Source organism: Oryzias latipes, chromosome 15, assembly GCF_002234675.1.
Source record: "Oryzias latipes chromosome 15, ASM223467v1".
NCBI classification, from domain to species: Eukaryota; Metazoa; Chordata; class Actinopteri; order Beloniformes; family Adrianichthyidae; genus Oryzias; species Oryzias latipes.
The window spans coordinates 18668749-18739149 of record NC_019873.2 but is presented as its reverse complement, the minus strand read 5'-3'; the positions used below and the strand labels follow the sequence as shown (position 1 = coordinate 18739149).

The following is a 70401-nucleotide window of genomic DNA, read 5'->3' as shown; positions in this document are numbered from 1 at the left end:
TGTGTTAATATTAATTATTACGATTAATTTTTGCTCATAATTGGATATACTTAAAGAATCAAATTTTAAGTTTTAAAAATGTGTTTAAATAAATTCATTTTTTCAGTAAAACATTGGTTTTGTTTCTTTTTTTCATACTGAGCAGAATATGATGTTTGTAGAGTAATAGAGACAGAAAAAAAGAAGCTGAGGTTTATAAATATTTTCAAATGCCACACATACCAACAATTTTTAAGTATTTATACTTTAAAAACTGAAAATAATTTTATTTTTTTTCACCTAAAACTCAGTTTGACCAAAGAATGTGACTTTGTAGAAAATACACATCTATATTGGTTTCAAATGCTAACAAATTACATAAAGAATCTTTGTAAAGGTCAGTGAAAGTTGTTTCTAATGTGTGCACAGATTTCTATCACCTATTCTTTACCACATATGAACAAGTTTGGATCCTCTTTTTTTATTTTTTACATCCTCATTCAGCTGTCATGGCAAGCAGTGACACCTGTTCCACCTGTGTCTACACACCCCCAGGAAAACTCTTGTCTTTTCATCCTCATCACCACCAAGACTGTAAGGGACTGTATTTTTCTCCAAAGCTCTCTCTGGACTGGCTTTATGCACTAAAATTTTTCTCAGCAAATTAAAATTTCAAAATGTAGTCACGGTACAAAAGTTATGCTGCGCCTTCATTCTATCTCCAAGCTTTTCTAATTAAAATAGTCTTAATTTTGATCATAAAAGGAGGGAATAAACAATGATCATGGTAAAATTAAGCATTCATTTACTGTTCTAAAAATAAGCATTCTTACCAGCTAATCCAGGGCTGCTCCTATGTCATAACACATAATTACTGAAGTCAAATTGACAAAGCAAAAATAAAAAAAATAAAAAAGAATTGGAGCTTTGTTTTTAAAACACACCACGTCAAATGTTCACATTTTTTGCTACGTAAAAAATTATTATTGCCAAGCAATAGCTGATGCACATTCCAGTGGACTGGTTATTGGTCAGCTGTGTGAGACTTCTGTTCATCCACCTGGACTACTGATTTTTTTTTTTTTTTGACAAATACCTATCATAGCTTTCCACTCCATCCGACCACGGGATGGTAATAAGTTAGTGTTGTAGATGTGTGGTAGTTATTTTTTTTACTTTTACCAGATTCCCACATTTTGAACTAAAACACAAGAATGCACTTATAAAATAAAAATGGTAGCAATTTATTCAATTAAAAATCTATTCAGATTTCTGACAATTCACACTATTAAAGACTAGACTTTTCCACAGGTAAGCAATAACATCAAAAGCATCTACGTACGTTTTATCTATAAAAGTTGAAAAGTGTATTAGTCATTTAGACTTTTTAATACCTCAGTTTCAGTTTTAAAAGTTGGAGATATGAAGGATATGCAATCAATCTTTAGTCTGGCTTTTTAAATTGCTCTTTTAATATATCAAGTAATCACACTAACCCTTCACAACTCCATCTTCCTCCTGTCTTACAGCGTCTCCGTAGTCCGCAGGGCACCTAGAAAAATTAACCATTTAATGGCAATAAATAACAAAGTCTGACTCAGAGGGACTTTAAATCACTCACTCTCTCAGATACACACACCAAATACAGAAATACCTGCATGAAAGTGCTTACACACCCATGTTGAGTCAAAAATTAATAAAAGTGTCACAGACTTTCTCTTTATCCATCTTTACTTTTTATGTCCTTAAAAATAGACAGCGTAAGCCAAGACCTTTACAAGTCCTTTTTTCACAAGTTCAAGTTAAGTCTTTGTATTGAATTTCAAGTCAAACCTCAAATCTTAAAACTTTTAGTTTAATGAACCTTTCTGTGTCACTAAACTACATTTAGATGAATTGTGAAGAAATTACAGGAAGTTGATATTGTTTCCCTTACCAAGAAGGAGGGTTTAAGGACAGGGATGCTCAGTTTAGCTTACCGTAGTCTGTTTAGTTTATATTAGCCAATACCTATTGAATTCTATGATTTAATGTTCTTAATTTCATGTTTATTATACAATTACCGGTATGAAGCCTATTGAGACAACTTTTGTTGTAACATTGGGCTATATAAATAAAATGTAATTGAATTGAATATTTCTGCATTCCCCATGCAAAAGCATTGTTTTGATTTGATTTTTGATTTTGATTTGATTTGAAATGGTTTATTTCAAGCAATCAAATAAGAATGGTGCTGTTACGGTATCTCAGGATGACCCAAATGCAGGACCAGACTCCAAAGTTGAGAAAAGATCCAAAGATCTTTAATAACAAATGAAAAACACCACACTATGTGGAAAAAAACTCCACAACATAACAGGACTAGGGACCAACATGATACAGACCAAACAAAGAACACACTCCGACACAAAAGGCAGAAACAGACAGACTTAAATAGTGTACAAACAAATTAGCCTAACTGCAGACAGCTGAGTGCCACTCATGGAGAGCCACAGGAGAGGGGGCGGGGCTGAAGACTGTGTCAAGTACATAAAAACATTACAATTATCTTAAGGTTTAGTCTCAAGTCTTTGCATGTGACCCTTAAATGGAGTCCAAAAACATGCTTTCTGAAAATAGAAAATCTTTTCTCCAATTTAGAAACACAATTATATTCCTTTAAAAAAGGTTCTAACTGTGTAATATATATTATGTTTTGCTGATCAATAAGGAACTTGTGTTAACAGATCTGGAAGTATGGGTGGTTCTGCAAGTCTGGAACACACTGTTGATTATACTTGGTCTTGTTGCTTAGAGAGAGCCCACCTGGAATCCTGCTTGTACCAATGCACCAACAATAGTTGTGCCTTATATCAGAGTGTGGGGCATAATTGTTTGTTAGGGTATTAAAATGGCACCATAAACCAAAGGCCAGAAGAGTGTCAGGGCAGGCTGATGTCTTTCTTTGAGGTAAACCAATGAGTCAAAACTGCAGGGCTTTATGCTACATTCAAATAACTCAAAAGCTTGTTCTTGAATGCGTGTTTAGCTGTGGCGTTCACACTGGACTGTCGCTACCTGATACGAGCGCATGTACTCACAGTTAGAAGAGGCTTGGTGTAAAATGTCGAAGCGGTGCAACTCTCATGAATCTTGCTCCAGGCTTTTCTTTCAAAGCTTTGATACAATAAATGAAAAACTTGGTGTAATATATGCACAAACCACAATTATTCATTTCTCTTTCATGATCAAATTTCAAACGCTTGGCACTTCCGTTACAGAAAAGGGATGCCATCCATACGTGACTACCAAATCAGACCCCATTATTAGTCACAGTTCAACAGATTTAACCTTCAAAGGCCATGCATTTTGTACATAGTGCCAAAAAACTGTCTTTTAAACCTACATAGTGATGTGTGAATGCAAGAGTTTTGAACAGGAAAGTGCGGACCGTGCATTTACATAGATTTTTCATTGAAAGTTGTCACTTTAAATGGCGTAGACTTCTATAGCGCTTTTCTACCTACATGGCCCAAGGCGCTTTTCAGTCACAGACCCATTCACCCAGTCACACACACATTCACACACTGGTGGCAGCTCCGCTCCCGAACACTGGCGCCAACCTATCACCAGAGGCAAGGTGGGGTTCAGTGTCTTGCCCATGGACACTTCGACTCGTTGTCGTGCAAGGTGGGAATCGAACCTGCAATCTCACGATCATGGGTTGACCGCCCTACCGCTGCACCACGGCCACCCTAATGCCCTTTAACAGGTGTTGTCAAGGATGGTGTGAATCTATCTTCATATGAAATGGTTGTTGTTTATAATTCTTTGAATCCATCCATCTTCTGAACCTGAAGGAATCCCTTTCGAGGCCAGATTGCTCCTGGAGCCAACCCAGCTACTGTTGGGTAAGGGTGGGGTACACCCTTAAGAGGTCCCCAGTCTATTGCAAGGCCACACACTCTCACATGCACACCTAGGTGCCCGGAGAAAACCCACACATGCATAAGGAGAACATACAAACTCCACACAGAAAGGCCTGGATTCTGACCTGGACCTTCTGTCCATTTTCATTTAATTGTTCATTTCATGTAGTTACTTATTGCTGTAATATTTACTCATATAAATTTTTTTTTTTTAAAGTTTAGGAAACATTGCCATCAAAGGGACAAGTATTGTATAAAAGAGTTGGGGACAATATTTGATTTTTCTTGTATGTTAAATCTTTTCTTGCTGTTTTTTAAAAAAAAATGTATTTGTACTCCATTTGTCTATTTCTGTCAGACATAGACTTCAAGTGTCTATTTCTGATGGTGTCACAAATTCTTTTACTGAATTTGAAAAAGCACAAGGCTAACTATGAGATCATTTTTATTTCTTTTCTGTCGGTGACATTTTCTTTGACTTGTATCCTTTTTGTTCTGTGTTTGCTTTGACATTGTGCATTCTGTCACAAGCCTTTGCACTGGTCAAAATGGAACATTGATTATTTGTAAAAACATAAGTGCAAATCAAATCAATGCTGTATACACTCTGACACAAAAGAGCTGCTTACCTGTGCACACGCAGGAAAAAAAAGAGCAGTTATTGACCAATTGATTTGACGTTAAAGAGGGGCATTCTTCTTCCCCACAGTGGAAAGACCTTGACTGTAAGGCTAGCAATCACTCCACCACCTTACCTCCGACTACAACTGCCTCTAATACCCAACTGTGTCCTCAATCTCCACTCCAGCGGGGCCCAAGTATGCAACCCTTCCGTCAGCAGCGTTATGTATTTGGCTTTCTATTTCACTTTAAAAGGGGAGAAATTGCCAACATATTCTTTTACAGCCCCCTGGCACCATTAGAAAGCCACCTGTCATTTGGATTATTTATGAAAAACTATTTCATGCTTACTTACATTTGCCGCTTATTTTCCCCTAGTGTGACCTGCAGGAGATTTAGTTCCATTTTGAAAGCCTTAAAGCCAATTCTTTATGTCTGCGGGTCAGCCTTCTCGATTGAGTTGAGATTGAAATACCAGCAAAGAGGGTGGAAAGGTATGGCAAGAGGAAACCAATGGTCTTTTAATGTTTAAAAGATGTGGTAAAAAGAAAAGGAAGGGGTATGGCACTGAGGTGGAAGCATAAGAAGAAGAAAAAAATGGATTTTAGGCGCATGTGGAGTCTGACGCAGAAGCAGAAGACAATGCAAATGCAGCAACAGGAGCTGAAGAGTGAACACTGCAAAGATCGAGCTGCATCTCAGCGGTAAAAGTCAACAACAAAAAAAATCCAAAAGAACTGTGTCAGCGTGTTGGCATTGAACATAAAAACAGAGAAGACATAAAGAAAAATTGGCCTTAAATCTGCAAGCTTTTATGTTTCATCCAAAAACATGTCAAAAACCTTGCCCCGCACAGTTTTTACTCCTTGGACAACAGTGATAGATTAGATTTCTTTTCTCTTCTATGTTATAAACATTTGTTCACACATGCTGTTGTCAGATAAAAGCAGCTTCACGTTTCCCTGACAAAACACGCCTCTTGGAGATGCATCTATGCTCATGTTATCTCACGCTGTATGAGATGGGGTCTTACACTGTCCATTGAACACACCCACACACATTTTTGATCCAGGCATGGCCTGAGCTTTATACAGTGACCTTAATAAACTGCGGCGTGGCTGTGTAGGTTTGTCACTGTCACAGGTAAATGATGTAATTAATGAGACTGTAGTGTTGTGGATGGAAGCTGGGGTGTTAGCTTTTAAACACCTCCTCAGCTGACTGAGTTTGGAGAGGCCCAGCTGGACAGCCAGCAGATCGATGCGGGGTCAGAGGTCATTCAACCCTCCCATTATGACTGAGGTAGAACCCATCATCGTCTGGCTAACGATGCCTGCAGGAGGACTACAGAGGATACGACTGAAGGAGGGAGACATGGCTTTTGCAGTTTGGAACGAGGAAGAGGGGGTTTCAGAAACTTTAGGAGAAAAGTTGATATATTTTTAAAGTGTTACACTCATGCTCTAAAAAACATCATCTTACAAATTAGAAAGTCATGTTTTTTATGCTATATAACATACACAACATTGTTATGCTTACATTTTTACTTTTTTTTGTAAATTTCTTCAACATGAACAATGGACAGAAGGAATATGTTTTGCATCCTTGCAAAATTTGAAAGTAATAAAAACCTGTTTGCAGATAGGACCCAAGCAGTAATGTATACCACGGTAACATCCTTTATGTTTTGACTACATTAAAGAAGTGAAAATGACTTTTAAAAACAATTAATTTAAAGACAGAAAAAAATTGTGCAACCTCTGTATATATTTTTGAATGAATTTAGTAACTATGGTTTAAACTTTTTAATAAACCCAAAAAATCCACAAAAAACTGACGTAGCCATTTGTTTATTTAAAGCAAACTTCTTAAAAATGAATAAATAAATAAAATGTAATAAAAATGAGCAGTATAAGCAACAGATTATTACAAATAATTAATAGGATTCAACCTAAATTTCAATCTTGATTTAGCATATTTTGGGATTCTTATTAAGGTGTCATTTTGATTGGCTGTTGTCTAAGTTTCTGTCAGTCAGGTTTACTGTTCTTGCATGTTTTTGAAAATCTAAACAATATTTGCAATTATTTCTATGTATCTACTTCCAGTTTTCAGCTTGTTTCGTTTTCCCTGAATACAGTTTGCAATACATTTCTTATCGTGTCACTGTCAGGATCTGCACCCACATCTGGTTTTTGACACTCATATGTGGGGTTAGGAATTGGTCAAAAAGAAAAATATTCATAACAAAATTTAGTTTTACGTTTAAAAGTTCTGTTGAGAATATGATTTGATGATAACTCACTATCAAAAATATGTCACAGAGTGACAGGCATATACTGTACATTAAGTCCCGAAACATAGATTGTTTAAATTTGCGCATGCATCTTGAAGTTTATTTATTCAAGCCTATCGCTGCCCTCCGCCAGTGGCCGGCTGGCAAATGGGAGAGTGGTGTCAGCAAGGAATTTGGGATCCCGACACTTGTCGGCCCTGTCCTGTGGGGGGGCATTCTGGGGGAGGGGGGGGGCACTATTGGTACGGGGCAGGGGGGGTTGACGGGTCAGGGTCTCCGCTGAGGCTATCGGCGGTTTCCCCGGCCGGTTGGCTGCCTCGGTCCCGTCGAGGCCTGACCAGAGCTCTTCTAGGGCCGGCGTTTGGGGGTGGGGGCCTGGGCTTGCTCCGGGGGGGGGGGGGGGGGGGGGGCGACGCTTTCTGGCTCCTCTCTCTCTTTGTGGGGTGGGTGGTGCTGGGCCTGGGGTGTCGGCGCCTCCGGGGGTGGGGCCCCTGGGCTGGGTGGGCCTGGCCCTTTGCTGGGGGGGGGGGGCAGCTGTTTGACCACCGGGGGACAGTCTACCAGCTGTCCCCAACTTACCCCCCTTCCTCATATAACCTCATATTAGACATTACATCTGAGCCGGGGTGTTCGTGTCCCTGGGGGGTGGGTTCTGGTCCCTGCTCCTGAGCGCTGGGCCCCGCCAAATTTCCAACTGTGCCCGAGCCTGGTCGGGCCATATTTACAACACCCCTTGTGGGCCCTCTTTTTTCCCCGGGGTTCCCCCTCTTGGGCGGGGGCGGCTGGCCCCTTCCTTGCTCCTCCCTGGACCAACCGTGGGCCGGGCGGATGGCTGCCTGGAGTTCGGAGCGGGTCTCCCTTGGGGGGTCCTGGCTCGTACCTGGGGTAGGGGCGGGGGGATGCCCGGAACTCCTGGGTGGTGGTGGGGTGCTCGTCTGGGGCTGTGGGCGTCCTTCTCCGGTGGGGCCCTGCGTTGGGCGCTCCCGGCGCGGCGGGGGGGCTGCTCTCCTGGTTGTGCTGTGGCGGCGCTCTCTTTCCCTCCGTGCCTCCCTGTTCTCTGGCTCTGGGGGCCTTGCGGCGGTCCTGCTGGCCCTGGCCTGTGTGGCGGGCTTGGTCGCCCGGGCGGCGGTTGTTCCCTGCCGGTTCCCGTGTGGCGTTGGGGGGATTCCGGCTGCCGCTGCTGCTGCGGTGGGGGTCTTGGGGTGGGGATGGCTGGGCACTCTCCCTCCTTCTTGTCACGTTCCACCATCCATTTTAGAAGAACATAAACACTCACCTGAGCACATGTGTTAGCTCACCTTTGCACTATCAGTTTGCATGATTGAATGACTGAAATATTTCACACTAGTTGGTTTTAAGGCATAAGTATGCGTGTGAACACTATCTGTTTTGTGTACATGTCGACAGGTGGACATTTTTGCAGCTAGCAGGTGTCTTTATAACATTTGAGTGTGTGTGGATAGGCCCCGCCCTTTTGGTACTACATTTGAACCTTACCATAATGATTAACAACCAGTAAACTTGTTGCTTTATGCTGCTTCATGGTCTTACCCCCCTTCCCCTCCTATTATCACCCTCCTACCCCCCCCTCTCTCTAACATCTCTCTCTCTTCTTCCCCTCTTTCCTTTTCCATCCGGTCCAACACCAAAGATTTTCAAACATGATTGAAATTAATAAAGTTTGGCCTCAATTACAAAAGGGGTTTATTCAGACATACCTTTGGTTTGTCTGAAGATTAATAACCCCTCTTGTTAAAGTAAAATATGTCCAACACAAGAGGCCCTCAGCTCTCATCTGTCTGCCTAGCTGTTGGACAGGACAAGTTAAAAGAAAAAAAAAAAAAATAGTTACCCCAGCTTCAAACTTCTATCAGCCTAGTGACAACTTCATTGTTATTGTTCAGTTCAACAAGCAAGAGTCATAATCAAATCATAGACAAATCGTATTCAAAACACTCGTGTGAAATGTAAAACTAAATGTTGTAGTCATATTTTTTTATTTCAAGTTGTGCACAAAGCATTCATTTGTGCACAATTTTGTATTTATCCTGCTGTCCATATCCTGTTTACCCCTCACTTGCTGTCCAATTACACTCATTTGGTGCAGCTGGAACCTGCCCTATTTAAGCTCCTCTGTTTGTTCCTTTGCTGAGTCAATTTGTTGTGATCTCCGGATGGAAATGGCGCCTGTTAAAGTTTGTGGTCCTTGGCTAGCTGTGCTTTACCTTTGCTTTGTTTGCATTCTGAGTTGAATATTCCCTTTGCGTGTCGGTTGGTCACATTTTTGGGGGATTTTCTCTGGAATGTGGCAGCACTTATATTAGTATGTTCCCTGCATTTCTCCAGTTATGTCCCCATTACTGAGCTTCTAGTAACAGTAACAATGTGTCATATGGAAACTGAATATTTGGAAAGTTATTCCCAGAGCTCTGCAAACTGAGGCTTTGGAGCCCTATGTGTCATCCTTCCATCACTGCTTTTTTATCTTTGATGAAAAACGATACTATTTAAAAAAAATAATGGTACAAAGTGACAATGATAGGAAATGCTGTGTTTGACTTCAAGTAAATCTGCTGCACCAAGAGGATCTTTTTTGACACAATTATTTGGGTGTACTTTGAAAAATAACTTGTATGTTCTGCTGTTAAAGAAAAGGAAGTAAAAATTGTTAACCTTATGTAGAAAAACATAACAATTTATACTTCAATTATTGTAAATATTTAGAAGCTGTGTTTTATAAATAAATAGCTTGATGGGAACAATTTTTTTATTTTATTTTTTTAAACAGGGAAGTGGGACTTTATGGTTCTTAGTGAGAAACCAACCTTGGCTCTTTTATCATTAAAGGTTGTAGACCCCTGGTTACTGAACAAAAACCTGATTTTTGTTTTTTCTATTGTGAAATTCTAAAGCTACACATTTCAATAGGTTTTGGAAAAATTTAAACTTGTTTTTGCATTTCAGTCTTGGAAATTGCTTTTTTGGGGTGTTTTTATTTTATTTAATATGTCTATGAAGACTTTCATTCATCCAGGTAGATTCCATCTTAATAGTAGGTTTTAAAGGTTGTCATCAGAATTGACAAAGCCTTTTGGAGGTGAATTGTCTCCACCTTAAAAAACTAAGTCCAGATGACAACCTTTAAACCTACTTTTTTAATTTATTATGTTTTATTTTAACTATTTAAAACAAGTGAATCTTTGAAGAATTACCCATGAAGGAGCTGAGGCCTGATTAGTCCGACCCCACCACCATAGTGTAAGATTTTCCATTTCAGGCCACTCTACAGCAGAGGCTGTGCCACCTCTGAAGATCCAACAGATCAAAACAGATCATTTAAAGAGTCTTTCACCATACCTGGAGCTTTGAGTTTTTTATCTTGCCGACGCCCCGAGGAATACAGTGACCAGTTTTGTTCCTGATGTTGATACATTATCAACATTACAGCAGGGGACCATGGGAAATCGTTCCTGGCCAGATTGCATTTGATCGATATCCTCAAAGAGCAGAGACCTCATTAATCTAAAACTTCTCTCACATTAGCAACGCTGTCCAATTCAGAGCCCTCTTTAGTCTGACTCAATAAACACTCCAGCACATCAGGACAGAAATACTGAAACCTGTTTCAATAATGAGCTTTATAATATATTTTTTTTAATAATAAATTATAATTGATTTTATTTATTACAATTCGGACATTAATTTCTAATAAAGCTATTTATGACTTATGCCTAAACATTTAGAACTGCTGTCTACAAATCAATTGGGCTTGTTGTTGCCTCACATTTATGAAAGTGATGGGATGTTTTAAAGTTTTTACTTAAGAAGATTAAAATGTGAAAGTAGAGTTACATTTATACAGCTGCTGGATTTAAAAAAAAAAATTCCTACACAAAAAATGCTGAAACTGAAAGAAAAAATGCTTACAAATAGGGTGAAAAGAAAAAACTGCGTAAATCATTAAATGCCTTTCTTTGAGAAAAGGAGAAACTATGAAACAGAAATTTATACATTTGTGTTTTTGCTGCAAAAGCACATTTAGACAGAAATGGCTGTGATGAGTTTGTACACCTGATTAAAGAGAAAAAAACTAATTTTTAATGAATCCAAATCATAAGTATAAATTTAAATAAACAAATAAAAAGAACAGATTTTTTTATTCAGCCAGTTTGAGCTGTTATGACGAGTGCTGTGAAATATAAGCATATTAGCAGAGTTGCAGTCACGCTGAGAGTTGATACTCCACGTGGTGCCCAATGCTCTTTAAGTCTGTCCAGGTGGATGCACTATATTATCTTCCTATGGACAGGCTAATCTATTACCAGTCTTCTTGCAGCTCGACTGAAGTGCTCTTATTAGGGCAACTGTGCGTTCAGAGGCATCATTCAGGACAATGAGCTATCGTCAGAGACTGACAAGCTAGAAAAATGTCCCCACTTTTCAGGCTGTACAAATGACGTTTGGCCCCCATAAGTCACAACTGGACACTTCATTTCAAGTTGGAAGCTAGCTGGCCAGTCACAAGCTATTATACCATCTTCTTTATTTGTAGCCCATGGTTTTGCTAAAGGGACTGTCAAATAAATACTGCTAAAATGCCACTTCAGTCAAAAATATCGACCAATTCTTTCTCGGCTGTGACCGGGTCCGGATGGCAACCTATGTCCGACGATATAAAACTTTGATTTGGTGGTCAAACAGCCAACCTCCATCACACAACAAAAACATCATGAATTAAAGCTGGAAATGTATGCAAGGCAGTCCTGCTGGCTGCTTACAGTCAGGCTAAAAACGTTAAAATAAAATAGACTGATTACCAATTGATCAGTGGGGAGTTGCTTGCTTAATTGAATAATAACTCACTGTTAAAGATAAATGGCAATGAATACTTTTCAAGGATGACAATCGTTCAGGAGTAGTAGTTCAATTTGTCACCTGTGAAATTTTATTTGATTGTTCACAATATTTTCAGAGTATATAGAATTTTGAACAGAACCAATGCCGAATTAATTACCCTTCTTTGACATGGAAGCAGATTGAGGATCACATTGAAGCAGCTTTATTGTAAATCACAGTTGCAGAAGCAAAGACAATGAGTTAACACCTGCATGGTATTTGTGTGAAAGGGTCTAAAGCAAACTGTACTCAAGACAGGAACATTTTTTTAAGCATTTCCACCCAATCTCCAGTAGCTGTGGTCAAACATTGGTCAATAAAATGTCTGTTCGTACACCAAGTTGCCACACCCATTAAATAATGAAATTTTGTCTTTAAGAGAAAGATAAAATTCAGAAATAAGAACCTTTCTATGTAACAAGCAGGAAATTAATCAAGGAAATGTTTTTTTTTTTTTTTTGGTGTGCCTGTATCACATCTAATCTATCCTTTGTCCACATGTAGCCGCCTCCGAGCCTCCCCAATCAAGAGCGACACGCTGGTTTTATGAAAAGCCACTTGTTCCCTGCACAATTGGGGGGTCTGACTGCTGAGTTAAATGGGAGCTGAAGATGGAGGGAGGGCCAGTGTTGTTTGCCCATGTAAAGTGTGATCCAGATAATAGCATTCTCATCAAAGGCAGCAATTACATTCATTACAACGGAGCAAGGCGCGCCTGCAAGGAAATTAAGTGGTGAGAGGAAAGAAAAGCTTAATATATACCTCCTTTATCCTATCCCCCCACCTCTCGGTTCCATTTCAAATGCTCCATGTGGAGCAGGAGACCTCAAGAAAGCAACAATCGCAGTCACAGAAGAATAAATCTCCTCCAAGTCCCCTTTTCAACTTTCTGCCTCCAAGAAGCTGCTGTCTGCTGTTACTATGGCTGCACTTGTCTGGGATTAAAAAGCTTTTCCAGAAGAGTGATCTCTAATTCTGCTTTTTAGACAAGCATAACAAATGACACTGGGTCTTAAAAAACTGCTTAAGACCTTATTTAAATTAAATTCCAATTACTTTTGAAAAAAAGGAGAAGCAAATGAATTGTCTTGTGTTCCTATTAACCAAATGGCCTGTAAATCAAGTGATTGGGAGAAAGGAAGCCTTTCATCCTGTTCTTTTTAACAGGAATCGGGGCAAGTGGATGACACTAGATGCTTCTCAAAGACAGGTGTTGTCAATAGTCAGATCTGCATGTGGCGATGTGTTTATTCTTGTCTCAATCTTATGACATTTTAGACCATGTCTTTCAAAGATTTTAGTACAACCTTTTCAAAATAAATTGTATTGATTGATTATATTGATTATATGGATTTCTCATATATATATATATATATATATATATATATATATATGTATGTATGTATGTATGTATGTATGTATGTATGTATGTATATATATGTATGTATGTATATATGTATATGTATGTATATATATATGTATATGTATGTATATATATATGTGTATATATATATATATGTATATGTATATGTATGTCATCATACTGTACAAATGCTGCTCCGACCGAAACCACCTATTAATGTTTTGTGATTTCTCTCTGTTTGTTGACAATTATATGGCCACACGCCAGAGTTTATGTTGTTCAAATTCATTGTCCCTATTGTCTAACACTTTCCACTATATTACCATCATTTTCTCATATTATTATTGTATTTTATTTTTGTAATTATTTTCTTTTTCTTTTCTTTTTTTTCTTCCGCCACTCATCTTCTGTACTTTTATGCTGGTTTAAATGCTGGACCCCTGATAATAAGCAGCTGCTTCAGGGATGTCCATTTTTTCCACATTTTGTATTATGAGGGGATTTGTTGCTTTTGACACATTGTGGAAAAATAAACTAAACTAAACTAAAACAAAACCCTTGATGAAAATTAGAGCTCAGAGAAATGTGCACTTTGTCTTTTGGTCCCCACAAATCATTGTGGCTGAATGTAAATTATTCAACAGGTTCAGGCTATACTAGAAACCTGAGCATAATTTGCCATAAAACAACACAGTAGTGTGGACAGGCTGGTAAAGAGTGATGTAACATGCTACTCCGGTGGTCACAGTTTAACTTATCAGGTCAGTGGTCTCATGGTGGTCTTGTACATGCACCTCCTAGATAATACAAGTTGACAGACCATATGTTCTGCTGAACCTTCTATGTCTGCATTCAGCTATGACTTGTTCCCCTACAGCATCAGTGGTGTGTGACTGCCACCTAGTGTAGTTTGAATGCACAAACATGTGGCAATCAACCTGTCAAAAGGCTTTCACAAAGGAAAGCTATCACTAAATTTAACAACATATTAGCACATTATTTTCAGGAGTAATTGCTGTAAGTTATATGGTGTCCAAACTTTAAATGAGAAGCTTGAGTTACAAAGAAAAGAGATCGCTTGCAGCAGGTTTAACATTACTGTTGCAATGCTTTTCCTCTGACTGTAGTATTTGTATGCAGTAAAAGGATACATGACTATCTCACCACCAAGTCATTTATCATCTTCACCTCTGTGGTTTTCCTATAAGTTTGACACAAATAGGGCAATGTGATCCACATGCTGCGCTCACTGGTAAATTATTGATTGTGATGAAACATAAATGAACATGTCCATTACTTCTAAGAGTATTGTAGTTGTTTTGCTTCATTTGCCACTTGAGGATAATTACTTGCTTCACATCTTTGAGAGTGGCATGACACAGTTTTAGGTAGACAGGCTTTTAGTTAATTTCATTAGCCAGTGATAAGAGATGGTTTGAATCTTGCATTTCAATACACTGTTCATAAAAACTCAGCTCACTCACAAATTGGAAACACAACTATTTGACTGAATCTAGAATACGTTTCAAAGTTGTGCAAAAGAATTGCAGGTCAAATTGGTAACATCTGACCATAATAGGCGGTTGTGAGGACTGAAACGTGTTCTCACTTCAAAGCCGCTTGTGCTGGTAAATGCATCTTTGATCATTTCTGTCAGCCAATATCAGACTTGATAATTTCTTAACTTTCATCATATTGTAGTGGCGGCCTGCCATATGAAAAGAAACATGGACAAAAAGAAATGCTCCTGCTGAGCCCTAATTAGATCAGGGGACCACGTCCCACAATCCCCTGCTGCTACAGACCTACAATGCACATGACCGCCACTACATAATGTTATAAAGTATTTTCCAAAAGCTGTAATTGAATCAAACTTTAAATTGAACTTAAAGTTTAAAATTTAATACAAACGCAAAATTAATCAAACTATCCTGACTCTTCCCTTAGCAAAAAAGTAGTCTCATCTTCTTTTTTTAACAAAAAATTGCACATTGGAAAGAAAATAATGTCTAATAAATTGTAAATTACCTAGTCATTCTAACATACGTTATTCTTGTAATCTTGTGACAAAGGAAATCTAATACAGGGTTTCTTTTCATTGTCACAATCTCCACGTTCCCCTAGTGGAACCTTTCACGGCTTGGTTAAAGTAGTGGCGGGACTGTTATTGCCGACGCACTGACCTTTAACCTCCGTCTGCTGGTTAATTGTTTTGATTTCTCACGCTGTCGTTATTGTCATATATATTTTCTTACCAGAATTTTTTATTAATGTTAAAACGCCGTATCGTTGACGTTTCGCTCAAACTATTATAATGACGTATCTGGCAAAGTCCAGAGTTCCTGAAAATGCTGATGGTTTTTCTGCTATAAGCTAACGTTAGCCTGCAGGCTAACGTAACGCACGTATCTTTGGTAACAACCATGACGACGAGAAGGAGCTCCGTCTAGAAGCGAGCGACCAGACATCAGATCGTACCGATTTCCTGTTGTACATCATTGACTTGCGGGATTATCCTTGTTTTTTGTCAGGCTCGCTAGTAAACAGAATCCCAGACCTCGTTGGTCTACGATTAAACTGCCGAGTTTGACCAGGTTAGTATACCTTAGGAATAACAAAAGTAGTTCGCTTTTTATTCTAAATGTATTTGTTTATTTTGACATTTTTGGAACTATATATATATTAAAGTGATGGGTATATTAGCGATTCAGATGTTTGTTTCTCCGTAAACAAATGCACCTTGATGTCAATGCCAGGACGTTTTTTTTGTTTTCTTTTCAGTGTAGTTGGCGTTTTGTTCAATGGGGGAGGAAAAACCGGATACACTGGACTTTGTGAAGGATTTCCAGGAGTATTTGAGCCAGCAGACTCAACATGTCAACATGATATCCGGCTCTGTCAGCGGCGTCAAGGAGGCTGACGAGCTGCCAGCAGGTATTTATTTGTTTGTATCTGCTGTCTGAAGCTATGTATGCCATAGGTTCATAGAGGCTGTCATGGGGAGTGTTAGTTTTTATTCGTATTCAATTTCAGTTTTTAGATAACAGCCTTTTTTTTTATCTCTTCCACAAATTTCTTGTTCAGTGTTAAACCCTTTGTTTTAGGTAAATAAGCTGCATGCTGGTTGTAAATTTGGGAGTTCTTCTTAGGTGAAGCACTTTTCAAATGAATACAACTAAAATAGTTTAAGATTCAAGATTCAAGAGGTTTTTATTGCCATATTCTGCGTAGCTACACAGAGTAGGAATTTGTTTCAGTGCAAATGTGCAACATAAAACAGAAGAACAGTAAGCAACAAAATTTTTACACAATGGACAGAACAAAAATATAAATAGAGTCAGTAGTGCAAGGAGTGTCAAAACAGTGCAGACTGAGAATGTTCAAGGTGCAGGTAGTGGGCTGGTGACTGGTTGGACATTGACGTGAAATTTGGGGGGGGGTTACAGGGCGTTTAAGAGTCTGACTGCAGAGGAAAAGAAACTGTTCTTGTGTCTGGAGGTTCTGGTCCTGATGGACCTTAGCCTCCTGCCTGAAGGGAGTAGTTTCAGTAGGTAATGTCCAGGGTGGGAAGGGTCGGCAGCTATCCGGCCTGCACGTCCCCGGGTTCTGGAGACATATAGTTCCTGGACAGATGGGAGGCTGCAGCCGATCACCTTCTCTGCTGAGCGCACAATACGCTGTAGCCTGTTAATGTCCCTGGTTGTGGCACTAGTGTACCACACGGTAATGGAGGAGGTGAGGATGGACTCAATGATGGCCGTGTAGAACTGCACCATCATCTGGGCCGGCAGCCGGGCTTTCTTCAACTGCCGCAGGAAATACATCCTCTGCTGGGCCTTTTTGAGGAGAGAGCAGATGGACGGCTCCCACTGGAGGTCCTGCGTGATGGTGGTGCCGAGGAAACAGACAGAGTCCACAATGGTGATGGTAGAGTCTGTCAGGATGAGAGGGGGTGAGGGGGCTGTGACTTTCCTGAAGTCCACTATCATCTCCACTGTCTTCTGAGTGTTCAGCTCCAGGTTGTTGATGCTGCACCACGAACCCAGCCGGTCCACCTCCATCCTATAGGCAGACTCATCATCATTAGAGATGAGTCCGATGAGGGTGGTGTCATCTGCAAACTTGATCAGTTTGACAGAGTCAGGCTTTTGATTAAAGCTTTTGATCTTATTCTTCTCAGGAGTCGATAGAATGAACCTTCATAACTCGTGACTTTTCAGTGCCTGCCTTTCAGTTTGCTGAGTAAAATTGGTGAAATAAATCCAAACAATCTTAATTCTAGACGCATTCATGCATGTTTCTTCCAAAACAAGCAGATCTAGGTAACGTTGTCTTTTACAATACAGTACTTACAGTGTACTTAAGTGGTATTTACATGGTACTTATTGTATAACTACTGGGTACTCACAGGGTATTTTCATGGTACTTTTTTATGGAATTTACTGGGAACTTACAGGGTGTTTACATGGTACTTTTTATGGGACTTACTGGGTACTTACATGGTACTTGCTGTGTATTTATGTGTATTATATATTATATTGTGTAGTATATATTAAGTACCGTACTGTAAAAGAAAGCGTTACCCAGATCTATTAGGTTACAGATGTTCCTGCTTGTTCTCTTACTAAACTTGCACTTGTAGCCTCCTATTGGCAAAGCCCACTCGATCCAGGCAACCGATTGGGCAGGGATTTCATAAAAACAGGCCCCTTGAGGCTCAGAGTTTGGCACATACGCTTATTTTTTAGTGTCATAAACTATTGAATTGTCACAAAGTTTTTTGTGTTAAGAATAAATCCTATATTTCTTTGTTTTACTTCTTTTTGCGACCCCAAATACTCCTTGTCCAGACTGTAGTCAGAATGGCCTGGATCACCCTTCAGTAGACATATCGTTGGAGGACAACTCTGGGATCCTGGTGGACGGTTTTGAGAGGACCTATGATGGCAAACTCAAGTGCCGCTACTGCAACTATGCCACCAGAGGCACAGCACGACTCATTGAGCATATCCGAATTCACACAGGTAATTGTTTTCAGGCATAAACTGCGATAGTTGTATTACACCTACGTTTCAGTCTTTTCAGTCACACTTCTCAAGATATCTGCATTTCATTCAGAAAACAGGGTGTGACTCTTTGTTTATTCGCATGCTTCCATCACTGTTTCCTTTCTTTGGCAGTTAACTAACAAAAACTGATTTTGTTGTATCGGACAAACAGGAGAGAAACCTCACCGCTGCCACCTGTGCCCATTTGCCTCAGCCTATGAGCGCCACCTGGAGGCCCACATGCGGTCCCACACAGGTGAGAAGCCATACAAGTGCGAGCTGTGCTCTTTCCGCTGCAGCGACCGCAGCAACTTGTCGCATCACCGGCGCAGACGCCACAAACTCCTACCGATGAAGGGCGCTCGGTCACTTTCCCATAAGAAGATGCTAAGTGTTTTACAGAAAAAAGCTAGCTCTCTGGGATACGGACGAAGGCTCCTCGTCAACTTTAGCCCCCCATCAATGGTGGTGCACAAAGCGGACAATGTAAACGACTTCTCCCACGAGCTGCCACACCTACACCAGGAAACCTATGATGATCAGAATCGAGTGGTTGAAGATGAACTCTCCGCTAATCAAGGTCATCATCCTCGGGATATGGTGATGGATAATCCACTCAATCAACTGTCCACCTTGGCAGGCCAGTTGGCCAGCCTCCCTTCGGACTCCCACGCTCAGACTCAACCTCCCATTTCTCCGGGAGCAGATTCTGTTGTGGACGAGAAGCCGTTCCTCATCCAGCAGCCACATCCTGCCACAACTCCTGTGGCTGTCACGGCCAGCATGACTCATGCTTCTTCCTCTTCCCCAATAACCCCAGAGCCCCGGGCTCCACCGCAAAGTAACTGCAGCCCAGGCGGTGGGCCGTGCAGTGAGCACAGCGGGCGCACCAGCACTCCGAGCATCTCCAACAGCCAACCCAGCACGCCCGCCCCAGGGCTGCCCACCCCACTTCACGATCCTCACATGCTTCATCACTGCCAGCACTGTGACATCTACTTCCCAGACAACATCTTGTACACCATCCACATGGGATGCCATGGCTACGAGAACCCATTCCAGTGCAATATCTGTGGCCACAAGTGCAAGAGCAAGTATGACTTTGCGTGTCACTTTGCACGGGGGCAGCACAAATGAAGGCTCAACAAGAAAGAGAGAAAATGGACAAATTTGGTTTATTCCACAAAGAAATAATATTTATTGTTTTTTCACTTGGCCTTTTATGTAGCTCAGTCTGTGAACAGGAACTTGTTACCACATGTCTCCATGTTTACAGTTTTATTATGTAGTTAAAGGTGCCCATTCCAGTGTATTATAACGGAATAATCAGTGTTTATGACAGATCTATACTGTCATCTACTGCCAGGAACTTAAAGGCATTGATTTCACAGAAAGTCAAATGAGCTTTTAGAGTAGCTTGTTGGGTTATTTTTTTCTCAATTGCTTTGAAGGGGGAAAAAACACTTTGAGCCTTACTCTAAACCTATAAAGTCAACAGATTGGAAATGTTCACAAGTAATCACATCCAGATCTCATTTTTAGAAGCTTTCCTGTTGGTAAAAATGAAGAGCTTAGCTAACAGAAAAATCAAAGTATATTAAAAAAATGAAGGAACTAGTTATCTTTTATTTTCCAGTATAAGTGACCCTCAACTGTTCTGGAGAGACACCTTTTTGATGCTCTAATGATATGAACTTGAACTGACTGGCCTTGAGTGATGTTTTTTTTTTTTCAAATATACATAATGTTTTTTGCCTACTTCAAAGTTTATTTCTTTTGCAGTGCCTAATTAGTCATTGTCTTTATTGTCAAAGCTGAAAAGGACTGTTTCAAAAATAATAAATTTGATATGGTTACAATAAAAAAGTGGATGAGCCAAAACCTTCTGAACGATGGACTGGCTATTTTATTAGTTTTTTTGCTTTGTTTTTCTTTCTTGTGAATTGGGCCAAAAATCTCCTGCTGCTGAGAGACGAGACTTACTCTGCGTGTATAACATCGACTGTAAAATCTGGCCAAACCTTTCCATCTGTAACAGTTTATTTTTATTTTTTTGCCCTGTGCTCTTGTTTACTGTTCTCTTTGAAGCTGCTATATGCAGCCATCTTTACCGTCTGTAAAGATGTTGGTGTGATGTTGCGTTGGTATCCAGCTTCTCCAAGTTTGAGGACAGACTGAATATGTCTCATGTAAAGACTTTTTCCAAAATGCCACGTAGCTGTCCAGTTGCCACGTTTGGACTTTGTGAAAATTCCCACCAGTCATCTAAATCTGTGCTTTAAAAAAAATACGGAGTATTGTTTCATGAATAATTGGATAGATGTTCTGTGTCAAATGAGTACAATTGTATTGCAGTGAAACTGCTACTTTAGCAAGGTCGTCTTTGTCTTGGCTCCTGTTGTCTGTTGCTTAGCAACCCATGTTAATGTCTTTTTAGATGCATGTCCTTGGTGCTGTTCTTGCAGTGATGGGGACATTGGTAACAGTTGCCTTATGCTCTCTGTGTGGTAGATTCATGAAAAATACTAAAGCCTTCTCACATTAAGATCTCGAATAGTAAATTGTTCAATTGTGAGATAAATTCTGTTGACTAATTTCTAAGTGTTTTCTAACCTAACTTTGCCTTAAGTTTTTTTTTCTTTCATCTTTTTGGATTAAAAAGAAATGGATTGAATAATTATTTTGTGTCTTTTCTGTTTTCCGAGTTTGGCAAAATGAAACACAAAAACGTTTGTTTTTTGTTCATGCCTTTAATCAAGTTAAAAGAAAGTAGAAGAAGAATAGAGATGGTGAGTATAATTCAGTGTAATGGAAAGTTGATTGAAGTAGACTGCAGTGGAGTTAAGCCTCACTCTGCTTTTCAGCCCCTTCCTCACCTTTAAGCTCTGGCAAGGACGATAGAAAAAATCTTATTCATTAGGTAATGAATGTTCTCTATTTACATTTACAGAACTTGTCATTTTTGCAAACTGACCTTTAAGCTTGATGGGACCCACAACCAGCGTGTGGCTGTCGTGGTTCGACCCCAGGCTTCTTTTGTTTCGTCTCCTGCAGCCACGGCGGCAGCGGGAGTTGTAGTCGGAGGCAGGACAAATCAGGACTTTGCATTGGATGTACACTTCATCCGTAGCTCGGAGGAACTGGAAGGCCTTAAAGCTGAAACGGGCCAGAGGTTGAGAACCACTACTAATGGAGTAGTAGGTGCTGTCAACAGGACATCTGAGGATAAAACATATCCCTGTTAGATGAAAAATAACCCAAATAGGCCAACTTTTTTTTTTCTTCATGATTTAAGATGAGCTATGTGGGAAGGAAGGGGGCATTTTAAACTTACCCATCTTTAACCAGGAAGTAAGGTCTGGAATAGAAGTCAAAAGGTGATGGAGAAGTCACACAGGTGTCGATGAAGAGTACCAGAGAGCTGTCACCTCTTCTCAAGTCCACTTGGACGTACAGGTTTTCGTTGACGCTTACTTCATACGGAACTTGGGTCACCTGAATGTGTGTGAAAGTTTGTCTCTCTTTACTGGAATTTTTCTCTATACTCAGAGTTTTCAACCCACACCACAAACACACCTTATTGTAGAAGCTGCTGGACGTGTAGAAGTCCATGCTTGTGTTGTATCTGCCTGAGCCGGTGATGGTGGTGTTCAAACCGGTATCGGCAACAAACATGATCTGGGAAATGGAGTCCTGCTCCATTATGCAGGTGACGTTCATCTTGAATTGAGATTGCCGTGTGATCTCTCCATTGATGGAGGAGTAGGCGTAGATGTTGTTGGTGTACACAATTCTGTCATTCATAACCTGATCAATGTAAAGTATGTTAGAAAATATGTTAAGATTTACACATGTTATTTTTGAAGGAGAAATATTTTTAAAAAAATGTCATAAATAGCTTACATCTCTAACATTGCCGCAAGTGTTGAGCGGGAAACTGAAGACCACGTTGTAGTAGGAAATTTGTGGCCGGCAATAAGGATCCCTCAGATACAAACTGTGGCCGTCGTAACCCAATGAATTTAGATAAGAACGGTCCAGGACAATGTGCATGCTGTCTGAGGAGCAATCCACTCGACCTAGTAGAAGAAAGCAACACAATGCCAAAATAGTCTTTCATTTTTTACAAGAACAATCCCTAAAAGATTTCTAAAAATTGAAAGAAACTGGTGGACATATTCATGTTTGATAATTTTAGGATTAAAAATATATATTTAAAATATAATTAAAAAAAATATTGAAAACAAATTGAATAAAGTTGTAAAGGGAAGTTTAGACTAAATTTAGAAAGCTACTTTTTTTTTTAACTTTTTTTTTGGTTTAGGATCCCCAAGTATTTATGGACTATGTCTGTAAAACACACAGTGACACTATGTTATTATTTGATGACAATCAAAAGTTTTTATATTTGTGTGGCATGCTTAACTTGGTTTAAATGTGTTCAGAAAACCTTGCACAATATTTTGTCAAGAAATGGTGTAAAAAGCTTATTTTATTTTGTAAATATTTTTTCATTCAAACATTACGATTCTTAAAGATGTTTTGCAGATTCTACAAGAAGAAGAAGTCCATCGTTGAGGAACAGAAGCAGGAAAACCATCTTCTCCATGCTTATATTCCTGCAGATTTCACGAACTTACTGGTACATCAGATCCTCTGGTTGTCAAACCTCAAAAAATTAACATGGAAGCCATAAAATTATGCTAAGTTTGACGTGTGAGAATTATGGTCAAAGTATCCTCAACTTAACTTGAAGAAATAAAAGTGTTATTTTCTGATTTACTATCTTAAAACCATCCTTTTGTTACTTTTGTACATGTTTAACTGGTGAATACCCTTTAACTGTTTCTATTTGCACCTGAGTTTGGTTTCAAAGAGCTCAAGAACTCTGCAGTGAATCCTCGGGCGACCACAGAGCCGTCGGTCTGGAAAACGACGGTCATGTAGTTGGAGGTGGAAAAGAAAGCGCTCAAGCTGGTGTTGTTGTTGCAGACCCTTCCCAACTGTGGCGAATGGATCGACGGTCCATCATAGACTGAGATGTGGTCACAAGAGCAGCAGTTTTCCAGCCTAGGAAAACAGGAAAACGATTGCTTTTGTATCACAACTTAAATAATAAAAAATTAGTCTTTGTTTTTTAAACATCGGGCTTACTGCAGGAATGTGAGGGCCAGGTAGATTCTTTGGTCATGTGAAGCTCTGAGCTGCCAGACACAGTAGCTATTGTCGTAATAGTAAGAAGGATAATTAGGGCTGGAAAAGGTGCCAGAGCCGAACAACGAGCCTCCGCATGGTCCTAGTCAAGAAGAACAGTTCATTGCAAAGAGCCACAATGTCATTGCAGAGGACAAATTGCACAGAGTCCTACCTGAAGGTGAAGGTGTAGATGCTGCACAATAAGCTGTAAAAAAAAAGAGACATTTGTGAAATTCATTTTCAGAAAGACTTTTTAGTTATATACTATGCACATTAAATGATACAATACTTACAGTAGTAGTCATGACAGCAGTTGCCGTAGTGCTCACAGGAGCTGTAGCAGGAACAGCTTCCCTGATGGCTACCGCAGTTGTAGCGACATGTGGGCTGAGCTGTAATACAGACAGTTCCAATTTCTTAATAGCAGCATGAACAAAATTTGGGTTTATTGATGTGACATGGCTAATGAGCATTTCATACCTGTCGTGTGGGCAGGAGCTGTCTGGCAGTAGTCTGAGAAAGGAGGTAAACAATTACTCATGCAAGACCATATTTTGTGCAAAACTTGTAATGCTTCATACTGTAAATGGAGATCAAAATGATGCAGGCTAGCAGATAAATTCTTTTACAGTAATATGTTAAGACAAGCAAAGGCCATTATAAAGTGACTTTTTTGTTTGTTTTGTCTTTCTTTTTGAAGCTGGACTCTGGATGCTGTTTGTATCCAGACATAGGTTGATAGTAATTCCGTTTGCAATATGAAATTGCCAGACAAACAGTAACTGGTTCAAAATGTCTCTAAATAACAGAATTAGACTCATTCTTGCAACATTTTTCTGTGCGAAACTAATGTTTGCTCATTGTGTGTTTTATTTCAAGAAATAATATTTTTTATTTTCAGATCTTTTTGGGCTTAATCAACATTATTAGTTTATTTAAATATACAGCAAATATTTGTATATAAAAGTGAGACATTTTCCTTGTTATAGTTTAATGCTTTTGTCTATTTGTTTGGTATACTAAAAATGGAGACTATTATTATAATGATTCTTATTTTTGAATATGAATGGCCAAATTGGAGATGTGGAATCTGATTACAGTAAGTCAATAGATTGGTGTTTGCTTTGACCTTTGTCTTGCAGAAAGGTAGAAACCCTTCTGCTTTTATCAGACACCACACAATTTAAGCTTTTCGGTCTGACACGTCATGAGAATGCTGCTTTCCAACCTAGTGGTCGCCCTGGTACTGTTTTTTATTTTTATTTTTATTTTTTTACTGCATGTTTATGTTGTTTTCTGTGTGGAGTTTGCATGTTCTCCCCGTGCATGCATGGGTTTTCTCCGGGATCCGGCTTCCTCCCACCGTCCAAAAACATGCTACATAGGTTGATTGGCAACTCTAAATTGTCCATAGGCGTGAGTGTGAGAGTGAATGGATGTGTGATTGAGGATATTCCACCCTGCGACAGACTGGCGACCAGTCCAGGGCATCCCTTGCCTACGCCCAAGTGGCCGGGATAGGCTCCGGCAACCCCGTGACCCCGAAAGGGAATAAACGGTTAAGAAGATGAATGAATGTTTATGTTGTCCCATGTTCTGAATTTTGAATGACACAATGCTTACTATAGTAGGCTTACTATAGTAGTCATGGCAACAGCTGCCATAGTACTCGCAGTCACTGTAACAGGAACAGCCTCCAGGGTAACTGCCACACATGTCCCTACATGATTGTTCAGCTATGAAACACAGACATGGGTTTTGTGAGATTTCCTGGCATCATTGTGAATTTTTTTGTGTTTCTTTTACCACCTTGTCTGGTATTTCCTACCTGTGACAGGAGAATGAGTTGTGTAGCAGTGATCTGAAATTTGAGACAGAAAAGTACTGTTATAAAACTTTTAATCGATTCTAATTTCTGTAAAATACACATGAAAGTGATCGAGAACAAGATGCATTGATCAGCAAATGAAGCAATTTAAAAAAAACAACTTTATTTTGTCTAAAATGGATGTTTTTGCATCTTGTGTGTAAATCTGTGTGTTTATATTTCTGATGACAGTGTGCAAATAACACATCACTGTGAGGCAAACTGCTTTTCAGCAGCAGGTGTGATCAAAGTGTGCCTGTTCTGTTCTTTAAATGACCCTTACCGTAGTAGTCATAGCAACAGTTGCCATAGTATTGGCAAGAGCTTGAACAGGAGCAGCTTCCTAAGTGACTGCCACAGTTGTAGCGACAAGAAGGCTGAGCTGCATGTGGAACATAGATGTCATTTCAACAAGATTCCCTGATGGCAGATTACGACAAGGTTGTGTTGAGAGTTTCATACCAGTTGTAGGTTCACCGGTTGTCGTCTGGCAATAAGCTAAAGCAAAGAAACAAGTAGTTAAGAACTTATCAACCATCATTTTTGTGTCAAATATGTATGTACATCCTGTGTTTGTCGCAACCGGAAATTTCAAAACTTTACAATAATCTCCAGAGTGCAAAAGACAGTTTTAATAGTGTTAAAAAATTTCATCTTAGTTTTGAAAAGATTTTGATCCTGGCCTGACATCTTAATTCAGTTTGATTTAGTAAAAAAAGAAAAAAAAAATTGCAATAGATATTGCCTCTTATAATTTGTCTCTATAGTACATACTGCATCATACAGTTATCTGAGTGAAGCCAAGTGTAAAAATCTAAGTTTCATTTATTTATTTATTTGTAATTAAATATATTTTACTGCTTTGCTTTGCAATTTGTGTTGAATACTTTTCTGGGTAGTGTCGCCATCTGTGTAGCTTTGAAAGATGTACTGAAAGCATATTTTGTGGTTGAATGTGTAGTGCTCTTATGTAAGGAATAAAAAATTAAAATCAGGTTTACATCTATTTTTTATGAAAAAACAGAAGACTTATCGTTTTAGTATTGCTTTTACAAAGTTTTTGCATGTCAAAATTTTAATTTGATTTTGTTAATAATAATTTGATAAATTTTGATTTTATTTGTGGGATGTGTAAGTCTGTTGGATTTTTTTCTATTTATTAGTATTATGATTGCTATTTTAACTACTGTTTTTATCTTATTATTTAGCTCATTATGTCAAGCACCTTAAGATGCTCAAGCAGGAAAAGTGCTATAAAGTTAAATTTAAATGTTTTTCTGTTTTGTTTTGTTCAGCCTAATTTTAGCTTATTGCAGGTTTTGCAAAAAATAACTAGCAGGACATATATTTCTGAACAGAATTTCATTAATCACATTCAATTACTTTGCATTAATTCATACCCTCGTAGTCCCAACAACAGTCTCCTCTGTCTCTGCACCATGAAGAGCAAGAACAGTTTCCAACCTGATAGTCACAGTTATGTTGGCAGGAGCCTTCATCTTCAGAAAAAAAGATGCAAAAATACATCAATAAAAATCTAAAGGTGAAAACATTACATCTTTTTCTTTATCAACCTCAATAGATTTGTATAAAAATATAAGTAACAGAGTTGCTCACCAACTACTCTGTAGTAGGCACTGAACCCTGAGAAAGTGACAATGCCATCACTGGTGAAGTGCACGGTTAGATGGCGACCAGTTGAATAAAAAATGGTGTTCCTAGAGCTGCAATATGTTCCCAAAAGCCTGGATCCGGTGCTAGAGCCATCATAGACCCGAATGTTGTCATAACTACACTCAATGCTGTGACAAGCATAAGAAGAAAAGAAAAAAAAAATCAGCTTTTACTCTAAAGTACCCCACAATGTACCATAAATAGTTTGCCACCAGACACATCTCACTTTGCACAACATTTACTTACTCTACATTAGAAAATTCCAGCTGCACAATGCCTCTGCTTGGTCTAATGTACCATATGCAGTTGGCATTGTTATGATAGTGGTTTGGATAGTTGGGGCTGTAGAAAGTGTCTGAGCTATTGTAAAAGTCGCCACCACAGGGTCCAACTGAGCCAACAACATCAATTAAAGGGAAGAAGTTAGAATGTTACACCATGGGAATGTGGAAAACAAAATCAGCTTGATGGAGAAAACTTGTATTTGTTTACCTGGTGGAAAATGTGTCCAATCTGATAAACAATAAGAGAGACATGATAAAGAGTCAACACATGAACAGTAGCAAGCAATAATATTTAAATCCCCAGAATATATTAAGTGTGCATTTATTAATGAACCAGTGAAGTAAGATTTTGGAATGATGTTGTTTTTGCATGTGTTTCTTTAGAGCTGACTGTAAAGGTTAACTTTATGTGGTATAAAAGCACAACAGAGTGTTTCAAATGAAAGAAAAAAGAAAGTTTTATAGCCTTCTCATTGATGATGTTCTATTTTTTTGACACAAGGTGAAAAAGACTGTCATACCTGTCACATCTGTAGCTTGCTGGTCAGTGGTTGATGAGCAGTACGCTGTTTGACAAAGGACAGAAATAAGTCAAACCTGCTTTGGAGATCCTCTTTAACAGATAATTCACTAACTTTATATCAAAAAGTGTCAGGAAAAGTAACAAGATCATCGCAAAGAAGGGAAAAGAATTTCAACAAATGTGATAGATTTCCCCTATAAGGCAGTTTAGATTTTTGATTTTTTACACCTTCCTAACATTTTAAAATCCTGAGTTGTCCAAACTTTGTGAAATCTCTTGTTTCTGTTTCTTTTTTTGTTTTGATTTGTTTCACACAAATTAATGCTTGTTTATATATAACAGTAAGTCATTTTTGAGTCAACAGTGGCTACAATTAGAAAAAGGAATTGGCAAAGGATTTTAACCCTTCTGATTTTTATTTTCTTAAAGGGGAGCAGTTTATTTAGCAATTTTTTTAAGAATAAAAACTTTTCCCACCAGTGGCTCGGCCAGGCTCCAGCAACTCTGTTACCCAAAAGAGGATGAATTAAGTATCGAAAATGTATGGATAAAAACATGTAAAGAGCCAATTCACCATGATTTGACACATTGATAGTTACAGAGGAGTAATTTTGTAGTTAAATATAAAGCCATTAGTGTTTGCAATATCCAGTGTCAATGGTAGTGTTTTTTTTTCACTTTATCTTTTTTTAAGAAACTTTAGGTGTTCACCAAGAACCAAAAATGTTTGTTCTGACCAAACAGTTCAAATTAAGTTGCTTTATTAAAAATAAATTTCCGAATCATCTAATTTAGTCTCACAGATTTAATGCAAAATACAAATTTAAGTATGATAGTAAAATCTAATAGTTTAAATATTACAAACAGAATGCATTTGCAAACTATTTTCTTTTCTTCATGCTGCATCTCACAGTAAAAAAAAAAAAAGCCCCAAGCCTCAGAGGGAAAAAGAATTGCCTTTGTAAATAACATTCTTAAGCAAAATGATGGAAAAAGACATTATGAGTCTTTGTATCCTGATCTGTTAAGTGTTAAAGGGCTTTGAGGGACAAAATACTCACAGTAATAATCATCGCAACAGTTGCCATGGTATTCGCAGGAACTGCTGCAGGAGCAGCTTCCCTGGTAACTACCACAGTTGTACTGACATGAAGACTGAGCTGTCACAACACGAAGACATTAAAACTTAGACTAAATGATTGAGTACTTTTCTGTAGAAACACAAACATATAGTTAAGAGAATGTGATACTTGTGGCAGGAGACTCCGCGGTAGATGAACATTGCCCTGCATGACAGATACAAGAAATCAACATTTTCTTATCAGGTGTTTATTTTGAAATTTAGATTACACTGAATTCTATGTGAACACTGCTGCTGCAAAAACTAGTGATGTAAATTGGTGCTTACAGCTGTAGTCATAGCAACAGTTGCCATAGTATTGGCAAGAGCTTGAACAGGAGCAGCTTCCTAGGTGACTGCCACAGTTGTAGCGACAAGAAGGCTGAGCTGCATGTGGAACATAGATGTCAATTTCAATAAGATTCCCTGATGGCAGATTATGACAAGGTTGTGTTGAGAGTTTCATACCAGTTGCAGGTTCACCGGTTGTCGTCTGGCAATAAGCTAAAGCAAAGAAGCAAGTAGTTAGAAGCTTATCATTATCATTATTTTTGTGTCAAATATGTATTTACATCCTGTGTTTATCGAAACCTGAAATTTCAAAACTTTACAATAATCTCCAGAGAGCAAAAGACAGTTGTGTTAAATATTGCAAGAAATAAATAGAAATTTAAATGTGATAATAAAATATAATAGTTTAAATATTGCAAACTGAATGCATTTGCAAACTATTTTCTTTCCTTCATAAAAATAAAAAATAAAAGAAAACATTTTCTTATCAGGTGTTTATTTTGAAATCTAGATTACATGGTACCACTAAATTCTATGTGAACACTGCTGCTGCAAAAACTAGTGATAGTAAATTGGTGCTTACAGCTGTAGTCATAGCAACAGTTGCCATAGTATTGGCAAGAGCTGGAACAGGAGCAGCTTCCTAGGTGACTGCCACAGTTGTAGCGACAAGAAGGCTGAGCTGCATGTGGAACATAGATGTCATTTCAATAAGATTCCCTGATGGCAGATTATGACAAGGTTGTGTTGAGAGTTTCATACCAGTTGCAGATTCACCGGTTGTCGTCTGGCAATGAGCTAAAGCAAAGCAGCAAATAGTTAAGAGCTTATCAACCATAATTTTTGTGTCAAATATGTTTGTACATCCTGTGTTTGTCGAAATCTGAAATTTCAAAATTGTACAATAATTTCCAGAGAGCAAAAGACAGTTGTGTTAAACATTGCTAGAAATTAAAATAGAAATTTAAATGTGATAGTAATATATATTAGTTTAAATATTAAAAACTGAATGCATTTGCAAACTATTTTCTTTCCTTAACAAAAGGAAAAAAAAGCATTTTCTTATCAGGTATTTATTTTGAAATCTAGATGACATGGTACTACTGAATTCTATGTGAACACTGCTGCTGTAAAAACCAGTGATAGTAAATTGGTGCTTACAGCTGTAGTCATAGCAACAGTTGCCATAGTATTCACAGTGGCTTGTGCAGGAGCAGCTTCCCATGTCGTAACCACAGTTGTAGCGACATGAAGGCTGTTCTGGAACATATAAAGGAGCATATAAAGTTGTAGAAATGTGTGACAGTCTGTTATGAATAGATTTGCTTTTGGCAGATCAGATGTCAGCAAACCTGTAGCGGCTTCTGTATAAGCTGTTTCTGTGTAATAAGCTCTCAGCTTTTCGGCTCCAGTTGCACTGGCATCTGCACGAGAAATCGAGAAGACTCAAAATTTCAAATTTCAACCTCATTCTTCTCGCTTTGTTTTCTGTAAAGGGAATAGTTTAGTTAAATTGATTGTTCATTTTGAGGATCAGCAATTCATAAACTAAAAAAAGTGAATAAATAAAATTAAAAAACAGCGGCCACATTCAACCCTGTGGGTTTTCTAGGGTTAAAATCATCTACACCCGTGCTGTCAAGAAAACATTGCCACACAATATAATCACTCTGGTGCAAATTGAATCAAAATAAAAAGCATACCTTGTGTGGCGAGCACAATGCAAAGGAAAATGAGAGTCCACATGATGAACTTTCTCACCTTCCAACTTGGTTGAAATGTTCTTCACTGCAGCTTATATACACAGTGGTAACCCCGTCGTAACTTCATAAAATTCATGATTGACAATAAACATAAAGTTTTATGACTTTGTGATCAATGCTCATGGGAAACACACACTTGATTAAACATCATAAACTGTACATGTTTACAAGGACAGCTGTAAATGAGGACAGGAAAAAAAAGTTTATTTTGAATAGCTTTCTAAGTACTAAATAACCACGCGTTGATGTAAGCATTTATTTACAAAATAAACAGAAATTAGGCTAAATACGAACCCTCAAAAGGTAAAAAGGTATGACTGTCAAAATTTAAGTCAGCTCAATGTAACCAGCTTTACTTTCCTGCAATAACTAATGCACTTAAAGAGAAGTGTTATTGCTTACACTTTTTCTGTCTTTTTTTATTCAATGCAAAATAGAAACATTGTTGGGTTGTTTCTTTGGTTGTGTCGACAGCTTTGACTTCATGTTATCAGCAATTTGAACAATATGGCAATTTGAATAGCACATTCAAATTTGGCCGAGGCCCAACAATTGTTCAGTAAATTTCAGGGGTCAACATTTCTATATATATATATATATATATATATATATATATATATATATATATATATATATATATATATACACAAATTGAATCATGCAATTATACATATCCTTAATCATAAACAGAAATGCATACAGCACACACAGGACATATTGAATCCATTAAATATATTGATATAAAAGTAATTTGTCAACAAAAATTGTATTAATTGCACAAATGGGAGTTTTTCATCTACTTTGTACTTGTTTGTACATTTCTAGCATTTTCTCAAAAAGTGAAACAATCTTTTTTTTTAAATACAAAAGTTTAAAGAAGAGGAACATTCCTATTATGAAGTTTTTAAAATTAATTTTAAGAGTGGCATTTAAAAAGTAATAATTGGGCTCTCATGTTGTAAATAGTTTTACACGTTGGTATCGACTGTCTTCTTTCATTTCCATTTTGTTAGTACTACAGAAACCTTGTTTGAAGAAGATAAAGGCAGAAGTGAAAAGCCCTGGACATGATCGCGTCACTCTTTCTGGTGAGAAAATCTGCTGCAACTTGTTTTGTTGAATCAGGTGTGCGCTGGAAGGACTTCCTACAGTTAAATCACGGATGTTGAAATAAGCAATAAGGATTTCGCTCAATAAAAAACAAGTTCAATATTTGACTTTTACAGCAAAAGTTTCTTTTCAGGACCGGTTAAAGTCTTTTGTGTTTTTCCAACTGTCCTCAAATGTACCAGAGTATTTTTCTCTAATCAGTAAGATATCTGCAGATATGTGTTTATGAAGCAACAGAACTGTTAGTTTTCAGGTAGAGGTTTGAGTTATAATGAAAACATGACTTTTCAGGTATTTCTGTTGATGCCTTGAGTTGCATTTCTTTTAAAATATTTGTAAAAATAAATGTGTTGATCAAGAGAACAAAGGGAAGTCTAATATTGGTGTTGCATACTATGTTTATGTACTATTTCATCAAATTGTCATTTAAGTATTATTTATGCTGATAATCTACCTCATCTTGACATAATACTGTATATCATATTATTATTGTTACAATAACCCTTGTCACCTAACTTATTCTATATTTGTTACCTGTAATTATGGATTACTTTAGCTATATGTATGATATTAGTTTTATTACAGTGAAGGGTCTCACTGTTTAACTTGTGAAATATATGTTTAAATTTCTGTATTCTCATTTAAAAGTTGGCACAACTTTTAAAATTTTTAGAATATACAGTTCTGTATATTCTAACATCCTTATTATTATCTGTTTGAAGGACTAATAGTTTGAAACTTCTCACACGACCTTGTAATTTTGATTATCTAATGTTATTATTAACTTGAAAAAATAGCTTTTCCAGTGTCTTTTTTCTTGAAGATTGGTTGCTCAAAACTTTAAAATTACATGTTAAGGAGTAAAAACATCAAAAAAGCGTTATGAGTAGAGACAGGTTAGCCTTCTAGCCTCTGAAATCGTGTAAGTAAAAGATACAACAAATCTCCTGTAGTATAATTTATTGCAGTATCTGTAATTGTGATAATAATAATGAATTATGCAACAATCGCAATCTTCATGAAACTATTTTGGTTTGGTTACTTGCAAAATTAAAAGGATCATGGGTCCGAAACAAAAAAACAAACAAACATCATTTTTCACTGCACAAATAAACATTGGCAGTATCTGGTGTAATTCCAGTGAGTCAGTCTTAACAGCTATAGTACACAAACTAGGATTTCTTTCAACATCCGACCTTGTGTCATACAACCTTTGTGGTAACCCTTCCTTATCTTTAAAGTTTCTGAAAAAAATCTGAAATCACTATTTGTCTCAGATCAGTACAAAGCAAGTTGTGAGTCAGTGATGACAGCAGAGCCCCTGACTCAGATGCTCTAGTTAATCTGTAACCAGCTGGGTTTAAGAAAGGGAGCAGGGGAGCCAGAAACTTAGTTTGAACCTGACACAGCAGCTGCAAGGACAAAAGGTAAATGCCAAATTTACTTTTCTTGTTACTATATAAAAGCACTTTAAATGTGATGTTTAGAATTCGAGAAATGTTTGTTCCATATATTTGACTAAAGTCTAGGTTGGGAGTTAGCTGTTCCCCCAAAAGTGCATTTGTCTTCAGCTTTGCATGCAGGATCACTTTTTCTCACCTTCCTTAACTTTTTATTTTCCAGAGCTTGGCAAAAATCTCAATCATTTTAGGATTTCTCACTAAAGCATGTAGTATAATTGTGGATGAGATCTTTTGTGACCTAGTTTTACTGATCAGGGACCAAGGCCACGTCTTGTGGCGCATGTCTAAACAGCAGCGAGATGTTTGCTCTTCTACTTAAACAGTTCATCAGTCCACACGTCTCTGTGTTCAAAGGAAAAATTAAAGTACTATTTTCTTTCTGATAAGGATAAGCCTAGGAGAATCTGTTTAAGTTAAAATACATTAAAACCACAAAAAAATGGTTTCAAATCAGTTTTAGCTGAGACTGCAGGGAAAAGGCCTTGCTCTCATGTACTGATCAACAGGAGGGAAAACAAAGATCAATCGATCAGTGACCAGCACAGAACTCAGAGCCCAGTCCTCCTGCCAGAAACCCAAAACCAGACTCAACCAGATTTATTTCTACATTTTAAACTTTGAATTTGTGAGGAAGCTATGCTAGTCAGCTGAAACACCTATAGTGACTCAAAATGTTTCTTCCCATGCAGCTTTTAGACAAAATCAACCAAAAGTAAAATGCAGAGACTACAGGCACCTCTTCTGGTCGTTCTTCTATGCTGCTGCTTGTCGAGAGCCAACCGGGTCTACGTTCACCCCTTCTATCTTTTTGCTGCTGAGAATGTCAGCTGTGAGACCCTGCACAACCAGATCAGCAAGCCTCTGGAAACACTCCCTGTTAGCCCCCTCGACAGTGAAGTCTTAACACCAGACAACAGGGACCCATCAAAAGTGAATCCACAGAACATCACAGAAAGGACAGCGGTTCTGGCTGGGCTGCTGAACCCTCTAGGCCTGAGGATGTATGTTGCTCTCAGCAGGAAGCAGAGAAGTGAAAACACCCTCTTTTCACCCGTCAACACATGTGGCTCTTTATTTAGTTTCTACCTGGGAGCTTCCAAGACGACGGCAAGCTATTTTCTGGTACTTGATTTAGCTTTTTTTTCCTCACAATAAAGATCTTTTTTAAGAGTTTACGTTACAAAAGATTGTTTTTCCCTTTTAGCGTCTTCTGGGCCTCAGTGACACCGACAGAGAGGAATGTTTGTCCATAGTGGATGGACACAAGGTTCTGGGCACGCTACAGAACATTCATTCTTTGGTGGACGATGGACCCAAAGAGAAAATTACCACCCAGGTCTGGGCCTTCGCTCGCAAGGGTGCTCAGCTGTCCAGGGACTTTATCCAAGGAACACAGGACTTCTCAGACTCTTCATATATCAGAGGAGTGGACTTCTCCAACCCTCAGGAGACGGAGAAGTTGTTGAACAGCTTTGTGGAGAAAACATCCAATGGAAGCTTGAGGAACGTCTTTGCTGACCTCAATTCCAGCAGCAACATTTTGTTCCTCTCCTCCTTCAACTTTCAAGGTCTGTCTTTGTTTTTCTATTTCTATTTCACTTTAAAGAAAACATTCCCATCATTTTACAACATAATTACCGTACGACCGTATTCTTCGGACACATAGGGAAGTGGAAAACAGCTTTCCAACCCGAGAAGACTTCCCTGCAGGAGTTTTACGTGAATCCAACAACAACAGTGATGAGTCCGATGATGACGCGCACAGGCCACTACCACTACCTCAACGATAAGGTAAGAAGCAGTACAAGAAAGTTAGTGGCTGCTTTTATGCAGGAATTCAACTGACATGTTTTTGGTTTGCCAACCTGCAGTTGAGGAGGTGCACGGTTCTGAAGCTGTCTCTGAGCAAACAGGCCTACATGATGCTGGTCCTGCCTCATGAAGGGGTCAACCTCAGTGACATTGAGACGGAAGCAAACTTACATACAAATGTTTTTTCTGCCTGGCATCAGAACCTACAGGAAGGGTGAGTACTGTCCTGGTTTTGATCCAGTGTTGAGGCACTTTTAGGAATCATTTTGTTTTTGTTCAGAAATGTAACTTCATTAATCTATTTTTTTATAGTCCATTGGAGCTGTCACTCCCTAAGCTTTCCACATCTTCTGTGAATGACTTGAATGAGCTGCTGACCAACATGAACCCGGAGATTGAGGCCAAGCTGCTTGGCTCTGAGGCCGAGTTCAGCCAGCTCAGCAACATCACACTATTCAGCATAGATAAGGTCAATTTTTTTAAGAGGCCAACTTCAACAAAGCCCTCAGTGTATGTATGTGTGCATCACAAAAAATGTGTTTGTTATGCTCTCAGGCTGTAAACACGGTGCGGTTCGACATGTCAGAAGAAGGAGCAGAACCTCAAGACAAAAAAGAAGCAGCAGGCGTCCCTCTGAGATTGTCATTCAACAGACCGTTCTTCTTCTCCGTCATTGAAGGATACAATAACGCCATTCTCCTCCTGGGCAAGATCACCAACCCCTTACTTTGAAGATGGATAGCAGGATGAACAATACTGTACTCAACTAACTGTATTTAATTATTATTAAAGTATGTCTACAGCTTACATTTCTGCAGGAAATTGCCTTTTATTATTTTTTACGAGCTATAATGATTGTGAGGTTTTACTGAGAGGTGGAGCTCATTAAAGAATGACTTATTGAGAATATTTTATTAATTTTAAGCCAGTATTTAAAACATTACCTCACTGGAGGCTGATGCTTTACAGTCAGCTGAAAATGTAGTTTATTTCTTTTGCAGTAAAAAGTTTTGTACTGTATTTTCCAGTGGGATGGGTAACATGAACCATGGTTGTCTATTTTGAAGGAAAATCTGTTTTTCACTTTGATTTGCAATGGCAAAAATAAATGGATTTTGAAAACTGAAAGTCATTTTTTGGAATTATTTTTAAATGAAAGTGGTGGAAAGAATATAGAGAGAGGACTGGTCATGTGAGTCTATGGAGTTACTATTATTCATAGCGTTTATGCTCCTTTTAACATTCAGGGGATAAAACTCAAATGGAGCACTAGTGCTATTGTACCTGTCATAACTGCACCAAATGGACAACTTTGCGAGAATTAAGTCAATTTATAAATGTATGGAGTGATTTGCACTGGCAGAGAGTTTTACGCCGGATGCCCTTTCTGACATAACCCTGTATTATATCCGGGCTGGGGACCTGCATAGGGAGACTCAGACTTGGGCCCCCTTGAGGCTACGTAGTTAGGCAATAGCGTGAAGAGTCTTCCCTGAGCACCCACACTGAATTAAGCTCATTGCACACCCTGGGAAGCTAACCTGAAACATATTTTTGTAACAAATAAGCATTTATTATAAAATAAAGTAGCCGATGCGAGGGACAAAAACACTCTCCCTTTACAAAGATCTGAACATTTACAGCACAACAGAAAAGCATTTTTCCCCACACAACAGAATCCCATTTTGTCCCAAGCATTCCTCCAACCCGCATTACATTCCACATCTCATCTTCAATTGTTTCTTCAGAGTCTCTGAGGTTTGCATAAAGATTCAGTAGTGTCTGCTCTTGAACTCTCCACCTGTATGATCCTGGAACTATTTTACCGGAGCAGAGTGGGAGGCTTTGGTCAATGTGGATTCACATTTTTACTGGTTCTGTTCGGCAAGTTCTCGGGCTTCTTTGACAAGATCCATCAAAGTGGAAAACATGGAGATGTCCTCTGGCTGAAAACCCATTTTTTGGATCTGAGGCAGCAGAGAGAGAGAAATCACAAGTTACAATCTTTTTTTATAACTTTACAATGGAACAATAGCTGACATTTGTAAGCAGCACTGCCTACATTAAGTATTGCTTCTATTACTTAACTTAATTATGTCTTTGTGTGTTCATTTTTGCACTTACCTGTTCCCCCAAGTATTCCACATCGAGAGCCAGCTGAAGTCGAATCTTGGTGTCATCTGTGGGTCCCCCGTTTGCTCCTGTCGTTGTAGTTGCCGCTGCCCCCTTTCTGGCCTGTTTCAACCGCTTTAAGCTCTCCTCCATCTTTCTTACTGAGCTCAGCACCTCTGATATTGTCTCATAATACCTAAGAACAAGATGAAAAACAGAAGGTAACCCTCTTTCTAACGCTTCAGGAGTAAGTGTGGATGTGGGTTTACAGACTGTGTGTTGGAGCTTACTTCTGCGTGCAGACAGACAACACCACTCGCAGCCATGCTTGTGCCGTAACGGGGGTGACCAACCCCGTGGAGTCGGTCAACAGCTGGTGGAGGGGACGCAATGCGTTGTCCATGTATGCGGATGCACGCACCGGCATATCCTTTGAGAAAGGGGGGGCGGGGGGGGGGGGGGGGGGGGTTAACAACATATGGTCTTTGAGATTTTGAATAGTTTCACGTTTTCTTTTATGGCCTAGTAAATGGCCGTAAATATTGGCTGTTTGTCAATTTTCGCACCCTTCTGGGCTTTTTTGTTTTACTTCTTCTGCTCACCATTAAACAAAATTAGTCATTTCTAAAATCAAATTCCTAGTTTGCATTGTAAGGCGGGCAACCATGTTTACCCTGTGTTGATGGTTGTAGTGCTCCGTCACACTCAAATAAAAGTTTATTAAACACTATAACAGGATTTATCATCATAATACAGAGATTAATCAGGAAAAATGAGCCCCTGATTACAAATGTATGGCTTTCAGGGTAATGTAATTCAGAGAACAACAGGCATCATCCTCATGTCACATAATGAAATAGGGGAAAGATCATCTGCTTACTTTATTAGTCCTGCGGTACAGACGTGGGACCTCAGAGGCACTTTTCAGGAAGCGGCAGCAGCGTTCGGTCAGATGCTGCGTCATCCTGGTGTTCAGGGAGGGAATGCTGCTCGACAGGCAAGACTTGGAGTCCGCTAGAGCGTCTGACAAAGAAGAGAAGTCAAAGAGAAGCTTAAATGATGACAAAAGAATCCAATAAACAAAATACTTTTTTTTTTTACTTTTTTAAAAAGACTCAAAACACAAGATCAAAAATATTGTCGCCTGCATGTATAGAACTTACCTTCCACAACACTAAAGTTCTTGAATCCAATGGCTTCTAGGCGTTGCCTGACCATCTCAGAGAGTTGTGGGATCTAAATATCAATTTTGCACATGGAAACAAAAACCAGGACAGAATAAACTTTTGTCCTTTAAATCACAGTATTTCTTTCCTCCTTATTCTGACTCGTAAGATCGTACGGAGTCTTTTATTGCATTTTCTGATCACATTTTCAGCTTTTTTGGTTTCATCTTTTTGATAAATGTTGCAAAGGAAATATATAATCTGAGTTTTTATTTAACCATTAAAAAAACTAGTCAAAACTTGTTGTTTTAAGTGCAATAAACTCTTTCTTTGTGTATGTTAGTTTTGCCTCCACCTGCTCCTGCAGCTTCTGCACATCAGCGGCGATGTAAACCAGCTGTTTAGTGGACAGAACAGCCGGGCTTCCGCTCTCACTGCCACCATCATCCATGGAAGTCCGGCTGGACGTCGAGGAAGCCGAGCTGGGCAGGGGCCTCGCCTGCTCCTTTGGCCCCTCAACGGGAGGACTCTTTGTCAACACCTGACCATCAATGACGTTAATTAGTGTTTGGATTAATTAAAAAGTAGTGACCAGTAGTAAATGATTTTTTTGTTTTACCTCATCAAGAAACCGGGCATATCGTGAAAACAGCTGGAGTGTGAGCTTCCAAAAGCGATGGGTCAAAGGGGGCAGATACACTTTGTCTGCCCAGCACTTCAACAAACAAGACCACAACACTTCAGACACCTGCAGATGGTATGTGCTTCCAGCTGAGAATGAACAGACACGATTATTGTGGGGGTTTTATTTGCTAAATAATGGCTTGTGGTGGAACATAAAGGCCTACCTGGAGCTGCCTCTAATCCATCACTTATGGAGTTTTCCAGCCGTCCTGCTATTTCCTTATACCTAGAAACAAAACAAATGAGTGTGCACAGAACACTGTGTGACAGTTTGCATTTTGAATACAATCATGCTCGAAACACGCATTGGAAATTTTCTGAGTGCTCTGAAAGGCGAAACAGTGGGGGTTATCGTTGTGAAACGGGGCCACTAGACCTTTGCTTTGACGCAGAGCTGTGTATGTTTTTGTACTTTACGCTGTGCGTGGGTCTGTGGGGGCGGTGGAAAATTCCCAAGCAGCAGATAACTTTGTTCCTTTTTCAAGCAGATCAATGACCAGCCTGTCAAAGCCTTAGAGTGGCACTATAATCATTGTTTGATCTATTTTAAACATGTTCCCAGTGGTCTGTTAATTACGATTATGCCCTTATTTTTAGCCAAAAAAACCAACAACTTTTTTTGTTTTCTAGGACGTAGTTTCTGAAGAGCGGCAGTACTGTCTTCCATCATCAGAGAAATGCCACAAGAACCTGTTAACCGTTTAACTACCAGTTTAACCAGACGGTAGAGCAAAAATAGGAAACAGATGAGAAACGTTGTATGTATTACTCCCTCAAGCCAATAGGCAACAGAAAAAGAAAAAAAAGAATTTCATTGATTTTGTCTTGGTTGGGTGCTTAAAGGGTTATAACACCATTTTCATAGGAGTGGGTCCTTATACAACATACAACATACTGCTAATTCTCTAATGTTTTTTCTGTGGTCTTCGACAGACCATTGCAGTAAAAAGGAGTTCTCTGATGACGTGGGCTTCGGCTTCCAATAGCTTTTCTTATTTTTCTAAAAATGCTAACAGGCTGCTTTTATTTTATTTATTTTTTGTCAAATACAGTCTTTTAAGCCCTTGTAGAGATAACTGCCTAGTCAGGGAAAATCAAAGTTTGCAGAAATGTCGTTAAAATTTTCAAATGCTACACTTAGAAAAAGATTTTTTTTCAAATCAAAAAATGGCTGCACAATAATGTCTTATTTAAAACAAAAATTCTATAAAACTGAAATGACAATATTTACCGTAGCTGAAAGTAAACTGGTAGGTTCCATTTGTTGTGGAAGCTGGTATATGATGGGTGAACCCTCAACCTCTTCACGCTGGCCTGAGAGCTGCACTGCCTCTCAAACCGTCGCACAAACTCCATCGTTGCGCTGTACCGCTTGAAAAGGATGACATCCAAACATCATTAGGGGAAACCAAAAAGGATCAAAATTGTGTTTTTTTTCTCTTTCAAACAGGCTTAACCAAGTTACTCTAAAAGCACCTCAAGCATGGCAGCAGTACCTCAAAGAAAATATCAGGGTTTCCAGGGTTGAAGATGTACGCCAGCCTTTCTTCTATTCCTTTTATCATCTCTGGCCACACAGAGTTCACCAGGAAATCGTAACCCGGCACTGTGTCAGCTTTGTCACTGAAGAATAGAACATGGAAAATTTAGTATAACAAGAGAAAAATACGACACTTTTTAGTAAAGGATGCACATTAAAAATAACATAGACAAAAGAAAAAGTGCGGTCATTTATAACACAGGTTTGAAATGACAGAAAATAATGAAATGCTTTAAATCTGCAAACATCATCTCTTAATCACCTGGATATTGTTCCTCCAGTCACTTCTCTGAGCAGTCTGCAGTGAAGAGGAACAAACTCCAAGAGTCTGGAGTACATCAGCTGGAGACCATTTGGGCTGGACTTCACTGCCTCCTCTATTATCACCTGAGAACAGCACAGATTCTCAGATACATTCATTTTATTCCTGCAAGCCGAAAAATTGCCAAATTATTGCTTAACCGCTGTTGTGAAGGTGACACTTGGGTGTTTACCTGATCCATGTACGGTTTGACAAGAACCTGTCCCACCAGAGCTTCAGCATCTCGTGTCTTATCGATGGTAGCATACGTCCTCAGGCAGTGACGCACCATGTCCACGTTGGACGTCTGCAGACCCTCAATCAACAGACCCTCAAGTGACTGCTGCAGCATCGAGGTGATCCCTGCAATACGCTTTCATAGCGAATCAGAGGTGGATGAGCATTCAGAGCTTTGACATGCTGTTATTAGATGGATTCACTTTGTTAGTATTCCATAAGTGCTGCTTACTGGTCTGACTTTATCCAGAAGGGGCATGCCTTTGCTTTGCACTGCATGGAACTGAAGTTGGTTGAATTCTGTAGCGATCCTCTCCAGAATCTGACCTGCTAACAAGGGACTGGGCAGAAACTCGTGGTCAACACATGGATCGAAACATTTTAATGACGTCTATCTATTACAAAGTTCTTAAATTATTGAAAAGAACCAAAGAAAACCAGCAAAATACTTGTGCAAACCATGCCCTGACTCTGGTTAACTTAACCATGGGACTATTCTGGCATTTAACATGTCATACGATTAAATAATAATCTGTAAAATAGTACAACTTCCTGCACTGACAGACAATGAGTTCCCCACCTGCTGAGTTCCAGAGAATTGGATTCTTTGGAGTTCTGTGAGTGGAGAATTTTCTCAATCTTCTCAACTGAACGAACGACTTGAATCAACCTCAAAACACAATCCTATCGTGAAGGAAAAAAAATGCATATATTTAAACTGAATTATTGGATAGTTTCTATATTAGATAATTGAGCAGAATGAAATAATATCAAGTTTTTGGTGTTTTAACCAAAAAGAAAACTCATTTTATTACATGTGGCAATAAAAAAACATGTTAACTTAAAGGTAACAAAGACGACAAAATATGATAAAAAAAATGTGATTTAGTATTGATGAGTTTTTAATCACAAATTAAATCAAAATGTGCCACTAAACCTTTTTCTTTTGTATATCATCCTGCTTGGACAGCTCGTTGTCAATGGCCTGTATTACTTCACTGACACAGGACCGCAGACTCTAAAAGAGCAAAAAGAGCCAGAAACATACATAAACATTAAAACAGGACTTTTGAAAAGTAATTATTGATAATACATACCATGACTTCCTCTCTTAACTGTCCTAAAGGCACAGATAGCTGATTAAGGGCCTTGTCCATTCCCACCTGAGACAAAAAAAATCAGATGAGATCAAAATCCATCCATCCACCAAACTGATGCACTTTTAAAGTTAGGAATCAGTGGGTAGTAACATGAAAAGTGTGCATTCACACTGGATTTCAGAAATAGCCATCGTAGTTTTGTCAGAGTACAAAAACACTTGCAGTTTTCCCTGAGGAGAACCTTTGAATATGCATACAATTTTTTGTAGTCAATTATTTAAAAAAATAAAAAAGCAAACATTTCAACGAAAAATAAAGAAAAAAAATGCAGATGAATAACAGTAGGTGGATACCAAAGGTATCTAGGTTGGTAGGTATACCAAAATTACTGTCCAAAGAATAACCCAATATCACCTAATGTAAAAAATATGATGTGAGGGTAAATGGAAAGTTGGCTAGAATGTCCCATATTAAAACAAACAAGTCTTTGAAAATGTTCTGTCAAATGTTAGTTATGACAAAAGTCGTAGATGTTTTGATTTATTTAAAACATTTTGCTTCTTACATTTTACCCCCTCCCTGCATTTTCTAGTTCTAGGGCTGCCAGAACAGATCAGACAACTTACCAGGTTGGTGGAGAGATTGACAAAGTCTGCATAGTCCTTGTTGATGAGTTCTACCATGGCAGTTTTCAGTAACTTGTAATAGAGTTCCAGATCTTCTCTCATCTCCTCCAGCTGGACCTGCTTCCGACACTCAGCCACAAACTGGTCAACATCAAAGTCATCCTGAACAAACGGAACAAAGGTAGAAACAAACGTGAAGAACTGCGTTTTCGGTCTTATTTTAATATTTAATTCGATGACACACACTGTGTCGTGTCAACAGAGAAAAGCTGCACCTGGCTTGATAATACTGTAAAAAAATAATATTATATTGTTAAACCTAATTGGGCTACGTGTACATTGTGTTCAATACCACCAGCAAAAACAACAACAACAGATTGCTTAATTTATTCATTCACAATTGTTTGAAGTCTTAACGTAATTTAACGACGTCAGGCAATCATGAACATCACATCCTTTAGTTTTGCTACCGGACAAGGTGAAGGTATTAAAACGTGACAATCACAAACTAATTCTCACCTTCATGAAGACATCCTTATCAAAGCAAAGAGAATCTGGTCCCTTTGGAAGATTCATTTTGGATTGTAAAATATAAATTAGGAAGACTTTATTTTTTGTCGGATGAAAGTGACAAGCTATGAGCTAGCTTTTCCTATCTAGCTTCCGCAAACATGGCACGAATACCAACGAAGAAGAATAATGACCAACGCACGGGACCTAAAGCGCCCTCTGCAGCTTGATGCTGGTACTTCAAAACAGTACACGGCTTGGTCGTGATGGTTATGCAGCTGTTGTCTAACACTGATATATGTATGTTTGCTTGACGGAACTTAAAGTGATGATTATGAAATATTTTTTTTGGTTAAAAAAATACTTTAGGCTCTATTTTGACACCATACAAAAAAGTAAGATTTTTTTTTCTTAATTACAAAGCAGCCATTCATAACATTATGTGTGATGGATGAACACACATTTTGCTTATTATCTTTTGCTCCAGAGTAAAACGAAACAATTGTTTTAGAGTATGAATTTTCTCATATATAAGTGTTTTATAAAAAAAAAAATAATAACCTCAATATCTTGTTTACAATTTTGGAAGATATGGACAAAAAAAGGAGCTCACATTTTAACACTGTTTTGCTTTGCTACTTTATAATTGCATTTTTATTTCAGCAATTTGGTTATTTTTCAAAATTTCTATTTTGACCTTCTATAATGCTGTCTTAAGCTTTGTGGTTTTCATTAAAGCCCTTTAAATATCTTTTTTAAATGAAAGAAAAAAAGAAAGAAAAGCGCTTTCAATTTTTAATGATGATCATTAAAAATGAATCAAACTGCTGCAGAAATGACCTAATGTAAACCTAAATATAAATCATATGGTTAATATTGGCTCATTACTGTGTAATATTTATCTTCCAAACCCACTGAATTCCCTTTGGGGTCACAGTTGTTTGAGCTCTTCCAAGCTACTCTTGGGCATATGTGGGGTACACTCTATACAGCTAACCAGTCTGTTGCACGGTCACACGATCGCACATGCTCACACAAACGGACAATTTTGAATCATCAATTAACCTATTAGCATGTTTTTGGACTGTGGGAGGAAGCCAGGGTACTTGAAGAGAACCCACCCATGCACAAGGAGAACATGCAAACTCCACACAGAAAGGTCCCTGATGGGATTTAAACTAAGGCTTATCCCCTGTTAGGTGAGAGTTTTTTGTAGTTTTACTGCAATTCTAAAACTAAACAATTCAGAATACCGTTATTAAAATAAATCCTTATGTTCAATTTGTCAAATAAATACAAGCAGGATGAATGTATGTTGTTCCTTCTGTGCCAAAAATATATTGTCCACTGTCTATGTGACTCCTTTGGGACTCATTCGGGATTTGGCTTCAGTTTTACAGCAGATACCCTTCCTTACTGGACACACAGCATTTGGACTTGGGGCTAGCACTTGAAAAAACCCAAAGAGCACCCCCCATATGGTTACAATGACTCACAGCACTTGGTAAGCCTAACTGTCTCTTTTCTGAGGGCTATCATGGCATAAAACTGCTTAGCTTTCAAATGATTGAGTGTATTCAGGGTAACAAAGAAAATAAAAATTTAAAAGAAAAAAAAAGATTCCACTAAAATATATACAAAAATAAACACATGTCTTTACAGATGGTAAAAGTTGTGTAATTTAATTTATTTATAGAAAACAAAATGAGAGAAAAGCTAAAGAGCAGGAGAATTTAAATTGTAGTCGCAAAATAAATGTGAACTGCTTTTACAGAATGAATCAAATACCACTTTAATCATCTTTTGATTCATTATAAAACCGCTCTCATTGGTATTTTAATTATAATTGTGCTGTATTTAGTATAAAAAAACAACAACCTGTGTCCATCTCCAGTTTTGAGCCAGATGCCAGTTGGGGCGAGGTATAGAAACATGTACATGGATCTGCAAGTGGATGCATCAGAATGGAGCTGAGCAAGGAGCTTGTGGCCTGCCAATTGTATTTTGTACATAACAACTGCAATCTTTTTCAAACTGCATTTTTTTTTCATCTGCTCCTGATTCACCACAATTTGAATTAAAAAAATACTCGGAAAAACTATTTTTATCTTAATTTTTTATAAATGTCCTCCATCCTGTAAACAATGTTACAAGATCATGTTAAAAATACAGAAAACACGATTTTAATTGAAGTGGGTATTTTAGTTGATAATTATATGTAAGGAATCTAATGTGACGTGTGTACTTTATGTGTTCCTGCAAAAAAAACAGTCTAAGTATGAGTAATGACACTGTTAAGAAAAAGGTAACCTCTTTTCACTTTCTTTATTTTCAAATCAGTGTATCAATTTGTACCTGAAATGGGTTTGATGTGTTTTGTAACTTTTATTGCAGCATTCAGTTATTTTTAATGCTTTAAATAAATCAATCATTTCTAACATATTTTATTTTGGGCACTTTCGTGGCTTCACATTTTGCCAGTATGGAGGTTCCATATACCTCTCCCCCTGGTTTGGGTTGAAAGGTGCACTCTGATTGGTTGAGGGCTGCAGGCTTCGGTGTCAGGTGATGCAGCGGCAGAGACCCACTACTTTACTCCCTTTTTCCTCCGTGATAATTGGTCGCTCCTCAACCCGGATGCTGTGCGTGTGGTTTCGTTATCCGTAGGTTTAGCCTCAGTAAAGGGAAATTATTTCCATATTTGCTTGAAGCAGAAGCTCCACAGGGGCAGGTGGAACATAAATCATATTTATTAAAAATAAAAAATAAAAACCGGAAGAGTTTCATGCACTCTTCTGCACAGATCGTGACCAGCAGCTCCGCCGTCAGACGCCGAGGAGGAGACAGGAAGAAGGAGGAGAACGGGTGAGGAGCATCGCTACCGAGAGAGATGGCGGAGTGCGGGAGGAAGGCGCTGTCTCTCCTGGAAGCGGCCCGCTCCCGGTATGAGAGCCTGCAGATATCCGACGACGTCTTCGGCGAGTCCGGGGATGACAGCAGCGACAACCCCTTCTACAGCACCTCCGGGGACTCCGACTCCGACAACTGCATCGCCGAGGTGGGAGAGGAGCAGCAGCCGCAGCACCAGCACCATCATCCGAAGCGAAGCGGGAAGGATGGAGCGTTCGGTGGGGGAGCCGGGGGGAGCAGCGGCGCGGGTCCTCCGGGCTGTCTGTCCCACACGCAGGCGGAGGAGGAGGGCTGGACGGAGACCCTGCAGGATGTCACCGTGCCGCCCTACAACGAGACACATGGTGAGACCACAACTGCACGCACGAGACACTTGATGCAGGCTATTGCATAGATCGGGGTTATGCTTTGAGAATAAGAGCATCTAATGTTTTTTTTTAGGTCATTTGCTGTCATGCAGCTGCATGCTGTGTGGTTTTGGTGCATGTGCAGCCAGTGATGGAGATGCATGACACTGCATCAGCAGTTTGGAAATAATGACAAACATCTTTGATACTTCACTCTTTGGTGCTGTCTTTTCCATGGATGTTCATGTGTCTGGAGAGCAGAAACTACTGGAATGATTAATCTGTTTTATGCATGCATTTTGAAGCATAGAGCTGCAGCATTTGTCATTAGTCTTTCGCTAATTAAGTAAAATACATTTTTTATGCAGAAATGCCATCCTCTGCAGGATTCAGATTATGGCTGTGGCAGATATAACCCAAGCCCCCTCCTGTTGACTTATTCAAACAACTAAAAACACAATTGTAAACATGTCTCGGTTTGCTAAAATGTCATATATGAAAGCATAGAAGTGGATGTTGTTTTATTCTAAAAAAAAAAAAAACACGCCAATAATTAAAAACGAAAGCCCTTGTGTGATTCCTCCTCCTTAGTTTTTGGTTTGAAATTAAAAGTAAACCCATTTTTTTCCAGCCTTGATTATTGAGCCAATTCTGTTAATCCTGCTTTGCAAATATCCGACCCCATGTGATGCCTTGTCGTTTCATCATTATTTTTATATTCAGAGGTGGCTCAACAGGTCACACACAACGTTCTTTATTCACATCTTGAGCTCTCTGAGTTGTTTGCTTCTATTGACTCAGTCTAAGGTGACAGTAGATGTGCCATTTAACTTTGTGTGCTGATAGTTTCGTAACAAACACCTTTACTGTCTATTTGGACAAGCAGTGCTGGTCTGCCATCGGTACTGGGGTGATAATGGCTCCTGCCACTGAGCATAATCTCAGCAGATGTCGAGATGACAGGATGGGACTCAGATTTACCCGTCCCGAGCTGTTAAGACATTACCATATTTATATGAATGTGCACCCGTGCTGAGTTTAAGTGCACAAAGAGCTCTTAACGCTAGACGAGTTACTCTGAGTTGGCTCATGCTGAATTCATCCTTTGGACACTTATCAGCTCCAATGCCTTGCTGTGTTAGTTTTTCATTTTTATCCCACTTCTCTTTGCTGACGCAGACACACTCAGGACGTGACAGCTCCGCTTTTTTTGACGATAGTGCATGATGTGCGTAAATCAGCCACTGTCAGAAGTCTTCAAGTCAGCGTTTTATGACCTGTTATGGGTGTGAGATGGTTTGCTGAAGCAGGTGTGGAGCATAGGAGACATGCTGGTTCGTTTGCTGGTTTCTGAATGAGGTTTTTAGACAAGGTCGGTCTTGAAGGTGATTGGTTTTCCCTGAAAGCGGAAGCAGGAAGTGGGGGCTCTGGATTATAAAGCACACATACTAATGTTTTATTATATAAACACTTCATCATGAGGTTTTAAAGGATTTAAAAAAAACAATTCCTGGTTATCTGAACAGGTCTGCTGGATTATTGCTTTTCACCATATGCAGCATTTTGAGTTTGACTCTTTCTTTTACTCTATTTCATTTCCACTTTCCGCTTAGTGTAATTCTTTGTAATGAAAATGCAGAAATTTAGCATTAATGAAATAGTGCATCAACACATATTTAAATATATCTGGCATAAAAATATATTTTTCTTTTATAATATGCATTCTTTTATGTATGTTTGCTGCAAATAATTTCAAGCCAAATAGGAAATATTCTTATGTAACCAATGCAATCCACTAAGACATTATTTATAAGTTGTCCCACATTCTGTTTATGGGTTACAGATTGGCATCAGAAATGTTTATCCCAGAAAAAAGTCCCCTGTTTTGCCTCTAAAGCGGAAGCTCACAGTTGCCGTCTGCAGAAACCCCTTAATCCCTGGTTACGAAAGCAATTGCGAGCCAGCTGTTTGTCCAGGAGGAGCAGATATGCAATAGTCGTCTGTCTTTTGCAACATGTTGCACTGAGTGATTCGTGAAATTAATACGTTTGAGCTTTTGAATGCTGTGTTTTATTTGCTGAAGCAACACAGGCTGAAATTGCAAAAGGAGAGGATGGAAGCCTCGCTTTCCTCTGTTCACTTATAAAGAAACTGAGCTGCTCAATTGAGCTTGAAATATACTAGTTACCTCACAGGGATCCGACAGGCTCCAGGAAAACCTCTAATTTGCCAGAGTCAACACAAGCTAGGCAGTGCATTGCGTATGTAGTGCATGACTGCAATATTCTTGAAATGTTCCAAATATACCGCCGCATTGGAGGTAAATATCCTATTTGTCTCCACCTCCTGCTGTGATGGGTGGATACTTTATTTACATCGGGGTTGAGGAGGTTGATTTCTCACTGTTGTGTTTAAACCAGTTATAATAAGTACTTATATGTGACACTATTATGTTACAAATGTGTCCTTTTTGTGGTTCTACAAGATTAATGTCACCATGTTTGTGGCTGAGTCTAAGGACTTGTCCTATTCGATTAGTGGAAGTCAACTTATTGGAGGACTCCTAGAATCACTACAAAGTTGTTCACTGATATTGTGGCAGCTCAATAGATGTTTAGGAGTATGACGGGGCACTTTTCATGAGCATTTAGGCGGGACGAGTTAAAGGCATGGCTCCACCCATTTGTCAATCAAATAAACACGCACCTAATAAAAATGGAATAAAACCCCATCCTCTCACTTGTCATGAATAGAAAACAAAGCAAGAAACCATTAAAAAGGTTGTGGAGAATACACTCTACATTTAAAATGGTCCAGGTTGATGAAATTAAATCTGGTTCAATCAGGAATGATGGATTCACTTTTAGTCTGACTTGTTATCAAATAACTTGAGATCTTGTTGGTAAAGGTATAAAGTGTGAGGTAACCACTCTGACTCAAGTTCAGAGACAAAGTTAGGATATAGATAAACAGCTTAAATCGTTTTTTTCTTTTTACACATTTACCAAAAATGAATACTCGAAACTTTCCATGTTTTATTATTTTGGAACGTTCAGATTAGTGAAGAAAACAGTGTAACAGAATGTGGAGAAACCTAGTAACCAGCCAATTGTGTGAGCTGCTAACCTGTTCCAGCCATTGTTTTTTCCAAGCAGCTTTTTTGTTACCTCTCTCTTTGAACACACGTGATCAGGAGGTCCAGATGGTTGGTCCAACATTATTTTGTGGTTGTGGTGCCGAAAAGCATTCACAGATGATTAAGCAAACAGTTTGCTTTTGGAAATGAATTGGCAGTCTTATTTTCTCAGATTCTTTCAACAGTGACACAGATAAGCGCTGTTGAAGCATTGCCAGCTTAATAAACCAGAGCTTTATCGACAAGCTGCAGATGTTTTCTCAACAACTGATTTGACAGGAGCAGAAAATGTTTTGCGCCATTTCCTACGCTGAAGCATTGAGACACTGAAACCGTCTGCAAGCAGAGAAATGCCACTCTGACATGCGCCGCTCTGTGGTGGCTGTCAAGTCGCGTAAACTTACCAACGGCTGCCCTGGGCTTCTGACATTCATCCCAAATACTGCTGTGGCTGAAGAGCTAATTCTGATTTTGTTGTCATGAAGTGTCCGTGGAATAAAGGTTCATTACTGCCCGTGAACATTTACCGGTAGCCTGTTTTCTAGAATATGTCACTTCATTTTCCCCTCTCCTGCCCCAGGCCCCGCTCAGAAGATGCCTGCCACTGCCACAGCCTTGGACTTCTTCCAGCTCTTTGTTCCAGACAACTGCATCCAGAACATGGTGACCCAGACCAACATGTACGCCAAGAAGTTTCAGGAGCGTTTCGGCTCGGATGAAGGCTGGCGTCCCGTCACGGCCCAGGAGATGAACGCCTTCCTGGGATTTGTCATCTCCACCAGCGTTCATCGCTGCGAGTCGGTGCTCAGCATCTGGAGCTCGGGCTTCTTCAGCAACCGCAGCATTGCTTTGAAGATGAGCCAATCCCGCTTTGAGAAGATCCTCAAGTACTTCCACATTGTGGCGTTCCGACCATCTCAAGGAAGCAACCAGGGCCTTTACAAGATCCAGCCTTTCCTGGACTTGCTGCAGCAGTCATTCAGCTGCACATTCAGACCCTCGCAGACACAGGTAAGTTTAGGTTGTAGTTTTTTCACTTTAGAATTTTTACTTTTGTCTAAATGTTTACTAGAAAAATGGCAGGTTCTTAACATTTGCATGCCTGTGCTGAACAGCTAACAAGTCAGTTAAGGTGGCAAAGTTACACCTCATGCTGAAACTAGCATGGTGGCAAAACCACAAGTCTTAAAAGGAAGTCAGTCTAAACAAGTTTACCTTCCAGAAATACAGTAAGTGTGTCCTTCTCTAGAAAAATGCCACAAGAACATGTTAAAAACACCAAAAACACAGTTTTCATTGGAGTGGGTGTTCAAAGACAAATGTTGTATGTGCTGTTCGGGAGGTTTAAGTTTAAGTTTGCAGTTTGTCAGAAAGTTAAACAATAAGGTATTTATTCAAAAATCTAAAACACATCACATAAAACTTTAAATGCGGATTTAATTCTTGACGCACTGCTAATATTACATTTTTTAGTTATGTTTTTCATTTTTTCGCTTATTGTTGGCTGTTTTCTTTTCCAGTATTCATAATAAAAAAGTAATAAATTCCTACAGCTAAGCTTCTCCAAAGCTGTATTTAGCTTGTTATCAGTTTAAATGAAAAGTCTTCACTGGAAGGCCCGCTCTGCTACGCCCGACATCTTCCTTCCAGAAGCTGAATAGCCTCTTTATTTTCCATAACTGCATATTTGACTAAGAAATATCTTCCCGCTGCTGGTACAGTGAGATGGAATGAGGTGGAATGTACAACTTTGCTGTACAGTGCACTCGCCGTTATGGGAGTTGCAGTTGCTGGTTGTGTTTTAACACCTATTTGGACTTGACTACAACATTCAATGTGTCTAAAGTGTTTGCAATGGTGGATTAAAACACACTAATGTCACACAATGTGATTTTATTTCTATTCACAAGTTTTACACGATTTTGATCATATAATTATCAAAAAACAAAAACATTTGTTCTTGTTTCATAAACAAACATTTATGTAACACTGTTTAAACACCAACCAGTGATTGAAATTGACACAGATGGAACTTTTGCTTTAAAAATTGTAAAAAGTGACACTAGAAATGAGCAGAAAAGATGTATTTTGTCTTAAAATGTACAAAAAAGGACTAGATTTGAGGAACTGAATTTACCTTCTGTAAGAAAGATTACGGTAAGTCTGTTATTTTAACCCAGCTTTATAGGAATGTGGTGCATATAACACAGATCATAAAGTTTTGCCAGTTTTGCTTGTTGGAGATACATCAGCACTATAAACAGATCCCTCCTTTAAAGCTGTGGTGGAAGCAAATACAGATACTATCTTACTATCTTTTAAAACCAGTTTTGATCAAGTCCACCAGAAATGACAAATACCAGGACATTGGGGTTTTTTCAAATTATCATAAATGCAAACTATTTAACACTATTTTTTTTTCTTTGCATGTCAAGCAAATTTGAAATGTAAATGAATCACTATAGAAGTTTTTTATCAGCCTTGACCCTTCTGATGTCATCACTTGTTGCTTTTCACCAATGGAGCATTTTTATGGAAGGGTAACATAAGAGGTTCAATCTGATGTGTCAGTGAAGTACAACACTTTGCTATAATTTTTAAGGAAAAGCTACAATATTAGTGATCGATATTGCAATGATGATATCACTTGCGATACATGAACAAATAGCAAATCAATCAAAAACATAATTTCCATTTCACTGCAATAGTTTAATTAAAATAACAGTCAGCATTCCTTAAAATAAAAGGGCTCCATCCGATTGATCAACAATGTGAGGTTCATCTGATTGGTCAAATGCATAAAGGAATTTATTTGATTCGTTAAATACTTCAAGCTACCATAAGATTGTTATAGCACATTTAAGGTAACCATTTATCGGAATTTCCGTTGTCTTTTGCGATATGCATTTTGTACAGCTTGATATTGCTGCTAAATTCGCCAGTTTCTTTTGTGCCGGCCTACTTTTGAGAGTTTTATTTAACCTTAAAAAAGACATGTAAGCTCCACCATTTAATGAAGTCTTAAATAAATAAAAATATATTCAACGTATATTTTGTATTTTTATTTTACTCTAAACCGAAATTATTATTATTATTATTTTTTATGTAACTTTTCTTTCTGGGTCAGTTTTTTCTGCAATTTGATACATTATATTGTGATATAAGGATGTCGTATATTATATTTTCTTTGTATTTGCTATCCGGAAAGTACAGTATCGCTTGCAGACAAAGACAAGACTTGTGCAAATTTGAATCAGCTGCTTTCTCTTAGCAACTCTCTTAGTAGCTTTATTGTCGCATCACAAATAAAACCTGGTTGAGGTTAGCTTTTGTCTGCCTGCTGCACCTTCTGTACTTCACCATGGTTACCCTCAGATATAAAGCTTGCTCACATGTAAAGCAATATCCACTATTTTGGTTTTCAGGTTCTTCACGAGCCTTTGATCGATGAAGACCCAGTGTTCATCACCACCTGCACAGAAAGGGAGCTGAGAAAGAGGAAAAAGAGGAAGTTCAGCCTCTGGGTTCGGCAGTGTACCTCCACTGGGTTCATTTGTCAGGTATGCATGAATGTGGGATGAAAGAGATGGAAATCAGCCAGGTTTCAAATAGATTTCCTGCATTGTAGGCTTTTTTTCTGAAGTTACTTTCAAAAGAGTGGCAAACGTTTCCATTATGCCTGAAGCAAAAAGGAAAAATCAAGGAGTTTCATCTACATATAATTTCAAGTCTCAGTCAGTTCATTTTTAGATTCAGTTCCTAAAAATTCAAATGTATATTTAAATATAAATAATATAATTATTGTGTGCAGAAATTTTACTTTTTCGAATGTTAGAGTTCCCATCAACTCTAGTTTGTCACTGTAAAAATATTGTGTGTCAGATTTTCTGATTTGTTCAAATCAGCCTTAACTGAAACAAATGCTTTGATCTTTTTTTTCAAGTTGAACGTCTTCTGCTTTAGGATAGGATCTGTGTTGTCAGATCTCAGACAGGCAGAGCTGCTCCTCTAACAACCTTGCCCTTGAATGCAACCTCCACCTCCTACACTGGTTGCTTATATAACACCGATAGGCAGCAGAATCACAGACAGGATTTTCCAACTCTGCGAAATTGAATACTTGTATTTAAAACCACTCTAATACAATTTGATGTCACATGTGGTCTCTGGTTTTTCTTGCTTCTGGCTACAGACAGTTACAGCAAGATAATGTTCTGGATCTTCCATTTTGCCATCCACACACATCACGCATCACGCACTCGCATCACGCAAATAGTTTGCATATAGTTTGCATATACAAATCATGAATCAATCTTTGACAGTTCTATTTTGAACCATTTAAAAAAATCGCAAAAATATAAATATTAGCATTTTTTTTACTTAGATAAAAAATGAGTGTAACCAAAAGGGAGATGATCAAAATTTGGATTTAAATCACTCAGTTCGTATTGGCTTCATACCCAAATTAAAGCCACAGAAGCAGCCGAAGCAGCTGAGACCTGTTGATCTCTTCCAGATCTTCCAGAGGTTCTGGTGATATTAAGAGTTTCAGATCATTTAACCCCTGAAGTTGAGAGGTGGGGCCCTTTGTGGATTTGATCATGTGCAGAACATTTTCAAAATCCAAAAGAAAGTAATAGTTTGCAATATTTTATCAAAGTTGAAGAATTGGCAATTTCTGAACTTATCTCTCAAGTTTTTGTGGATGAATTCAAATAATTTGGAGAGCATTTTGCTCTACTCACAAGGGTTTTGCACATTTGGCACGTTGGCGAAAGTTTTCTTCACTCAACTCAACAGGGTTGTAAAAACCACACTTGGGTGAAACAAACATCCACCTGTAAATCAAGTAAATACTGCCTTAAATCTGTGCAAAGCTAAAAGCGCAAAATATTGCAAAAAAAAAATGTGTTTTTATTGAACGAATCTCCCCCACATGAAATAAGAAATAAAGCATTTTATTACCCCCTTCCTTATATAACCTCATATTAGGGTGAGGGGGTGGGGGGTTTAGCCTGCGATGCGCCTTGGGGGGGGGCTACTTGGGAGTGGCCCCCCTCCTATGGTTGCCGTATGGAGTGGGCCCCCCCTCTTTCGGTTTTATTTGCACCTTAGACACGTAGGGTCCTTGGTAGGGGGGGTGCTTGGACATCACTGCCAGCAAGCAGCAGATGTCCTCCTGGCACCCTACCCGCCAATTTTAACCGCACCTTAGACATTTAGGGCCCCTTGGTGTGGAGGGTGAGGGGACATCACTGTGAGTAATCAGGAGATGTCCCCTTAGTGCCCTACTCGCCAATTTTAACTGCACCCCCCTTAGTACACACACCCCTCCCCCTTCAATATATACATTCAAACATAAACACACACACATGCACACAAACACCCTCTCAAACACCCATACACGCACACACATTTTACAAGGAAGGTGGGACCTGGGTCCATCTGTCCCCTACCCCGTCCCTGGTGGGGGGTGTGGGCCCCTTGGCGATGGCGGCCGTGTCCCTTGGGTGCCGGCTCCCTGGGCCCGGCGGTGCTCTCTCCGCACGGTGGGGGGGTTCATATTACACCTGAGCCGGGGGTGTTCGTGTCCCTGGGGGGTGGGTCCTGGTCCTTGCCCCTGGGCGCTGGGCCCCGCCAAACTTCCAACATGGCCGAGCCTGGTCGGGCCATATTTATAACATCCCTTATGGGCCGCCCTTTTTTCCCCGGGGTTCCCCCCTCCTGGGCGGGGGCGGCGGGCCCCTGCCTTGCTCCTACCTGGACCAACCGTGGGCCGGGTGGGTGGCTGCCTGGAGTGCGGAGCGGGTCTCCCTTGGGGGGTCCTGGCTCGTACCTGGGGTCGGGGCGGGGGGATGCCCGGAACTCCTGGGTGGTGGTGGGGTGCTCGTCTGGGGCTGTGGGCGTCCCTCTCCGGTGGGGCCCTGCGTTGGGCTCTTCCGGCGCGGCGGGGGGCTGCTTTCCTGGCTGGGCTGGGGCGGCGCTCTCTTTCCCTCTGCGCCTCCCTGCTCTCTGGCTCTGGGGGCCTCGCGGCGGTCCTGCTGGCCCTGGCCTGGGTGGCGGTCTTGGTCGCCCGGGGGGCGGTTGTTCCCTGCCTGTTCCCGTGTGGCGCTGGGGGAATTCCGGCTGCCGCTGCTGCTGCGGCGGGGGTATGGGTGTGGGGGTGGCTGGGCGCTCCTCCTCCTTCTTTTCACATTCCACCATCCATTTTAGAAGAACATAAACACTCACCTGAGCACAGGTGTTAGCTCACCTTTGCACTAATAGTTTGCATGATTGAATGAATGAAAGATTTCACACTAGTTGGTTTAAAGGCATAAGTATGCGTTCGTGAACACTATCTGTTTTGTGTGCATGTTGACATGTGGACATTTCTGCGGCTAGCAGGTGTGTTGATAATATTTGAGTGTGTGTGAACAGGCCCCGCCCTTTTTGTACTACATTTGAACTGTACCGTAACGATAAACAACCAGTAAACCTGCCTGCTCTATGCTGCTTCATGGTCTTACCCCCCTTCCCCTCCTATTATCACCCTCCTACCCCCCCCTCTCTCTAACGTCCCTCTCTCTTGTTCCCCACTTTCCTTTTCCGTCCGGTCCAACACCAAAGATTTTCAAACATGATTGAAATTAATAAAGTTTGGCCTCAATTACAAAAGGGGTTTATTCAGACATACCTTTGGTTTGTCTGAAGATGAATAACCCCTCTTGTTAGAATAAAATATGTCCAACACAAGAGGCCCTCAGCTCTCATCTGTTTGCCTAGCTGTTGGACAGGACAAGTTAAAAAAAAAAAAAAAAAAAAAAAAAAAAAAAAAAAAAAAAAAGCATTTTATATCAAAAAGATAATTGAGAATAGACTAAAAATGTGTCTGTTTGGTGTAAATTGTACTTTTTAATATAGGAGTCAATTGGAACTTACAATCTTTTCAATCCAGCCTCCATTGTTATTTTATGGAACTGCAACTTTTGGTACTTTCCGATAAATTCAGAAAGCAGGGTTTTGTGCAGAAAACATCTGTTTCTTAGTGCTGTCAAAGATATCAGACTTACCAGATGTTTTTTGCGTAAAATTTAGCCAAAAGTTCCTCGGAATAAGATAAGATAAATTTAGTGGGGAAGAAATCAAACTCATCGGTCCACACGTTGGACATAACTGTCGATCAGTGGTTGAGGATAGAAGAAGCACTGTTTTTGCCAAAAAACATTAAAATATTTGCAAATGTTGTTTTTTTTAACAAGTGGTCTACTACAAATTGATTCTTGAAAATGTTAAGTCAACACATCCAGAGGAAAATGAAAAAATATATATTTTTGTCTTAGTTCAGACTTGCACCTCCAGAGAAATTTGATCAACGTTCAATATCCAGTCCTACTATTTTTTACATTTTAAAATTAGTTTTTCACTTTTAAAGTTCTTAAAAATAACGAAAATAAGATTAAAATTTGCCCCAAAATGTAAAAGTACTCTTCAAACATTTCCAAAATTAATGAAAAAGAAAGCTTAACTGTATCAGTTACACAGTGGCACACGCAACCTATAAAAAGGACTGAGTGAAAGATGACAACATGGACAGACAGAGGAAGAACAGATAGGAGGAGAAATGGGGACAAAGACAAAGTCAGCAAGTGTCATGACTTGCAGCCACTTACTACCACCTTGAGAGTTGTGGTGGCAGCAGTGCTTTGATTTCATGATGGCCTGTCCAACCTCAAACTGTGATAGATTCCTGGAGCAAACAGAGGTACAAGAATACAATGTTGTAAATAGTCTTTACTGCAGCGAGCCATAAAAGATAGATAGCAGGCCGCATGAGCTTCAGGTAAAGCAGATTTTTCCTGCAGACCAGAGCTGCTTTAATGGAACGAGGAGCCATTCTAAGCTCAATATTATTTTTCCATTAGCTTTTCCTTTTAGTTAGTTTAGTGATAATTTCATTAATTTGCTTTATAAATGCCCCTTGTTATCCCACGTGGCCATTACAAGGCAAAGAGCTGTGTGCATTAGGCATTAAAGACTGCCATTCAAAGCCACATTCCATTATACCATCCATTTAACAAATAAGCATTAGCATTCACCGTGACTGCAGCCATTTAGTTTGAAGTCAATCTTTACCAGTCCACTCCAACATGCGTTTCCAATGAGATCTTCTGTGTCTAAATGAATTATGATGGTGAACTGAGGGAGAGAAAAAAACATGAAAGGAGGAAAATGAGTCAGTGAAGCGAATCAATGAGATGCTATCAGCCAGTGGAGTGTGCAGCGATGATAATATTTATACACACACTCACAGATACAGAGATGACCTCTTGACCTTATATCTGCATGTTTGATTTTGCTTAGTCTCAGAAGAAAAGCTAAGGAGACTCAACCTCATAAACTGTTTTTCTTAAAGCAATTTTGCTTTAAGACATTTTTTTACAAAACGTGAGCAGTACAAACTTATTAGGGCTTGTATGTTAGAAGCATTCAACATACAAAACTCAAGGGCCAATCCTATTCCAGCAATATTGTTCCTGATATCTCTTTGCTTTTGGCCACATTAAAGTAAGATTAGGTCTGTTTAAGATCAAGTCTCACTTTAGTTTTAATAGGAAGTGGGCTTGTTTTAAGGAATAAAAATATAAATATTGCAAAGATTCAAGAATTAGAATAAAGGGGTAGAACTCATTCATAAAAGCAATTGTCAAAAAAATTAAAAGAACCCATTAATTATAATGTTTTTCACCCCTCACACACAGAGATCTCTTTTAGCCCACAGACTTTGAAGAGGATTTAGTATTTCATGTATTTAAATTCCTCCATAAAAAATGTGCTACTTCTTTCTCTTTCGGCTTTTCCCATCAGGGGTCGCCACAGCGAATCATCCTTTTCCACCTCACTCTATCATGAACATCTTCTACCCTAACGTTAGCCAACTTCATGTCCTCTGTTAAGACATCCATGTATCTCCTCTTTGGCCGTCCTCTTGCCCTCCTGCCAGGCAGCTCCATCTCCAACATCCTTCTACCAATATATCCACTATCCCTCCTCTGAACATGTCCAAACCATCTCAGTCTGGCTTCTCTGACTTTGTCGCTAACACAGGCAACATGAGCCGTCCCTCTGATGTACTCGTTCCTTATCCTGTCTAACCTGGTCACTCCTAAGGAGAACCTCAACATCTTCATCTCTGCTACCTCCATCTCAGCCTCTTGTCTCTGTCTCACTGCTACCGTCTCTAACCCATAGAGCAGAGCTGGTCTCACCACTGTCTTGTACACCTTTCCTTTGAGTCTTGCTGGCACTCTTCTGTCACACAACACTCCTGACACTTTCCTCCACCCGCTCCAACCTGCCTGCACTCGCCTCTTCACCTCTTTTCCACACTCCCCATCACACTGAACTGTTGACCCCAAGTACTTACACTCCTGCACCTTCTTCACCTCAGCCCCCTGTAACCTAACGCTTCTACCTTGATCCCTCTCGTTCAGACACATGTATTCTGTCTTACTACGACTGACCTTCATGCCTCTTCTTTCCAGAGCAAACCTCCACCTCTCTAGCTGTTCCTCCACCTGCTCTCTACTCTCACTGCAAATTACAATGTCATCCGCAAACATCATTGTCCAGGGAGATTCCTGTCTTACCTCGTCTGTCAGCCTGTCCATCAGCATAGCAAACAAAAAAGGACTCAAAGCTGATTCTTGGTGTAGTCCCACCTCCACCTTGAACTCCTCTGTCTGACCTACAGCACATCTCACCACCGTCATACTTCTCTCATACATGTCCTGAACTACTCTGACATACTTCTCTGCCACTCCAGACGACCTCATACAGTACCACAGCTCCTCCCTCGGCACCCTGTCATACGCCTTCTCTAAATCTACGAACACACAATGCAGCTCCTTCTGACCTTCTCTGTACTTTTCCATCAACATTCTCAAAGCAAAAATGGCATCAGTGGTGCTCTTACGGGGCATGAAACCATACTGCTGCTCACAAATCTCCACCTTCTTCCTAAGCCTGGCTTCCACTACTCTTTCCCACAGCTTCATTGTGTGGCTCATCAACTTTATTCCTCTGTAGTTGCTGCAGTTCTGCGTGTCACCCTTGTTCTTAAAGATCGGGACCAGAACGCTTCTCCTCCATTCCTCAGGCATCTTCTCACTCTCTAAAATCCTATTGAACAACCTTGTTAGAAATTCCACTGCTGTCTCTCCTAGGCACTTCCATACCTCCACAGGAACGTCATCAGGACCAACGGCCTTTCCGCTCTTCATCCTTTTCAGAGCCTTCCTAACCTCATCCTTTCCAATCTCTGCTACTTCCTGCTCCACAACAACCACATCTTCCTCCCTTCTTTCCCTGTCATTTTCCTCGTTCATCAGCTCCTCAAAATACTCCTTCCATCTTTTCTGTACACTCTCCTGGGTTGTTAGCACCTTTCCATCTCTGTCCTTTATCACCCTTATCTGTTGCACGTCCTTCCCATCTCTGTCTCTCTGTCTGGCTAGCCTGTACAAGTCCTTCTCTCCTTCCTTTGTGTCTAACCTGTCATATAGCTCATCGTAAGCTTTCTGTTTGGCCTTTGCCACCTCTCTCTTCACTCTACGCTGCGCTTCCTTGTACTCCTGTCTACCTTCCTCAGTCCTTTCTACATCCCACTTCCTTTTAGCCAACCTCTTCCTCTGGACGCATTCCTGTACTTCCTCATTCCACCACCAAGTCTCTTTACCGTCTTTCCTCTTTCCAGATGACACACCTAGCACCTTCCTACCTGTTTCCCTGATAATCTCTGCTGTAGTTTCCCAGTCATCTGGAAGCTCATCCTGACCACCCAGACCCTGTCTCAACTTCTGCGTAAATTCCTCACAAGTTTCTTCATTCTGTAGCTTCCACCACTTGGTCTTCTTTTCTGTTTTCCCTCTCTTCTTCTTCCTGACCTCCAGAGTCATCTTACACACCACCATGCGGTGCTGTCTGGCTACACTCTCTCCTACCACCACTTTGCAGTCATTAACCTCTCTCAAATGACCTCGTCTACATAGGATGTAGTCCACCTGAGTACTCCTACCTCCACTTCTGTATGTCACTCTATGTTCCTCTCTCTTCTGGAAGTAAGTGTTGACTACCGCCATTTCCATCCTCTTCGCAAAGTCCACCACCATCTGTCCCTCCAGATTCCTTTCCTTCACACCAAACCTGCCCATCACCTCCTCATCACCTCTGTTGCCCTCACCAACATGCCCATTAAAGTCTGCTCCAATAACAACTCTCTCTCCTCTGGGGATACTCTCTATGACCTCATCCAACTCACTCCAGAATCTCTCCTTCACTTCTAACTCACAGCCAACCTGTGGCGCATACCCACTGACTACATTCACCATCACCCCTTCAATTTCTAACTTTAGGCTCATCATCCTGTCTGAGACTCTTTTCACCTCTAGAACACTGTTTACAAACTCCCCCTTCAGAATCACTCCTACCCCGTTTCTCTTCCTATCAACACCATGATAGAACAGTTTGTATCCTCCTCCAATACTACATGCCTTGCTGCCCTTCCACCTTGTCTCCTGCACACACAGTACATCTACCTTCCTTCTCTCCATCATGTCTGCCAGCTCTCTGCCTTTCCCTGTCATTGTGCCAACGTTAAGAGTCCCTATTCTCAAACCTATGTTCCTGCCTTTTCCCTTCTCTCTCTGGCCACGGACCCTTCTGCCTCCCCTCTTTCTTCCACCAACAGTAGTCAAATTTCCACCGACACCCTGTAGGTTAACAGCATCGGTGGCGGTCGTTGTTAACCCGGGCCTCGACCGATCCGGTATGTCTAAATCTTTCTCGTGGATGATTCGCATGGTTATTTTGGCAATTTTTACGCCGGATGCCCTTCCTGACGCAACCCTCTCTATTTATCCGGGCTTGGGACCGGCACAGAAGTTACTGGCTTGCAACCCCTGGCTTGCAACCCCTGTGCTACTTGAGATGTGCAAAATGTCACATCTTTGATGGCCTGCCCTGTTCCATGTGCTTCGTAGATCTACGTGCATCTGAAAGAGAACCAGGGTGCAGACGGTCTGGCTGCACTGAAGAACAAACCTCAGCTCCATAGCCTCGTGGCTAAGCAGCTGTGTCATAACATGTCTGGCAAGAACGTCATCATCTTCACAGGACCTTCCATTACAAGCCTCAGTCTCTTTACTGAATTCAGCAAACAAGGTAAATAAGTCAGAACAGAAGACCTGATTTGACTTTATCATCCTGCATCTGTTGTTCTCTTCCTTCCTTCTGTCATTTGTGCTTTGATGGGCAGAAAACTCTTCATCTCATGTCCTATGTTCTCTAGTTTTTATTTTCAGTATTTTAGCACTAAGAATAGCCTTTTTACATAGTTGGGAGCAAAGGTTGATCATCTTTTGATGAAAATTTGGGCTCTTTAAAACATTTTCTACTTTATCTCTGTAAATTAAACAAGACAAACACCTGAAGTTACTTTTTCTTGCTGTCTGTATGGTAGTTCTAAAGAATTTTTTCCTATTTATCATTTATTTTAATTGAAAAAGCCTGGAAATGGCAAATAAGAAAAACATGTTTATCTATCAAATTGACCTTTTTTACCCTCCGTTTTCCTGCCCGTAAGTAGAACTAGAAGCTCATTCGAGCAGTTGAAGCTGCGACAAGAGAAAAAAACAAGTGAAGGCTTTGTCCAACATTTCCCTCTTTCAAATTTATCTTCCAGGATTAATTAGGAGAGTTAATTACTTTGCAGCTTTTGGATTCCCTTTTTTTTAAGCTCTCATTTGCAGTTCTGAGATAGAAACCGTTTTCTTAATTGAGCACACTTGATTGTTGATTGTATTTCTTTGCAAATGAAAAAAAAAACAGTAAATGTTTTTAAGACAACAAACAACCCTAAAAATTAAAACAGCTCTAATTTACGAACTCAGTTGATCCACTAAGTGGATTTATTTTTATACACTTGACAGTAGTTTACTCCTATATAAGTAAGACGATTATTCTTTTCTCTCTGACTGCAGATATCTATTGCTGTGGTTTGCTGAGCACCAGGAAAAGCGATTGCACTGGCTTACCGCAGAGCATGCTGGTGTGCGGCTCCACACCAGCGCAGCGCGGTCAGTCACGCGTGATGATGAAGGGCACCATGTCCCTGATTAGCTGGTACAACAAGGGACATTTCAGGTTTCTCACCAACGCTTATTCCCCAACAAAACAAGGTAAGGATCATAAAGCAACTCGATATGTCTCAGGTGTCTCATTTCATTAATACCTTGTTGCGAAAAGACATTAATTCCTTTTTATAAGGATTATACTAATTTAAGAATTGCTTGTTTATTCCTATCAGGGAAAAATATTTACAATCTTTTTTCAAGAGAAGACTTGATTATGACATAATGCACAATGATATCCACTCTTCAGCAATCTATTTTGCTGGTTTTAAATCATTTGAAGTGTAAAAGCAAAATCTTGGATTGTTTATACAGTTGGATTTATTTATACGATTTTCTTTGCCACCTGCACGCTCGTGTGGGGAAACCATTCAATTTGTGCAAGAAGATTACATCAGTCATTAAAATTAGTCCCTATTATGCTTATAACTAGAGATTTTCAATAGTTCTGGGTAAAGACCATTCAAGGAATATTGGCTGATTGTTGTCTTTCAAGCATTCATTGTAGACAATACAACAAGCAATGACATATATTGTATAGCAGTCGTTTCTTAAATAAAGAGATACATCGATAAAAAACAAATACTATACTATGTGGAGTTTTTTCCAATAAAATAGATGAAGAGGATAATGATTCTTCTATCTTTGATTTCAGTCTGACTACTAAATTACTAAGAAAGGAAGACATCTCACGTTTTCCACTGATTGTTGCGTTTGTGTTTTCTACAGGCATGATCATCAAGAGGAAAAGTGGGGATATACCATGTCCGTTGGCCGTTGAGGCTTTTGCAGCACATCTGAGCTACATCTGCAAATATGACGACAAGTACAGCAAGTATGTGCAAATTTTAATCTGCCTCAATCCAGACAAAATAAAGTAAACAAATATTCAATTAAAGCCCATTTTTATGACATATATAGCTGATAACTTATTATTAACTTATTAAGACACTCAACATTGAGAAACTTTTATGAAACTTCTAGACTTCTAAACTTAGGGGAAAAGAAACATATTTAGCTGAAAAATAAATACTCAGTTGATCTATAAAAATAAAAGACAGAAAAAAAAATCAATCAGCTGATTCAGTCTCTTGACCTTACTCCCATAACTGATATAAATAATTTCCTGATTTTTTTAGGATTTATTGCAGTTTCAAAACAAAAAACCCTTTAACGTTGTTTTTTTTTTCTCCCACAGATACTTTATTTTCCATAAACCCAACAAGACCTGGCAGCAGGTGTTCTGGCTGAGCATCAGCATCGCCATCAACAACGCGTACATCCTCTATAAGATGTCCGACGCCTACGCGGCCAAACGCTACAGCCGGGCACAGTTTGGAGAGAGACTGGTCAGAGAGCTGCTAGATGTCGGCGACTGTTCCCCCACCCAATAAGGAGGAAGAGGAAGCTGATGAAGACAGGAGCAAAAACACCAATACAATCTCCTTGGGTTTATTTATTCTCACACATAAGGGCGCCAGAATCTATGTCAATGTGATAATATAGAAGCAGTGCCAAGCACCTGTTCTTTTTTTTAATTTATTTGTTTCCTTTTTTTGTGGTCGTGTAAATAGTCACTAACACACAACTGCACACCATGCAATAACAATGAGCCATGGGGGTATTGAAACGCCTCTCAAGAAATGACTGACACACTTTTCACGGCAAATTTGTCTGCAGGAAGCAGAACGACGGAAGGAGAAGGGAACTGATGAAGATTTCTCTCACAACTGATGTCAAGTTAAAACTAAAAACGATGTGCAATTATTTTAACATCAGATGTGTCGAGTCAAAAGGCTACATGTAGCTCAGTCGTTCCACCCTGCAAAAACATCAGAATTCTAACACACTGCATGCATCGGAAATCTGGTTTTTGGTGTTTAATTGTCTAAGTGTGAAAAAAATGTCTGCTCCAGGTGAGTTGCTAAAATGTGTATGTATGTGTTTAGTAAGTGGAATTTTTTTGGGCGTGATATTGAGCTTTAGGATGTAAATGTATGGCATTTGTGAACCACATGTGTTGCTGCACACTGTGTTTCTCATAAGGTGATTGTAAGTTGTGACAAAAACAAAAACAAAAAAACATGGAAAAGCTAGTAAACCTGAAAAACACTCCCATAAAATTAGGGTCCTTTAAAAATGGTTCAAAAATCTGTTATCTTATCATCATTCACTTAATGTTCATATTTAAGAGCAGAAAATGACCTTCTGTGTTGCAAGACAACAAATCCAGTCATGACCATTGGGATTTGTTTGTGACGATTGTGTCACGACCGTGGAGCGCTGCTGGAAAATAAACAAGACCATTTCAATACAATTGCACCTTATTTTACAAAGTAAAATCATATTTCTTACCTATATGAAATCAATCTATTCAGAGAAATCAGTTTCTTCCTTTGCAATTCTTGAAATTGGGTCACGGAAGCTTTGAGACAGCTTTGACTAACGGGCACATAATTAGTCAATGACCCTGAACCTTTGGGTGTGTCAAATCTTTGATCTTTAGACATGCCTCACCTCGGTGGCCCAAATCGAAGGGGGATTAATCCCTCAATCTGTGACCAAGCCACCACATCATGGATCAACCCTTTCTCAACCACGACCACTGGAAGCTCTCTGGGAATCTTTACTTTTGGCTCCTCTCCACTGCAACCCTATTCCATAGAGGAGCCTCAACTTGTTCACCGTGGGAATAGAAGCTTTGACGATTCTCAACATGTGCTCGCTTTTATCAGCATGGCTTAGTGTGTAAATATATATTAAAATAATATGAAGGCGTTTATTGAGTGATTCCCCTGCAGGACTCATGCACTTCCTCTCCAATCACAGTCTTGCACTTTGATGACACTTTTTTTAGATAATTATTTTACTTTCGACTAGAGATATGATTTACACTGTTCTTATAGATCAGGTCTGTAAATATAATAGATTATTGAGATGGTTAATATATGTAAAATCATATCAATGAAGTAAGGTGGATGATTGTAACCAAAATAGAAGGGATATCTATCAGAATTAGAGTGCAGGTATGTGTTTTGTTTACAAATCACAGTGAATAAATGTCCACGTTTTCTTTGTTTGGGAAAGTCAAGATTGTGTTCATTTTTGCTGATTTCAAATATTTTAGTAATACCGAACATTGCTGTTGATGTTGTTGCTCCTGTGTGTGAACCACTGAATGTGTCTAACCACAAGTCCTTGCAGACTAACACTGTTCATCTTCGGATGCACGTCAGCCGTGTCACACGTCACCTTGTGATTTTAATACAACATTTGATAACATGTTACACAATTGTCATCACAGTTGGTTTTAAGTTGTCTGGACTTTGTTGTTAACATAAAAATACAGCAAAGACCATGGTAGATGTGTGGTGTTCTTCTGTATGCACAACTATAAGGTAAAAGAAGCAGCAACACTGAAACATTAAGTAAGGTTTTATGCCTATTTTCAGAAAACAATTTAATTAGCCCTGGATTTAAAAAAATTAAACAAAAAATGTAGAATCTGAATTTATAAATACAAATGTAAGGTTTTATGGTTTGAAAAAGGCAAATTGAATAATGAATGCAATGATTTTTTTTATGCCTACATGCTCATGAAGTAAAGTGAGTTTGGAAAAAAGGCTCAGAACATCAATAGAAGTCTTTTATTTTCCTGATGAATTAAATGGCCTTTCATTTGTTTTGCTGCAGTTTTGCGTTTTGAACAAACTTCTAACAACTCTTTCAAAATGATCACAAGGCGTTTAATGTGGATTTTAGGGTTTAGGTTTTTAGAAGCTCATTAAGTTAAAACATTATTGAGCTGTCTGTGAAAAAAAAAAAGCCACGACAAAAGATAAAAAGGAAAATAAAAAATTGTACAGTGCTGCAAATTGCTCATTCCCCTGTGGGACATAAGCAGTTTGGGCCAGAATTAGTAAGAGACAGTTAAAGAAGCATGGATGTACACTGTGAGAAGAAACAAGGAGGCGGTCTGTGAGTAATTGTGCTTGAATACACAAAAAACAAAAAAAAATGAGTACAAAAAATATGAAAAGTAAATACAAACCAGTGTTAAATCTTTAGATTGTGCGCAAGTGTTTTCTAACAACTCAAGATAAAACTGACCAAACATGTGTCACTCCTGCAAATTTTCTCTGTCGTCCTCATATCACTAAAATTATTCCTTCTGGTACAGAACCTCGGTTGCTTGGCAACAAATTATATATGGGAAGAGGGTCAGTTTTTGAAGTTTTCCCACCACAGATGAAGTGTTGTTATCAGCTCTAATACAGACTGCAGAAGCACTGTAATGTGGTTTTATACTTCTTATCTAGAGCAAAAGGTTCTACATGATAATGCTTTCAAATATTACCGTTTTTTTTTAGCTCATGTGAATCAAAAATTATGGTTCTATTTACATCAAAGCTAAACTTTTAATGGATTTTATGAAAACTCAACTAAATGATTTTGTCCTTCAATATCTAATAGATATCATCGTATTTAGAAAAACTTTAAAAAAAATGTGTACAACCCGTAAAAACTATCCCAATATGTGACATTGTTTTTATTGTATGGATGCATGCACAGAAAAGCAAAAGAACTCATTATACTTTAAAATACTCTTTGTAATTAAGAGATTTATTTTTTTGCTGAATTTGAGTGAAAACTTCAAAAATGCTGCTGCGATAAAGAAAAGTTTTCTAAACAACAAATGTCATATTTAGAACATTGAAGTGGAGCTTTCTACACAGATTCTGGCATAAATCCTTAAGAAAAAGATTTATTCTTTGACGCTCCACAGCAATATTTTATAACAGTAACTTTGCTTTAGAGGCAGGAGAGGGAGAGGATTTCAATGAAAGAACACTGACCCTTTCTGAGGTTTTCTTAGGAATAAGAAACTTAACAAAACCAAAGAACAGTTTTTGTAATAAATAAAAAAATATTATTAGACTGAAAACAAATCAAAACACTCAAAAGAAAGACTATCTTAATACAACTAAAATTAACAGAGCCTCAAAGAGATGAACAGGTGCACTTGAGAAATTTCACAGATTTTTCTATGACTATAAAGACAATTTAAAATCCCAGCTGTAGTAAAAATATTGGATTTAGTATTTTAGGGGAAAAGAAACTAAACGACTACTTTATTACTGAATAACAGCTGTAATTTTAGCTTTGACCAGTAGGTGGCAGCACATAACAATTTCATTATGTTTTTCAAGCATTGGCAAGTTGATCTTCAACATAGCTAAATGAATTATAACCGGTCTGAGCTCCAAAGTGACATTCTAGAACTGAGTTAGTTTTTCGCCTTATTGATGACATTCCTCATAATTTCCTCATAAAAGTCTGGCTGACAAGCCAAAACTGGAGCTAACTGAACATCCAGAAAAACACGGTTTGGCAAGAACAGTGACTTGTTTTCCCATCTGCAAAGTTCAAGAAGCTTTCGAGAAAAATATTATTTCTGTCTCTGGCTGTGTGTGGTGGAGCATGGGTGTGTGCACCAGTAAGTGATGGAGACTTGAAATAGTGTCTCTCCTCAGGCTGAGAGGCCTGAGGAGAAGTTACACAATTGAAAGATCAATAGAGCCGAGTGATGGGCGTCAGTTTCTCTCAGGGGTTCATAAACAAAACAGTTCCCAAGGGCTGACAAACAGGGAAGGCCTGTGCAGAGGAGACGGATAGAGGCTAACCTTGCAAGATCGGTGGGCAAATGATTTAATAAGAAGCCACTGTGTGAAAACTTCAGTTGTGCACTCCTTTTCTCCCAAATAATTATCCATAAAAAAAGGAGCTGCTCATCTTATGTTAGTCGCATTGTTTTTACATTTTTACACCTGTAAAAACACATCAAAAATATTAGGAATCCCCAAGTTTTAGAGTGTCTACCAATGTCATCCTCTCCTGTGTTCAGGATTCTCCGACATTTGTCTTCGACTCTAATTTAGGCCTATATTTATCTTTGCATATTTTTTATTTTATAAAAAGAAAACACTTACATTTCAGAATGTTTTTTATTTTTTTATTATTTTTTTTTTTATAACTTGTCCTGTCCAACAGCTGGGCAGGCAGATGAGAGCTGACGGCCTCTTGTGTTGGACATATTTTACTTTAACAAGAGGGGTTATTAATCTTCAGACAAACCAAAGGTATGTCTGAATAAACCCCTTTTGTAATTGAGGCCAAACTTTATTAATTTCAATCATGTTTGAAAATCTTTAGTGTTGGACCGGACGGAAAAGGAAAGAGGGGAAGAAGAGAGAGGGATGTTAGAGGGGGGGGGGGGGGGGGGTAAGAGGGTGATAATAGGAGGGGGGGGGGGTAAGACCATGAAGCAGCATAAAGCAACAAGTTTACTGGTTGTTTATCATTACGGTAAGGTTCAAATGTAGTACAAAAAGGACTGGGCCTGTCCACACACACACTCAAATGTTATCAACACACCTGCTGGCTGAAAGAAAAAAAAAAAACGTCCACATGTCAACATGTACACAAAACAGATAGTGTTCACACACGCATACTTATGCCTTTAAACCAACTAGTGTGAAAAATTTCAGTCATTCAATCGTGCAAACTGTTAGTGCAAAGGTGAGCTAACACCTGTGCTCGGGTGAGTGTTTATGTTTTTCTAAAATGGACGGTGGAATGTGAAAAGAAGGAAGGAGAGTGCCCAGCCATCCCCACACCAAGACCCCCGCCGCATCAGCAGCGGCAGCCGGAACCCCCAACGCCACACGGCAGCAGGCAGGGAACGACCACCCCCGGGCGACCCAGCCCGCCACCCAGGCCAGGGCCAGCAGGACCGCCGCGAGGCCCCCAGAGCCAGAGAGGGTGCCAGGGAGGCACGGAGGGAAAGGGAGCGCCGCCCCAGCCCAACCAGGAGGGCAGCCCCCCGCCGCGCCGGGAGAGCCCAACGCAGGGCCCCACCCGAGAAGGGCGCCCACAGCCCCAGACGAGCAGCCCACCACCCCCCAGGAGTTCCGGGCATCCCCCCGCCCCAACCCCAGGTACGAGCCAGGACCCCCCCAAGGGAGACCCGCCCCACACTCCAGGCAGCCACCCACCCGGCCCATGGTTGGTCCAGGGAGGAGCAAGGCAGGGGCCAGCCGCCCCCGCCCAGGAGGGGAGCGCCCCGGGGAGAAAGGGGGCCCACCAGGGGTGTTGTTAACTTGGCCCGACCAGGCTCGGCCACAGTTGGAGACTTGGCGGGGCCCAGCACCCAGGGGCAAGGACACCCCCGGCTCAGGTGTTATGTGAACACCCCCCCCCCGTGCAGAGAGAGCACCGCCGGGCCCAGGAAACCGGCACCCAGGGGCCACGGCCACCGTTGCCAAGGACCCCGTACCCCCCACCAGGGA

At 39.5% G+C, this 70401-nt stretch overlaps 5 protein-coding genes across 9 annotated transcripts; 3 read left to right on the top strand and 2 right to left on the bottom strand.

Moving 5' to 3' along the window:
• Positions 1 to 15225: 15225 nt before the first annotated feature.
• On the top strand, positions 15226 to 20791 carry LOC101167144 (zinc finger protein Pegasus). The gene is made up of 4 exons (XM_004077073.3): positions 15226 to 15657; positions 15845 to 15997; positions 17914 to 18087; positions 18284 to 20791. The coding sequence occupies exons 2-4, from the start codon at positions 15865 to 15867 to the stop codon at positions 19246 to 19248; spliced, it is 1272 nt and encodes a 423-aa protein (XP_004077121.1). The 5' UTR covers positions 15226 to 15657; positions 15845 to 15864; the 3' UTR covers positions 19249 to 20791.
• A 54-nt stretch (positions 20792 to 20845) lies between these two features.
• LOC101167317 (deleted in malignant brain tumors 1 protein) lies at positions 20846 to 30850 on the bottom strand. 4 transcript variants are annotated; one of them, XM_011484373.3, is made up of 28 exons: positions 30770 to 30850; positions 30419 to 30490; positions 30228 to 30326; positions 29829 to 29864; positions 29650 to 29748; positions 29244 to 29279; positions 29064 to 29162; positions 28906 to 28941; positions 28717 to 28815; positions 27654 to 27698; positions 27341 to 27361; positions 27095 to 27239; positions 26792 to 26976; positions 26575 to 26673; positions 25637 to 25672; positions 25458 to 25556; positions 25136 to 25168; positions 24945 to 25043; positions 23788 to 23820; positions 23601 to 23699; positions 23480 to 23512; positions 23266 to 23407; positions 22970 to 23181; positions 22015 to 22190; positions 21688 to 21918; positions 21446 to 21606; positions 21086 to 21330; positions 20846 to 20996 (listed from the first exon to the last, which is right to left on the bottom strand). In XM_011484373.3, the coding sequence occupies exons 1-28, from the start codon at positions 30810 to 30812 to the stop codon at positions 20953 to 20955; spliced, it is 2757 nt and encodes a 918-aa protein (XP_011482675.1). In that variant the 5' UTR covers positions 30813 to 30850; the 3' UTR covers positions 20846 to 20952. The 4 variants fall into 4 exon arrangements, with proteins under 4 accessions (XP_011482675.1, XP_020565152.1, XP_020565153.1 ...); XM_020709493.2 differs by lacking the exon at positions 27341 to 27361; XM_020709494.2 differs by lacking the exons at positions 29650 to 29748; positions 29829 to 29864.
• Positions 30851 to 33240: 2390 nt separating this feature from the next.
• agt (angiotensinogen) lies at positions 33241 to 36342 on the top strand. Its single transcript, XM_004077072.3, has 7 exons — positions 33241 to 33366; positions 34092 to 34524; positions 34607 to 34970; positions 35069 to 35193; positions 35274 to 35428; positions 35527 to 35683; positions 35770 to 36342. Exons 2-7 carry the CDS (start codon positions 34120 to 34122, stop codon positions 35944 to 35946), a joined length of 1383 nt encoding a protein of 460 aa, XP_004077120.1. The 5' UTR covers positions 33241 to 33366; positions 34092 to 34119; the 3' UTR covers positions 35947 to 36342.
• A 423-nt stretch (positions 36343 to 36765) lies between these two features.
• On the bottom strand, positions 36766 to 43665 carry cog2 (component of oligomeric golgi complex 2). The gene is made up of 18 exons (XM_023963229.1): positions 43500 to 43665; positions 42981 to 43142; positions 42352 to 42417; positions 42192 to 42272; positions 41835 to 41938; positions 41487 to 41595; positions 41211 to 41390; positions 40979 to 41103; positions 40673 to 40799; positions 40408 to 40547; positions 39341 to 39402; positions 39112 to 39263; positions 38848 to 39033; positions 38490 to 38562; positions 38207 to 38349; positions 37617 to 37756; positions 37339 to 37522; positions 36766 to 37181 (listed from the first exon to the last, which is right to left on the bottom strand). The coding sequence occupies exons 1-18, from the start codon at positions 43554 to 43556 to the stop codon at positions 37083 to 37085; spliced, it is 2190 nt and encodes a 729-aa protein (XP_023818997.1). The 5' UTR covers positions 43557 to 43665; the 3' UTR covers positions 36766 to 37082.
• Positions 43666 to 45943: 2278 nt separating this feature from the next.
• Positions 45944 to 66415, top strand: pgbd5 (piggyBac transposable element derived 5). Of its 2 annotated transcripts, XM_020709491.2 has the most exons (8): positions 45944 to 46153; positions 46294 to 46744; positions 50464 to 50894; positions 53309 to 53443; positions 61904 to 62084; positions 62903 to 63100; positions 63782 to 63887; positions 64251 to 64452. In XM_020709491.2, exons 2-8 carry the CDS (start codon positions 46381 to 46383, stop codon positions 64444 to 64446), a joined length of 1611 nt encoding a protein of 536 aa, XP_020565150.1. In that variant the 5' UTR covers positions 45944 to 46153; positions 46294 to 46380; the 3' UTR covers positions 64447 to 64452. The 2 variants fall into 2 exon arrangements, with proteins under 2 accessions (XP_020565150.1, XP_004077118.1); XM_004077070.4 differs by having other exon boundaries at positions 45946 to 46744; positions 64251 to 66415.
• Positions 66416 to 70401: the final 3986 nt, after the last annotated feature.

Coding starts and splice junctions, on each gene's coding strand:
- LOC101167144 (XM_004077073.3), top strand. CDS start 15,865: ATGGGGGAGGAAAAACCGGATACACTGGACTTTGTGAAGGATTTCCAG. Junction 15,998..17,913: donor GGCTGACGAGCTGCCAGCAG/GTATTTATTTGT, acceptor CTCCTTGTCCAG/ACTGTAGTCAGAATGGCCTG. Junction 18,088..18,283: donor GCATATCCGAATTCACACAG/GTAATTGTTTTC, acceptor TCGGACAAACAG/GAGAGAAACCTCACCGCTGC.
- LOC101167317 (XM_011484373.3), bottom strand. CDS start 30,812: ATGTGGACTCTCATTTTCCTTTGCATTGTGCTCGCCACACAAG. Junction 25,169..25,457: donor CTGTTGCTATGACTACTACG/GTAAGGGTCATT, acceptor CTCAAATTTCAG/ATCACTGCTACACAACTCAT. Junction 21,331..21,445: donor TACTTCCTGGTTAAAGATGG/GTAAGTTTAAAA, acceptor TTTTATCCTCAG/ATGTCCTGTTGACAGCACCT.
- agt (XM_004077072.3), top strand. CDS start 34,120: ATGCAGAGACTACAGGCACCTCTTCTGGTCGTTCTTCTATGCTGCTGC. Junction 35,194..35,273: donor ACCACTACCTCAACGATAAG/GTAAGAAGCAGT, acceptor GCCAACCTGCAG/TTGAGGAGGTGCACGGTTCT. Junction 35,429..35,526: donor CATCAGAACCTACAGGAAGG/GTGAGTACTGTC, acceptor ATTTTTTTATAG/TCCATTGGAGCTGTCACTCC.
- cog2 (XM_023963229.1), bottom strand. CDS start 43,556: ATGAATCTTCCAAAGGGACCAGATTCTCTTTGCTTTGATAAGGATGTC. Junction 40,800..40,978: donor ACTGGAGGAACAATATCCAG/GTGATTAAGAGA, acceptor TCTATTCTTCAG/TGACAAAGCTGACACAGTGC. Junction 39,034..39,111: donor ATGCCCGGTTTCTTGATGAG/GTAAAACAAAAA, acceptor ATTGATGGTCAG/GTGTTGACAAAGAGTCCTCC.
- pgbd5 (XM_004077070.4), top strand. CDS start 46,381: ATGGCGGAGTGCGGGAGGAAGGCGCTGTCTCTCCTGGAAGCGGCCCGC. Junction 53,444..61,903: donor CCACTGGGTTCATTTGTCAG/GTATGCATGAAT, acceptor TGTGCTTCGTAG/ATCTACGTGCATCTGAAAGA. Junction 62,085..62,902: donor TACTGAATTCAGCAAACAAG/GTAAATAAGTCA, acceptor CTCTGACTGCAG/ATATCTATTGCTGTGGTTTG.